The sequence below is a fragment of the Pezoporus occidentalis genome, unplaced genomic scaffold, assembly GCF_034315485.1.
Source record: "Pezoporus occidentalis ecotype Australia unplaced genomic scaffold, CSIRO_AGI_Poc_V1 ctg442, whole genome shotgun sequence".
NCBI lineage: Eukaryota > Metazoa > Chordata > Aves > Psittaciformes > Psittacidae > Pezoporus > Pezoporus occidentalis.
This window is the reverse complement of record NW_026915772.1, coordinates 135-71206: the sequence shown is the minus strand read 5'-3', so window position 1 is coordinate 71206 and position 71072 is coordinate 135. Positions and strand designations below refer to the sequence as shown.

The 71072-nt window shown below is 42.7% G+C and overlaps 4 protein-coding genes across 7 annotated transcripts in view; 1 reads left to right on the top strand and 3 right to left on the bottom strand.

The window, feature by feature from the left end:
• ZZEF1 (zinc finger ZZ-type and EF-hand domain containing 1) overlaps positions 1-13658 on the bottom strand; it is a 46252-nt gene extending 32594 nt beyond the window's left edge. The window contains exons 1-9 of one of the 3 annotated variants that reach the window (XM_062635000.1): positions 13155-13658; positions 9498-9642; positions 8186-8380; positions 7146-7317; positions 5233-5432; positions 3678-3888; positions 2139-2255; positions 1748-1926; positions 595-693 (exon numbers count right to left, since the gene is read on the bottom strand). In XM_062635000.1, coding sequence (XP_062490984.1) covers positions 595-693; positions 1748-1926; positions 2139-2255; positions 3678-3888; positions 5233-5432; positions 7146-7317; positions 8186-8380; positions 9498-9642; positions 13155-13520 — 1684 coding nt within the window. In that variant the 5' untranslated portion in view covers positions 13521-13658. Of the gene's footprint in view, positions 1-594; positions 694-1747; positions 1927-2138; positions 2256-3677; positions 3889-5232; positions 5433-7145; positions 7318-8185; positions 8381-9497; positions 9643-10019; positions 10240-13154 lie in introns of those variants that run through there. The other 2 variants (XM_062635002.1, XM_062635001.1) reach the window with 2 other exon arrangements.
• A 179-nt stretch (positions 13659-13837) lies between these two features.
• LOC134172140 (neuferricin) lies at positions 13838-18026 on the top strand. Its single transcript, XM_062634999.1, has 4 exons — positions 13838-14102; positions 14187-14327; positions 14552-14738; positions 17040-18026. Exons 1-4 carry the CDS (start codon positions 13853-13855, stop codon positions 17251-17253), a joined length of 792 nt encoding a protein of 263 aa, XP_062490983.1. The 5' UTR covers positions 13838-13852; the 3' UTR covers positions 17254-18026.
• Positions 18027-19003: 977 nt separating this feature from the next.
• Positions 19004-51734, bottom strand: ANKFY1 (ankyrin repeat and FYVE domain containing 1). 2 transcript variants are annotated; one of them, XM_062634997.1, is made up of 25 exons: positions 51643-51734; positions 46593-46785; positions 44932-45050; positions 42535-42673; positions 40756-40879; positions 40018-40167; positions 38984-39149; positions 36670-36874; positions 35792-35860; positions 34888-35087; positions 34363-34460; positions 33747-33969; positions 32774-32872; positions 31650-31803; positions 30559-30727; positions 29425-29543; positions 28933-29089; positions 27859-28059; positions 26644-26820; positions 26067-26214; positions 25714-25804; positions 25258-25382; positions 24937-25083; positions 24369-24459; positions 19004-23245 (listed from the first exon to the last, which is right to left on the bottom strand). In XM_062634997.1, the coding sequence occupies exons 1-25, from the start codon at positions 51650-51652 to the stop codon at positions 23113-23115; spliced, it is 3507 nt and encodes a 1168-aa protein (XP_062490981.1). In that variant the 5' UTR covers positions 51653-51734; the 3' UTR covers positions 19004-23112. The 2 variants fall into 2 exon arrangements, with proteins under 2 accessions (XP_062490981.1, XP_062490982.1); XM_062634998.1 differs by having other exon boundaries at positions 42535-42670.
• Positions 51735-52929: 1195 nt separating this feature from the next.
• Positions 52930-65744, bottom strand: UBE2G1 (ubiquitin conjugating enzyme E2 G1; the record flags this gene model as incomplete). The annotated part of the gene is made up of 5 exons (XM_062634996.1): positions 52930-56124; positions 58255-58378; positions 61317-61495; positions 62575-62672; positions 65584-65744. Coding segments are annotated over 4 exons (525 nt in total), but the record flags the coding sequence as incomplete, so codon positions are not given.
• Between the last annotated feature and the right edge of the window lie 5328 nt (positions 65745-71072).

Here is a 71072-nt window from a genome sequence, read left to right as displayed (position 1 = left end):
AGCAGTAGCACTGCACAAAACACAAGTTTTTAAAATAAGATTAGGTAGCATTTCACTTAAAAAAAAAAGGTCAAAAAACCACAAATTATTTTGTTCAGGTTGTATCCAGTACATGAAAATACTGCATTAACAAAGGCAGGATTGAAAGGAGAATTAAGTCATGTGCAGTCAATGAGAATTTCAAGGGTTTCTACCAAATCTCTTCATCAATATTTGGGAAACTAGCAATGAATGATTCACGACTTAAAGCCTCAAAATGTGCTCCAGGTCATTTTCTCTGCAAGAGCCCATTGCTGATTTCCATGTCGAATTCTCCCTCAAATCCAATCTTTTTGTTTGCTTTAACAATAAATTGGCTCCTGAGAAACCCCCATTGTAAAACAGACTTTACATACTGGGGGCTTTTTGTTAGTTTTTTTGGGGTGTTTTAGTGTTGTTTTGCCCCCTTTTCTTTTTTGATTACAGATCTTCCATATCATAAAATTATTAAGTAGCACCAAACAGATATAAATATATATAAGGAGCAGCATCACAGCCTTGATAACAGTCTTTGTGTCTGTTTAAATATTCTGGATTTTAAGTTCAAGCTATTACCATCCCCAGTCCATGGCTCCATAAGGAGGTTTTCAGGCCCTGATTTATCTTCTTTTCCCTTGACATCACAGGCTTGCAAAGTGAGTCGTAAAGGTTTTCCTGAGTGAAATAAATAAATAAATAAATCAATCAACAGGTTTATCAACTTCATAAGAAACAAACCCAGAAAAGTCTAAAGCTCTTCATGAAGATAAGAAATGGAAGAATAAAGGGAAGAAAGTTACAATGAGATTTTTACCACTGTCAGTCAAAAGAACAAGGGGGGAAGAAATTGGAGCATAAGGTACACATTAACACAAAATAGCTCAAGTTTTAGATACAGAGAGAAGGAGAATGAAAACCATGACAATTAATGTTCCTTCAACTGGCTGCACACTTTGGAATTCCCAATACACGAAATACCACTGTTGGCTTACAAAAAGCAGCAGCTACTCCAGGAAAAACGAAGCAATTTTCAAAGCTTTTGAGACTCAAGACTGATATTATAATTAAAATAATTAATGTGTCATTTGGCACAAGGTTGTAAGTCCTGACAAAACATACTAAAAGCCAAAGGGGAAAATTCTTCATGAAGGACTAGCGATGATCTCAGGAGTTGACACCTGGCAAAAGACAGATTTATCAAACAAATACAGTTAATACAGCCAAATTCTACCTTATGCCAGACCACACACAGCTCTATACTTCTGACATACTCAGATTAATTTATAAAAGTGAAAATAAAAGAGCTGTAAAGTGATGCTAATGACACTCAATTTAGAACGCATCTTATGTTCGTGCACGTGTCTGCAAGAGGGACCACTTACTGAGGCTAAACATGCAAAAAAGCATGTTATTGGAAGAATAACAATAACTGAAGCCATCTTTTACACAATACAAACATTATCACCATCTTGACATAAGGGCCATTACCTACAAAAGTTCATGTTTTCTTCCTCAGCATGATGCCACCTGGTTCAACTCTTAGATCACATAAAGCTGATCTAATCGCCAAGTTTTAGGGCCATTCAGCTTCACAGGGTATCTTCTTGGTAACAGTTGTTAATTTAGAAGTCTTGTATAATTTTAAATCCCAGGAGAACAAGTAAAACAACTCAAAGCTGCGTACTGTATGAAGTATGTACAGAAAAGGATCCAGCAATTATTCATTTACCGTATTTATACAGCAGGTTCTGTCTGACCACTGCCATGGAAGCGATAAGCGATGAAGCCTTGTATGGAGTTTCCAGATGATCAGTGATTGTACAAAGGGAACTTATCACTTTTGCAACACTCCCCCTGGCTAAGGCAAAGGCCAAGAGTGTAAGTTCAACCTCTGGAGTGGTACAACAACTGGGGAGGGAAAAAAACAACAGTATGAAAAGAAAACTCAGGACACCGTTTTTAAATAAGACAGATGATGCTCATATGGAAAAATCTCCAGTGCTAGTTTCTTAACATCTTCCAATTTTTCAAGAGCAGGTGAGTAAAGATGAGAGAAATTAGATATACAAATTCTTCTAAACCATCTTCTACTGCATCAAAACACATCAACACAAACTTACCTTGTTATCCTTATGAGGAAGCTATCGACTTCTTCCAAAACATTTGGAGACAAGAAGCTTGAAAAATCTGTAGAGCCTGGTGTTAGGGATAGAGGTGGCATGTGTTGCAGTGCTTTCCTAGTAAAAGGACAGAACATAACATCAGAAAACCAGACAGAATCAGAGAAAACAGCCTTCTAAAATGGATTAGATATTTGACTCATCACACTTTTTGAGAGCAGGTCTGTACAAACGGGTTCTGAGTGCAGGAAATCTACTGACACAGACAATCACATCAAAAGGTAAAGCGAGTACTGCATTCTAGGCAGGGAAAGTTTAACAGCTGCTGGGTAATCCTGAATCTAGTCTCATCATCTAAGATTCAATGAGACAAATAAATCAAGGGGTTTTGAATTACATCTGTGACAACGTTAGAAATAGTGTCCACACACTGCTTTATTTTAAATAGTTCTAGCACTGAGCAAGAGCCTGTTGATAAAGGGAAAATTGCTTTTAAATTCTCAGAACAATTACAGAAACTGAAAGAGTTGAGATCAGAGTTTCTGTTTGATTTCCAAAGGTAATTAATAATCTGTATTTTCAGGGATTATTACAACAGTTTCAAAGTCATTCCATTCAATACTAAAGTTTGAGGCTTTGCTTTCTAATGCCAAACACTGAATTTATAATTCCTGAGAACATATTTTTAGTCAAGATTTCTCCAGTCCTTATCCCCTCAACATTCATGTTGTATTTCTAAAAACTATCTAAACTGAGGGAACCCGAGGGCCCCCAGTTTTAGTAAAGCTTGCACTTATGAACATTCCTCAGACATAAGCATGTAGAAAGTTATCTAAGCACTAAAGAGGTTCCATAGATGACACAAATTAAAAGATAGGCTTAATGGACTTTAGCCTGCAGTACTCATTAACCTAATGGCAGCAGTGCCCTTGAGCATGGTGGAATCATGCTAGCTAAGCTCTATAAAAGCTGATGTGGGTGTATAGTGATTTTATTAGGATTCCAATCCTTCAAGTCACTGGGCAGAAGCGTTTGGCAGTCACACAAGGAAACGTTACACAGAAAACAGCTGATCACCATCAGCAAACAGCTACAGAGATACTGCATGTATCTGACTATATCCCCACGTAATGCACTACAAGGCATTACACAAGCAAAAATGCGCTCAAAATTAAGCTAAATTAACCTCCATTCCATAAATGGAAGCTGTCCAATATTTATAATCAATAAAATTAACAATAATTTTAAGCTTCTCTAAAGTACGACAATTCAAAGGACAGGCAAAAGAAAAAGGTATTTTTCAGTGTCTGTTCAGTCATGGCTTAACAACTAGATTAGATACAACAGTAAGGAGAACTAGTTCTCGTATGTATAAACAGATAAAAGAGAAGTATCAAAATTTGAAGTGTGATAGCTAAAAAGATGATGAAACACCTTACTGGAGGGAGGTACATCAGTTTACTGAAGCTGTAAGTACTTAGAAAACCCAAACCAAACTAAAAATAAGGCTATTACATGCCATGGAAGTTTGGTACTTACTGAGTATTTTGCAAAATAGTGTGAACAAATGCTGGGTTTGTTTCCATGGAAGCTGTCACCAGAGAGGTCAGCAGCGACCAGTACCAGATCGCTGAAGCATCGCATACGGAGACGCCCACCTTCTTCACCCGTTGATACCCAACAGCCCTGAGCCCGTGGATTCTGGTGTCACATCCATCACTAAGGCAACGCTTGATATTTATCTGTACATCTGTCAAAACACAAAATAAGACTTTTTCCCCCCATTTCTTCTGCTGGATGAGATCTAGAAGAATGCAGATATTCAAAACCAGAATTATCGCAAAACCTCTGAGGAAAATAGCAGCAGATATGTAACAGTACTCCCACACAGAGACAACTCTGCATATGTGTTTCTTCACTGTACACCCTACGACTGGGAAAATTTAGCCCCCGAATAGCTTATGTGATCCATTACATATGGTTCAGCTAAAAATTAGGAAAAAAGCAGAAAAACAAAAAAACAAAAAAACCCAAACCCCTCAAAGTGGAAAATAGATTACAGATTATTTCATCAGTACCTTTCTACCTACATACACAGGAAGCACCTTGGGAGTGGTAGTGGAGAATTAGGGTAAAAGAGTAAAGCCTAAAAGTAAAGTTTTAAGTCGCATAAAAATCTTCAAGTAAACTCTTGACCATTTTGCATAGACAGCATCTTCCTAGTTACTTCTGAGGAACAACATCTTTGCCACCTGCTTCTGTGCCACTGCAGGTTCACCTTAGTGAAAGGCACCTATTTGAACTGAAGGGACAACATTTGTGAAGCTGCAGTAACCATCCTTCTGGCTTTAAGCTGAAAGAGGGGAGATTAGGTATTAGGAAGAAGTTGTTGACTATGAGGGTGAGGCCCTGGCACAGGGTGCTCAGAGAAGCTGTGGGTGCTCCAACCCTGGCATTGTTCAGGGCCAGGTTGGACAGGGCTTGGAGCTATCTGCTCTAATGGAAGGCGTCCCTGCTTGTGGCAGGGGGCTGGAACTGGATGAGCTTTAAGGTCCCTTCCAACACAAATCAGTCTGAGATTCCATGATCTTAGGAAGGAGCAACTTTCCCTTGATTGATTCCAATAGAGCACCCACAGATTTACCAGACTTAAAAATAACACTGCTTAAAAACCCTTAGCACAAAACCTGCTTTACATAAATCATCTGACCAGCTTCAGAGTTTTGCTACCAAGAAAATAGTTGCTCAGAAGCAGATTTTTTGCTAGATATGATCATCCAACATATGCTCCCACTCTGCAAGCAAAGATATTTTTAAATTGCCCAGTGTCTTCAAACTGACAGGCTAAAACTGCATCTTTAGTCATTCAGCTCTTCAACGCTTAGCCCAAGTTAGACAGATGCCATGAGAAAGACTCGGAAGACTCTCCTAAAGGCTAGAGATTAAACCACCAGAAGAACAATTTCTCTGACCCAAGGGTGTGATTTAAAGGTCCTACTCTAATGATTTCAACACATCATTCTATGCTCTACCCAAACTTTCACCTCCAAAAAAGCACCAAAACAATATACCAACAGTATCCTTATTGACTCACACATCTGACTAATGTTAGCGTTTTCCAACAGTGTTACGTAGCCAGTGATATTGCTTGGAATGTGAACATCTCGGACCTCCTGAAGACTGCTGGCATTCCTTCCCACTGCCACTGTCACTTGCTGTGGCATGTAACTCTGGTCACTAGCTGCCACCGCAATGGACAGATGTCTCAGGACAACATCTGGTTTCATCTTTAAACTGCAAAGTAAAGATAAAACAGTTCTTTCAAAGAGACGGTAGGGTCAAGCACTTCACTTTTAGCTAAGCTTCACTCAGTTTCCACTTGTACAAACACAGATAAATCCAAAGGAAATTACCTAGTGCTTCACAAGTGCATCAGTGTGGATGAGTTAGAAAACTTTAACTGACTTAAAAGACAGTCACCTCTGAGCCTGTAGAATTTTCTAGTGTATGGTTTTCAACTGAGAATTCATTTCTTGGTGAAGCAGGGGCTGCTCCCCTGCAGCCCATGGAGGTTCATGATGGAGCAGATATCTCCTGTAGCCCATGGAGGCCCACAGTGGAGCAAATATCCACCTGTAGCCTGCAGATGACCCCACACTGGAGCAGGAGGATGCCCAAAGGAAGCTGTGACCCTGTGGGAATCCTGCACTGGAGCAGGCTCCTGTCAGGACCTGTGGTCCCATGGTGAGATAAGACCATGCTGGAGCAGGCTTGCTGGCAGGACCTGTGGCCCCATGGGGGGCTCATGCTGGAGCCATCTGTTCCTGAAGGACTGCACCCTATGGGAGGGACCCCACTGTCCTGGGTTCAGCTGTAACAGTTATTTTTCTCCTTAGAAGCCGGTGCAGTGCTGCGTTTCAGTTTTAGTCTGAGAACAACGTTGATAACACACCAATGTTTTAGTTGTGCTCAGTAGCATTTATCCTGATCAAGGACATTTCAGTCTCTCCTGCTCTGCCAGTGAGTAGGTGCATGGGAAGCCAGGAGGAAGCAGACAGGACACCTGACCCAAACTAGCCAAAGGGGTATTCCATACCATAGCACATCATGCCCAGTATAGAAACTGGGGGGAGTTACCCAGAAGGCCCAGATGGCTGCTCAGGTGAGGCTGGGTATCAGTCAGCAGGTGCTGAGCAATCATGTTGGGCAGCACTTGTGTTTATTGTGGTTTCTTCTCCTTTCCCTTTTTAGTTGTGTAATATCTCCCCTTGTTATTTCCCTTATCATTATTATTAGCAGTAGTGGTTTGGTATTATACTTTAGTTACTGGACTGTTTTTTACCTCAACCCATGGGATTTACATTCTGTCAACTCTCCTCCCCATCTCACTGGGAGCCAGGGCAGGAGCAGCTGCATGGTGCTGAGTTACTGGCTGGGTTTAAAGCACAACACCTGCACTGGAACAGGTCATGAAGAACTGCAGCTCGTGGGAAGGACTCACATTGGAGAAGCTGGTGGAGGACTGTCTCCCACAGGGGGGACCCCACACTGGTGCAGGGCAAGAGTATGAGGAGTCCTCCCCTGAGGAAGGAGCAGCAGAAACAGTGTGTGATGAACTGACCACAACCCCATTCCCCATCCCCCTGCACCACAGGGGAGAGGAGGTGGAGAATTCAGGAGTGAAACTGAGCCCAAGAACAAGAGAAGGGGGGGGAAGCAGTTTTAAAATTTGGTTTTATTTCTCATTATCCTACTCTGATTTTCTTGGTAACAAAATTTAACTGATTTCCCCAAGTTGAGTCCGTTTTGCCCATAACAGCAGTTGGCAAGTGTTCTCTCCCCACCCTTACCTCAATCCGTAAGCCTTTAACTGTATCTTCTCTCCCCTGTCCAGCTGAGGAGGGGAGTGACAGAGTGGCTTTGGTCAACCCACCACAACACTCCACCAGCTGTATTTCTAAGGACTAACAACCCCAAAACTCAGGTGCATACTGGCGTGTTGCTCACCGTATCCAATGGGAGCGGGCACTGCCATCCGACTGCCAGAAAGATGTCGTTTCTCCGTTTGTCATCTTGTCAATATCAGCAGAATTGGACGAGGTTTCTATGTGAGTGTAGCACTTTGTGACAGACTTCAGTTTGTCTGCCTCCTGATTACCATTTAAATCACTAGGGTATTCTGCAAAGAACATAAATCACACATAAGAGTCTTCTTTAGCTTGTTTTAAGCATTATTATACCTTTACAATAACTAACACATACAAGTTAAATCATTGGCACAGAACACAGATCCCAAAGAACTGTTTCTGGCAGAAAGTAGAAGACAGCAAAGTTTCATTTCAGATAAAATTACAATCATCTTAACCAGTATGAAAACACCTACTTTGCCTGGAGTTCTCTAACCTTTAGCACCTTCTTTCATTACTGGCCTCATAAAGGCATTATTAATATGCAAAAATCCAACCAAATTAGAGGGAAAAGTAAAATACGATGGCAGAAACCTCAATTCAGCTATTCTAGGGAAGGGACAAAGCAGACTGCTTCCCCAAGTAACTTGATCTATTTCAACAGAAGTGCAGAGATCTGAAAATATCAAGTCAAGCTGTAAAGAGAAGGAGCCATCCCCATAGGGAGACCACCAGGAGAGTACTGTCTGAAATACAGTAAAAGATTCACTACCTCCACTCCAAAATAATACATTACTTTTAACACTGAACAGTCAGCTTCAGAAAATATTCATCTCACTGTTTCTAGCAACTAGCAGAGATGTTTGACTGAATAGAGAATATCACAACAATAATCATTCTGAAACAGGTCAGGAGAAAGATGAAAAACATCCCAGTGTGTTACTCGGATTGAGAGGTAGTTTGAAAATCAATTTATGTGCTTCAAAAGTACAACAAAAACACCCACAGAAGCATGCACATCAACTCTATACAAAATCATGCCTGGTAAAAATTCAACAGTAAAGAAAGCTTTTTGTTTTATCTGTAATCTCTTCTTCAACCTATGGTCACACACTGAAAAGAAAAAAAAGATTTACATACCCCTCTCTTTTAGGAGAAGTCGATCTAAAGAATCCTTCAGCACAGAAGACCTCATAGTGCAGATATTGTTAAAGTACTCCAGCACTGGGTAAGGGATGGCAGTATTAGAAATGCGATTCCGGTGCAAGAACCTCAGGATCATTGAGGCATGAAGACCAAGACGCTCTTTCGATTCAGAAAATATATCAATAAAACCTAGAAAGAGAGATTATTTCCAGCTGTGTTGCGATATCTGACTTGACCAAGTCATCATTTCCACACACACCCCCACACCTTACTACTAGGGAAACCCAAATCAAGCATGGGAGCCAACACTGGAACTACATTCTACCACAGGAAGTAGCTCAAGTCTGCAATCTTTACAGCAGGACTGCAAGAGGTGCAGGCAAACATTTTTGCCAGTTCCTTGAAATACCTGAAGGTGTTCAAAACAATTACCAAAAATCTTAGTTTTTATACTTATTTTGCTGTTCTTAAAGTCTCAAACCCTTGCCTCCAATATCTAAGTGAAACAGCTGCTGCTTGGCTAGCAAGCTGATGTACTCGCATTACCCACCCTGAGCTACACTAAGCATCTCGCTCTGGCACTGGGGATTATTCCTAAGGAGGTGCCTAATGTTTTCCACCAAGTTTGTAAGAAATTTCATTTCCTTAACAGCAATTCTCTGGATCATAGTGTATTTAGATGCACAAAACAGTACTCCATGAGTACTGCCCTCTGACTTACCTGTTGCCAATTCTAGCACTTCTTGTCTGATCCTCTAAGGCAAATCCTCTTTAGCCACTTACCATCAAAAGCTTGGAAGGAAAGCCAGTAACTGATACTTATCCCAGAAATCAAATTCTGGGAACTGACGCTTTCCAAACTACCCACCTTAAAACATGACTTATGTTTCAGAAGGATTTCAAATAACAATATATTAATAATAAAGTCCATGACTCATCACCTGAAACAGGCTCAGAAGAGGACTTATTCCTCCAAGTACAAGACTGCATTAGCTAGATACTCACCAACATTTTGCATTGAACTGTTTCCTGTCTGCGAGATAAAGCAGACAATGATAAGAAGATCCTCAGTCACACAGACAGGAAAATACTGGTTACTTATGAAAGTAAGCTAGCTAGATCTAACTATGCGAAATTTTTAAGTTACAGCAACTTCACTTGTTTGATACTAGAGAAGCGAGAATGACCTGGAGTATGGTTTTGATAAGATTAGGACAAGAACACTATTAAAGCAATTTATTGAAGCAACATCCCTTACACAGGGCAGGACTTGGGAACCATCTGTTTGGTCACTCTGTTCTCATACCTGGAACTAGGGAACAAGCTTGCAGTTGCCTGATTACATGGCTAAGCTCCCCCTGAAGATTAGCTCCACTAGAATTCTTGAGAGCCTCCAGCATATTCTCCACATCTACAGTGCCATCTCCTTCAGCATCAAATTGTGCAAAGGCCTGAAGAGGAAAAATTAAAAGAAAATGTATTTCAGCCTATTTGCTTCAAGCAGAAATTCAGGATATTTCATAGAAGCCATATAACATTATAACAGCATGAAATAATAATCAAAATAACCCATTTGCCATAGTATTGAATTAATGACAAGAGGGAACAGCTCGGCTGGAAATCTGCAGTCTTCAGCAAGTTTTAAGGCAGTTGCACTGCCTTCCTATAAAAGTCAACTGTAGTTTTGCTTAGGTGGAGACAGCACATCATCTATACCAGTGAATCAGCAGCATCCATCCACTAACATCTGAGACTACAAAGAAGGTGCTCACAAAAGAGCACTAAAAAGCTCTTCCATTAAAGGCTGAGTTAGTTCTAAAAGCCATACCAGGCATTGCTCATTACTGCTGCACCCATCTCATGCTGCAGCTACCCCAATTCTTCCAGGTTTCATGCATTTTCTTCAGTTAAGAAAGCATCCTTAGAACCAGAGTTTTTAAAACATGTATCTCCTTCCATGCACTGTCCTACACAAAACACCAGTTTAATATCATTTGTCAAAGTATTTGTGAAAACAATGAAAAGAGTTAGAAAAGGTTCTTATTTTTTAATTCAGGGGAACTTAATTATCTTTGACTTTGACAGAAATGTTTAACATAAAAAGCTATGCTGAGCATGTATAACAAGTAACTCGCATAGCTTTGCGTTTCACGTCTTTGTACTAACAAAAGTACAAGGTACCTTTATTCAGCTAAGCCTGTAAAACAGGACCAAGCTCATAAACATAATGCTGTTAACCAGCCACATCAAAGGAGTCACAGTCCTGTGACACAATACTACTAAAAACCCTAGCTATATTTTCACAATCATATTTAATTCTGAAACTTCTTCTGTTTAATTGCTAATCTCTTCACAAGCAAGGCTTCAGTTTCCTAGCCCTGAACTTGGTATTTCAAGTTCAGCTACATAGCTGAGTACATTTGGCCTCTAAGAACAGATCATCTCACACATGCCTGACAGTCAAGAAGTCACTGCTACTCAGGAGGAGGCTTATGCTTGAACCTCTTGGTTTGCTACCTGCTTATCAAACTTGATGTACCATTAAAAGTACTATCCTGGAGAGAAGTAATCTGAAATGACTGGATCAAAATAACCTGCCAATTAACCATGACATAATTACACCACCTAAATGAGAGCAAAGTCCTCAGAAGACAACAGAATTGCAGTGCCTTACTTTGGCTGACTAAAGCTCCAACGGCACTTCTGCAGCACAGAGCTGAATTTCAGCTTAGCATTTTACGAACTCTATTAAACATACAGCAGAACCATGCTAACAGCAATCAACTATGTAAGTATTACTCTTCGTGGCAATACAGCAGAACCATGCTAACAGCAATCAACTATGTAAGTATTACTCTTCGTGGCAAAGCAGACTGGTGCTGGGCATCAGGTAGACACAAACAAAAAACCAAGACCTTTGCCTAAGGACAACAATCCAGAGGGAATTAATTTTAAACAAATAGAACTCAGTTGGCAGAACACTTCAATGCACAGTTTTTTACCACATCATTCTTGCCATTACATCTTTTTCTCCTCATATCTGAGGTGGAACTGTGCAATTACTAAAATATGAGGTGAACAAGCAAGTTTTGTGATGTTACTAGTGAAAACAAACACATCAGATGGCAAGGCAGGATTAGCCCACAGCTACTTTAAACCAATTTCTTATACTTTTGTGTAAGGAGAGATTACTAGATCTCTGCTTTTCTTTGCATCTTCATGCAGTATTTTGTTACTTTATTTTTAAACTCTTAGGAAAACATTTCATTTCACCCTTTGCTCTCAGCAGAACTGCAGCATTAATGCTTCAAGTGAAACTTGGATACACTGTATGATAGCTGCTGAAACACAAATGAATAAAAAAAGGATTCAGAGATTTTATTTCTCTAGAAAATAAGATTTTGCATTTCAACAGAGGTTCAGTTTGCCCATAAAGCATTCAAAGCAGGTATTCACAAGCCTCACACTGACAGCAGAAAAACTTAATGGACAGATCAAACCTTAGTCTATGCCAGACCGGATTCTACAGACATTAAAAAGGGAAACCTATTGACCTGCCACCCACAAACTAACTTCTCATCAGTCTAAAACACATCCTGGGAATCTAAAATACTACAGCCTGTGGGCTGGTGCCAGTCACAGAAACAATGACATCAAGGGTTTCCACACAACTCCGACATCTCAGCTTTGCAGGACAGACTAGATGAGACCATCTATCGGCTCCATGATAAATCTACTGATAACGTCGTTGTAGTCCCCCGTGTCCCCCCCCAGCAAGAAAACACAAAACCAAAACAACTTCAATCCTCAAAATATCCCCCCAGCCTGCAAAGCTCAGTTGTTTCTAACTAAAAGGAAGAATCCTTATGTACTGATTTCACTCTTACTGTCTGTACAAAGAAGTGCTCTTTATTGGTTCTTGTAAAGCAACTGGAAATGGAGGCAGCAGCATTTTAGCAAGCTACTTGAAGCGACCTGCTATAAGCATACTTACCTGTACAACAAAATCTATCTCTTCCCAGGTTCCAGTAGCATTTTTAATACAACGGCACCAGTTTCAAGGAGCATACACGCGATTGAACGGTTTACCAAGTTATTCTGCTACTCAGGAGCAATACAAAGGCAGAAGGAAAGCACTGGTGAGCCTCAAGAACTGCATGCACTAACAAATTCGGACACAACCACTTTCTCAGCTGAGTGTGAAATTCCCAGAAGGGTGTTCGACTGCATTTTGAATGCTAGCTAGGGAGTAAAGCTAAACGTTCCAAACGTTAATTTATCCACGTCCCTTCCGACACTAGAAAGGAAATGGGGCTCTCTTCTACCGTTAAAACTTTACCTTGAGACCTTCTCTCTGTAGGGGAGGAACTCTGTTACACTACTTTCTAACAAGTTTTCCAAACCTCTTAGTTTACAGTAAGCAATAGGATTGCAATGAGATACTTGACATTTTCACTGCTGGTTTTGAACAGGAACACGAAAATTAAGTTTGGTAAACTCTGACTTGCTGATACCATCTCGAAGGAATTACTTGGGCTGAATTTCCTACCTGTGCTACCCACAGCTGCTATTGCTGCTGGCAATAACAGCAGCAGCAGGTTGTAGCAAAATACGGTTTTCTTCAGAAGCAGTTGCTGAGTGTAATCTCCAAAACCAGGCACAATTAATTAATTAATTAATAAAAAAACTATCTACAAGCCGACTGCCTGCCTATCGGCACCACCACCCGCCTTGTTTGGCCTCGCAGCAGAAGAGCCTCTGGTCTGGCCTTGCCCCGGTTACCTGAAGGGGTGACCCGGATCCCCATGGCCGAGCCTGGGCACCTCCGGCTCGGTGAGATCCACCTCCGGCAGCACCCTCGGGGCTCCCACCGCCTCCCTCCATTCCCCCCTTCACCCGGGCTCCGGCGGGAGCTCCCCCCCCGGCCCGAGCAGGGCCTGCCCCCCCCCGGCCGCCGCCTCACCTCCTCGCTCTCGCCGCGGGAGCCGGCTGCCAGGCGGGAGACGCTCTCCAGCACCTCACAGAACTGCTCCAGGCTGACGGCCTCGTCGCCGCGGCTGAGGCGCTCCTCCAGCCAGCGCACCAGAGTGCTGTGGTGCCGCGACACCAGCGACTCGGGCAGCGCCGCTTCCCGCAGCCGCGCCGTGGCCTCCCGCAACCGGGCCTGGTCCAGCAGCACCTCAGCCGGAGGCAGCGGCGGCGCCGGGCTGGCGGCGGTGCCAGGCGGGAAGGGAGCGCCGGGCTGAGGCGCGGTGGCCGCCCCTTCCATGCCTTCCTCGGCGCCCCCCTCCTCCTCGTCCTCGCTGCTGTGGCTCGCCGCCGTCCCCATGAGCCCCTCGGAAGCGCCGACGTTGCGACCCGGCGCTCGGCAGAGCCACTTGTCCTCCGCCTTCCCGCGGCTCCGCCCGGCCCGCCTTAGTCAGCAGCTTCCCGGCCCGCCGCACCTGTCAGCTCCGGCCGGCGGCGGCCGCGCCACACTGCCGCCAAGCGACACCCGGCGCCGCAAAAGCCCCGCCCCGGAAAGGCACGGGGCTGCCGCACCGCGCGACGCTCGCCGTAAAGCGGAGACGCGAAAGGGACGGTGTCCGCCGGCGCTGGCCACACCGCCGTGCGGCGAGGAAACCGTCGTGAAAAGGTCGGGAGCAGTCGCGGCGCGGCCCCATGCGGCGGGGCGCGGCGGCGGTGGCGGCGCTGTTGTGCCTGGGGGCCGCCTGCCTGCTGGGCCGCGGGTTCGATCCCCGCGCCTGGCTGCCGGCGCCCCGCGGCCGCCTGCTGAGCAGCGCCGAGCTGGCCCGGTACCGCGGGGCGCCGGGGGAGCCCGGCCTCTACCTCGCTGTGTTGGGCCGTGTCTTCGACGTGGAGCGCGGCCGCAGACACTATGGCCCCGGGGGTGCCTACAGCGGCCTCGCAGGTACCTCTGGAGGGGAAAGGGGAGGGCTCTGGGAGCGGGGTTTGGGCCTGTCAGCGGGCCGGAGGTTCACTGCCTGCCCCACAGGGAGAGATGCCACCAGAGCGTTCGCCACCGGCGACTTCACCGCGGCGGGGCTGGTGGATGATGTCTCGGCGCTGTCACCGGGCCGGCTGCTGGCCATCCGGAGCTGGCTGGCCTTCTACAGCGAGCGCTACGAGCCCGTGGGTAGGTGGTTCGGTCGGGGTGGCCACAGCAAGGGAAACCTGCCAGCAGCACGGGGATGGGAGTCTGGGAACCTCCAAGGATAGAGGGGATGTAAAGCTCAGTCTGGTTTTAATATTGGGCTGTGGCCAAGATCCGCCTTATTTTTGTCTTTAAGTAACAGATTTAAACCCTATTCGTTTTCCTTGCCTGGAAACACTGTGGTCTTCGTTGCTCTTCTCTGCCAGGGAAGCTGGTGGGCAGGTTCTATGATGAATACGGGGCACCAACAGAAGCTTTACGGCAGGCTGAGGCTGCCATTGAGGAAGCGCTGAAGTTCCAAGCAGAAAGCGAGCAGTGGAAGCAGCAGTTTCCACCCTGCAACTCAGAATGGAGCTCTGCTGCGGGCAGCCGGTTCTGGTGCTCCAAACAGAGGTAAAATCTTGCCCTCCTGCTGTCACGCTTGCTCTCTGGAGCAAAGCGTTTCCGACCTTTCTTTGGATGCCCTGAGCTTTGTCATTGCCTTGCCTAGTAGGAGAGGCATAGGAAGATGTACTGGCTCACTCTGTAGGCTGTAGGTGAGGTCTGCTGACTTCTTCACAAAGGGCATCAGTTGGTCCTAGTGTGCTGAGTGCTGGTATGGCTGGTCCCTTGCTCTGTCTGCATGTATAGAATCGCTCAGGTTGGAAAAGACCTTTATGATTATCAATTACAGGCCTTAACCTGGCACTGCTGAGGCCACCAGTAAACCATGTCCCCAAGTGTGACTGACTGACTTCACCACTTCCCTGGGCAGCCTGTTCCACTGCTTGACAAACCTCCCTGTGAAGGAATTGTTTCCTCAGCTCCATCTAAACCTGCCCTGGTGCAGCTTGAGGCCATTTCTTCTTGTCCCATCCCTTGTTCCTTGGGAGCAGAGCCCAGCCCCTCCTGGCTCCATCATCCTGTCAGGCACTTGTAGGGACCTCTCTTCTCCAGACTGACCCCCCAGGTCCCTCAGCCGTTCCCCATCACACTTGTGCTCAGGGCCCTGCACCAGCTCCGCTGCCCTTCTCTGGCCCCGCTCCAGCACCTCAATGTCTCTCTTGCGGTCAGGGGCACAAAACTGAACACAGGATTTGAGGTGCAGCATCACCAGTGCCCAGTGCGGGGGGACAGTCACTGCCCTGGCTCTGCTGCCACACTGGTGCTGGTACAAGCCAGGATGCTGGTGGCCACCTGGGCACAAGCTGGTTTCTGTTCAGGAGGCTGTCAGCCAACACCCCCAGGCTCTGCTTTCTGACAGGGCAGAGCCCACTGCCAGGGAGCAGTGGTGCAGTTCTCTGCTGTGCCACTCCTGCTGTGTGGAGTCCCTGCACAGCTGCTGTCAGCCTCCACCCAGTCTGGGGTTGCACGGAGCTTCAGGTTGGGTTTCTCCAGCGTGAGGCCACGGAGAGGGACTCGTCTCACTTTGTAGGTAAAAGGCAAATGATGTCTCATCCCAGTCAGCACAGTTAGGAATTTTATTTCTGAGGCAAAAACTCTGCTGTCACACTGGAATCAAAATCAGGTTTCAGAATTTGCCACATGTGCACACAATCCTCCTGTTCTCAGGAAAACAGGACACAAATCCCACTATTACCATCTGCTACATTCAGACAGGGAATGCAAGGATTAGCTCCTGCTTTTCAGACAGTTTCGCAGTGTGTCTCACAGAGTACTGGGACAACAGTTTTCACTTACAACCACATAAAAATGAGCTTGAGCTTTGAATAGTCATTTCCTGCTTGGCCTGTTTAGTTGTATACCTCTCTCAGTTCAGGGACTGTTCTGGTTGAAGGCAAATTGCTTAGGCTTCATTTCAGTGCACCAGTAGCACTGGGAGATCTGCTTCTATGTGTGAATGAGCTTGGGTGCAGCCTTGGGACTGCATGTTGTGTGACAGTCACTTGTGTAAAGGTTTACAGGCTTAAAAGGGGCAGTAGTTAGGGGATCACGCAGGATTTGGCTAATGAAGACACTGAAGTAGTTGTGGAAGTACTTGAGACTTGGGGTTTTTTTTTGGCCTAGTTCTTGGAATCATTGTGTTTAGGCAAGGCACAGAAGGTGGCGTGTGGTGATCTGTGAGCAATTAGCTACACCAAAAAAGGCATTTTTTGCTATTAGACATGCTGTGCTATGTAAGGCTGTGTGATTCCTTTTCCAGCAATAGAAACACCGGAAGCAGCTGGTTGCTCCCAGAAGGGTGAGAGCATGTACTAGCACTGTGAAACTATGTTCAGGCCATGGGTTTCTGAAGCACAGCCAATAAAATGAACCAGAAAGCCGAGATGTTTGGAGGCTGCCTCAGTAGGCATGTCTTTAGTTCTAACTCTCCCAGATTATCCTAGGCTTTTATCTACTGATTCTCAGTTCACTTGGAAGCATTTTACAAGGGCCTTTAGGGGAAGGACAAGGGCAAATGGCTTTAGCCTGCCAGAGGGGAGACTGAGATGAGCTCTTAGGCAGAAGCTCTTCCCTGTGAGGGTGCTGAGGTGCTGGCACAGGGTGCCCAGAGAAGCTGTGGCTGCCCCATCCCTGGCAGTGTTCAAGGCCAGGTTGGACACAGGGGCTTGGAGCAAGCTGCTCTAGTGGAAGGGGTCCCTGCCTGTGGCAGGGGGTTGGAACGGGATGAGTTTTAAGGTCTTTTCAGTCAAACCAGTTTGGGATTCTGTGATTTTCACGGGTTGGAATTGTGATTTACTTTTCCATTCTCAGTGGGGGAGTGAGCAGAGACTGGACTGGAGTCCCTCGGAAGCTGTTCCACCCGGGGTCCAAGGGCAGCCGTTGCGTGTGTGTGAGAACAACTGGTCCCCCGTGGGGGCAGCCGGACTCCACCGAGCACCGCGACAGAGGCGACCTGGATAACCCTCACTTGCAGGAATACAGCGGCTGCCCTCCGCTGGCAGAGCAGTGTGTCCTGAAGGAGTGACTCCCAGGGCTGGATTCGAGGCCGCTGTTAAGAGCCCTGCAGCGAAACGAGCTTTGTATGGGCAGCTCCAGCTGTGTTCCTCTCCATCTGCATGAAGGGGCAGCAGCAACCTCACGTTGTGACTCTTTAACGTGTGGAGATGGAGTTGAGAGGAGGAGGAAACACTTCAGCCAAATTAGTGGCTAGTAATGGGATACTTTCTTAGTGCTTCATTCTGATGGTATTTTTACATCTGGCAACAAACTGTAAGATGCAAAGCCTGAATTATACTTAGCAACCGATTTCTTGTGCAGTCGGGAGATGAGTTTGTGCAATGTATTGTGTTTTAAGGCAGCAAGGTTGTGAGCACAGGAACTGCTGCAGCATCTCTGACCCCAGTTTACACACAGTCCACCAGTCGTTTGAACCCTGCTGCATTGTAGTGCTTATGCTCCTTCCCAGTCAATTGCTTTACTCCAAAGTTTAAAGGTAGCAGGAAGAAGCCTGAATGGCTCCTATAATTAAGGTAGGTAGTATCTGGGAACTTGTACAGCTTGGTTACACACAAGCTTTATCAAAATCTTGGGAGTACAGAAGGCAAAAGTCAGAATTGTATTCCTCATTTAGTGTTTGTATTAGATACTGTGTAAAGAAGATATTGGGAGCCACCTATGAGGATCCTTGTTTAATATTAACCTCACCTTCCTGCTCCTGTGATTCACTACTTTCAGACTACGCAGATGAGGAGCTGGTACTTCTCAGTATATGATAATAAAAGCAATGTGGCAGCATGACCATCCTGCTGTAATCTGCCTCCTGCTTCCATGGCACCTCCTCCCACCTGGTACGTGCCCTTTGAACTACAACCCGAGGCTGGGTGTATCCTCACAGAGCCCAGCTCCATAAAGTCTGTACAGATTTTATCACAGCTGGCAAAATTCAGTGATAGAAGTGACTCCCAAAAGAGCAGGCAAGTTATTACCATTCCTGGGTGGGGCTGAAAGGGACAAGGAAGCACCTGCAGAGGGCTCAGGCACTGTAAATCCCCAGGTACAGGGAAGCAGTTGCTGTTTTTCAAAGAATCTACTGTTATAATCAGTTTCTGATGTAGCTGCAGCCTTGAGAGACACAGAGTACAGCAGTGGCACAGGTGTGCTGAGCTGTGTTCAATTCTTTTCCTTAAGGCAACTGCCACCTATGTAGAAAGAGCTAGAAGGCATTTATAAACTTAAGTTTTGAGCTACTGCTACCTCTGAAGAGCTGTTAGTTCATAACTGGGTGAGCTCACAGGAGGCCTGGCAGCATTACTTTGGAGTAGTCCCTTCCTGGCAGCAACAGCAGGTCATGCAGCAGCACTTCTCACCGGTGATGGTTATAGATGAGGCTACAGCTGTGGATGGGACCATACAGCTGGGATGCCTGAGCACTATGCAAATAATGCTGGAATGCTGCATGGATGGTTCTTATCTTAAGAGCCACACCAAAACCAAATACACTGCTGCAGGAAGGAAAGCCAGGATGGTGCTGCTTTAACTTCAGTTGGTTGAAAACCAATTCCATGGTAGTGTTTCGTAACACTACAGGGGGTCTGGCTTGTAGTGGAGATAAATCATCTACTAAAGCAAACATGGAGACTCCCTCAAGGACCTGGAGTGTTCCAAAAGCTCAGCTCCACGCTCCTAGGGTAGAAAAGGGTGGGAAAGAATAGTGACAGTTACACAGGGGTCAAGTGCACAGAGGCAGTGCTCTAATAAAGCTCACCATTCACCCATACTTTAATAAGTTTTATTAATAAAAAACTAATGCATCACAATCTCACCAAGATGGTTTGGTGGGTTCCGCTATTGCACTGAAGCTTTCCTTATCCTGAAGTAAAGCTGCAGCAGTTACATCTCTTCCAGGAGGCCAAGCTGCCCACCAGTGTGCAGCTGAGCACACCAAGCCTATGTTACTCATCCACTGAAGTGGATCTGAGCTCAGAAGTGATTTACTCCATGAACCAGCTCTGGCCTGTAGGAAGTCAGGATTGTTTCATAGGAATGATTACAGGTAAGTCTAGTATAAGGCATTGGAGATGACTAGGTGGTATAAACCAGAACAGTTGTAGCAGTTCCCCAACATTAAAATGAGTACCTAGAATAACCTCAAAACAAGGAATACAAGTTGTCATGCGCTGTTGTGTCCCAGCCCTAGTTTTCCTTGTAGAGGACAGCCCACAGAGGGGCAGCTGTCTTTACACGAGAGACTTTCTGAACAAGGTTTTCTACCTCACGATGCATGATCTAGTTATGCATTTTATTACAAGTAGAATCATTACACAACAAAGTAATGCGTATTGGAAAAATACATTTTTACAATGACTCCAGACAAACATTGCAGATAAAAAACGCCATTGTTCTAAGACTCCCTTTTCTATTTCACAGAGGGTATTAGAATGGTCAGAGTTGTTTGTCACTTGTACAAGCTTTGATTTTTCTAGAGACGAGTTTGCTGCAGTACCAACGCTGCTGGTTACAGGAGAAAGAGGACTTGCCTATTAATATTTGATTTACAAAAAAATCCAGCCTCAGCATCCCATATTGTTACAGGTTAATTTAGAAGCACTATGTAAGAAGTTGTACAAGCCAATGACAGAGTCATTAAGGCATCTGTCAGCTTTTAGCCAGCAGCTTGCTTTGCTGTGTTAGTACCTTCAACACCAACATTCTCACTCCACTTAGTGGTGTGAAGCAGTGACTACACCTTTTTCAGATACACTACACTTGAAGCCAGACCAGGTTTTGTGCTTGTGTAAGGGTGCTGGATGACTGCAATCCAAAGGAATCCAGGCTCAGAACAAAAAGCTACAGTATGAACCACCACAGACTTCCCGTGCAGCTCTGCTGCAGTGCCCACAGCCTGGTCTGACAGCATCACTTCCTGGGACACAAGTTTGTTTTCCATTCACCCTCTTGTTTAACGCTTGGCAGACTTGAATCCTAAGTTAATACCATTTAAAACCAGCAGGGGTGAAGGGAGGGGGGTTTGGTCACAACTGTACTATGCTATAAAAAGGAAGAGCAGTTCTTTACAGAGTTAGAAATGTGATGACCGCTACTGCATTACCAAGTGCCTTTGTTCACATTTGTACCCTGCAGCAGAGCATTGGCAACAAAACTCCCCCAAAACATCAAGTGTCAGAGTTCAGACCAATACTAGGCAGAGCATGTGAAGGACTGAGCCCCACCAGCTGGGTGCTGGGCTCAGCCTCTTCAGCTGAACTAGAAGAGAATGAACTTGGATTTTGGTTCGAGGTGTGAGCTTTTTCCCTTTAACTGGCAGAAAGCTATTTAAAGTTGGCTGGAAGGAAACTATCTCAAAGGCACTTTAACATGATTAAATTTCCTGAATTTAGTTCTTTGAAACTCAATGAACACTTCAGACTGTGTGTTAGTTTATGACTAACCCTCTCTTTCAGATTTCAGTGAGAAAACTTGTAGTGTTGGCTGTACATGGCAAACAAGGAGCATTAGATGTTGTTTCCAAGATGTCTCCTAGAGGTTCAGGCAGTTACAATTAATAGTCTACTTCAAAAAGAACAACTAGCCAGCCTTAAACCTGCCACTCAGTTAAGCTGAATTTTCACAACATCTGCATTTTTCATAATTTAAAAGGTTGCTTATTCTGTTAGAACTGAGCTCCCTGTTCCCCTGCTCCTTCCACCAGGGAGTCACTGAAAATGTGATGTTTAAATGGTTCAGACATTGCATCTTGTGTGGCTTTCCAATGAAGATGAAGTCCTTGGGCTCTACCTCTATCAGTACTGTAAGCACACACTTAGCACTCCACATCACGGCAGCTCCCAACCAAGGAGAAAGTTAGCACATGATCAGAGGATACAGTACAGTCAAGGCTCACCAAATGCACTTTCTCTCCATCTAGAGACTTGCAACCAGTGATACTCTGAAACCTAAGAAAGCAAGAGACTAGAAATTCAATGTCTTCCATCATCTATTTCACTTATAAAACCCAACTGTAGCCTGCAGTTCAGTGCTTCAGACACCATTATTTTCCACCTAGAGAATTATTCCAGAGATGGACCACTTGTATCAGTAACAGTGTTAGAGACCAGTTGTGTCACCCAGGGCATTCTGTTGCAACGTGACAGCAGCAGACATAAAACAGCGATGCAAATTTCTATTATCATCCATTATTCTTCTCTAGTGTTACAAGAGTGAGATTCCAGTTATAATATATGCATATTGGAAGATCAAAGTGCAGATCAAGTGAGACTTGATGTGAAATTCGTCGTGCAAATGTCAGCAATTACACCCTCCTCTACCCTTTGCTTGTACAAGTCTGAAGAAAAACCTCAAGCAAATCTTCCATGAAAGCAGCAGTCTGGTTTATCATCCCATCTTACTCCTTAAGACTGGTAAGTCACTATTCCAAATAGGGCAGCGCGTCACCAACTTGTCCATATCGTACACTGGAGGAGATAACAGTCATCAAATAAATGCACAGTTCATGGAGTAGAGATGAGGATTGCTGAGTTGAGTCTAAACTGGGATAAAACCAGCCTTAAGATGGCATGTAGTTTTGTTTAAGTACATGTTTTTCTGACTGAAGCCTTTGCCCACCAAATCACAACCCTGTCTATCAGCAAAGTACTTTCCTGTTTCCTAGGTATTGTGGTGTTGGATTTTTACAGATTCAGCATGTTTAAGAGAGCACAATGAGCCTAGATTAAAATACTGCAGCTTAATCCAAACCCCTGGCACTGCACCACCACTTCAGCATCCTTCCTCCAAGGCCAGAGGCTTAATGCTAACGGGAAGCCTCCAAATACACCACCACTCACCAGCAACCCTGCTAAAAATGGACCCATATTTAGTGTCTAGAGGTGCAGCACATTCTACACTGGTAGCATTACTGAGGCTCCTGCAGCAGTTAACCAGGGTCTCCAAGCCAAAGGAAAGTGCTACTTTCCCTCCTGGGATTCATAATGCACTTCAGCATTTATTGCTGTACTGAGAGTTCCACTACTGAACCAGTTTTAGTGTTTCTCCATTTAGCATATGCTTAGTTAGGCCCTGCAGCACACTTATGCGCATTTATACAAGTTTCACAAACTGGAAGGACTAGCAACGTAAATATGAAAGTGCAACAAAGACTTGAACAGTTCTGGCAGGTATGAGCAAGAGGATTCGCTGGCTAAAACAATGCTGCACTTCTCTTGAACATGCTAAAGCTAACGAGACATTTACTGAGGAGGTATCAAGCTGTGGATCTGCAATTCTGACTGCTTTGCATCAGATGTTGTAAAGCTTTCTGTTGTAAGGCCACAATTCTTGAGCTATACTTGGAACTACTCCATTTTTGAAGAGTTTCTCGAAATGAACAGCAGTTGCAACAGCTCAGTCTAGCTTCACAGGAAGTCTTCTCTAGAGAAAGGGAACATTTATCTTTAAGACAAAGCAAAGAAAGATACCTGGTTACCCTGAAACTTAATGCCAACCTCTACTAGGCAGCCCAAAAGCCACAGGACTTAGTAGAGTTGCTCAGTGCAAAGCACCATGTCAAGGACAGACCTGGTTTATGTCAATTCAAACATCAGCCTAGCAATGTGAGCTTCCATACCCCACTGCAACTAGAAGAGGGTCTAACTTCTTTTGTCACTTAATTTCAACGTTCCACTCGAATTCCTAGTGAAGTCTATCACAGCCCAATACATTTACAGTCATACAGTCATTTATACCAGAATATATCGTATCAGGGTCCTTAATTAGTTCAGTCTAGTGCAGAAGACATGTATAGGCCTCCTCTTCCCTATCCAGAGGGCTTGTAAGCAGAGCTGCTGTCAGGAGCACTGACTGGGAATCCCTTTACTTCCACAGCATACTAGGAGACTCCTCCCAGAGTGAGGACATCAAAGCAGATGTTGCAAACTCGAACTGGCTTGTTCAGATCAAATTTTATGATAGGAATCTCCTTTGTTGAGCACTTATGGCAGAGCAGGCGTCCACAGTGTCGGCTGTTGATAGAGGAGTGGAGAAAGGTAAATTCACTCATAGGGATCACCAGGGTTTTACTGTTGGATATTCTTTAGCAATGACAGTATCACTAGAAAGGTACAGTAGCAACTGAAATGCTGTATTTTTCTTACATCTTTTTATATCTCTTATTTAATAATTAAATACTAATGCTAAAACCCCATACTGCTTCTGTACTAGTCACTCACCTAGTACTATTTCAACTGATGCATGGGTAGTTTTCTCTGGAATGTTGGCCAGAAAGAAAAATCTGAGTTTAACATCCACCTAACCCAGCACAGCTTATAGAAGATCACACTAGTTAAGAAAATGCAGTTTGTGTCTACTCATGTCAGCATCTTCACTCACTCCCACATTACACACAGCACCCCTATCCTAAACTGGCAGTAGGTGCCCAGATCTCTCATCTCTCAGATCAAGTCAGCCCCACTACTGTAACAGTGCCCCAACCCCCCTTTTCTGCTTAAGCAATAGCTTAAGCTGTCCTCTGGGGAGATATAACAGTAACTAAGGGCTACAAACCTTGCTCAGCAGCTGAGGGCTAGTTGAGCATGCATCAACTGAAATACATCTGGTTATGCAAACACAACTAAGCCAGTCACCCTACTCCATAGACAGCCCATGGCTCGTGGAGCTCTCCCGCACAGCAGCAAGCTGTGTGCCAGGCTTGCCTCTTGAGCACGGACACTTTTCAACCTCAACAGAATCCTTATTGCATTAGGTACTTGGTAAGTGAACCGGGAATAAGCATGCTGAAACTTGGAAATCCTCACTAAGGGATATAAAGGATTGATTGTGCATATATAATCCTTTAGACATAAACTGTTGACCAAGTCTGGATCCTGACACACCTGAACTCCTCTCTGAGGAGAAGTTTAGAACTAAGGGGGTCCTCTCTCAAGTTTGTATTTCCAACAAACACGGTACTATTTTAGTCAGATTACAAGAAACTGATCTAGGACAGGATGGAATGTTTCAGCTGGATTACTGGTAATACACCTACATTAACATGAAGGTTTCCTAAACCACCAGAAAGAACCAGACTAGCTACATTTGGAAGAGGAATCCATTTCCTTGTAAGCACAGCAAGATGTGTCACATTACCAGTGATGCTTTCTTGTTGTGACTCCAAATTTGGCAGTGCATTCATAGCAGTTGGAGCCATCACACCAGGGAGGTTCTTTTGTCAGCATATCTGTCAGAGGAAAAATTGTAAAGGTAAAGGGGCTCAGACACCTTGAGTACACTGTATTGTTAAGGAGACTTCTTACAGTTTTTGGCTGGATCCAGTATAATTCATTTAACTACTCCTGTAGTAGCTGCAGTCTTGGTTGTAGACAATGTATAGCTGCTTTCAACACTGCATTACCTACAACTATACAGCACAAGTTGAAAAGCAGAATCTAGGTTTTTGGCTACATTAGCTATGACACCAGCCAGTAGTCTCCATGTCTATCTATCCTTTCAGAAAAAGTAATATTTGACAGGCCTGCATTGTGCAACTTCAGTTGATCATGAGAAAAATTACTATTTCTACCCCCCATTTAAAGTAGCAGAATATTCAGAAGTTCACCCCCTCTGGAATTACTGTCCTCTTGAGTTCCTTCCTCCTCTAAAGTATCTCAGAAGCACAAGCTGAAAGCACTTTCCAACTGTAGCAAGTAGTACTTACCCAGCAATCTGAAGAGAAGCTGTTTTGTAGCAACTTGGTAGTTGAAGATATTGACTCCTTGATTATTATTAACTCCAAGACGAGCCCCAGCTCTCACTATTGCACGACACAAGTTAGCATTTCCCTTCATGTAAGCCAACAGGAGCACTGAAAAATAAAAGCCAGACACTGCTAACAGAGCAGGATGTCTTGTGTTACACTCAGTGTTTATATCTTACTGTATTTAACATATTACTACAAATCATTCCAGCTCTAAAAGTGACACACCATGAATAAAACTTGAGTGACTTTGAAGTTCAACAGCCACTGAATCTCACCCACCTGTGTTGCCTTCAGCATCAGGTTTGTCCAGAGGGTATTCTGGCATGCATTCCAAGAAAAGGTCACAAATGGCTGCTGCATTATCTTTCCCATATTGTCCCAGAATATGCATTGGCGACTGGCCTCTGGGGAAAAGAGTTGGTTATCCTTAAGTTCTGTTCACTATTACAATTACTTATCCACTCTCTTTGCCTTCGAGTTTGGTTCAGACTTAAACATGGCTACACTTAAGTAGCTTAGTGCAATCATACACAACCGCCTGCTTTAGCTTCCTTTTCTTGGTATACATCATTTCCTCACAATTTATACACAGCACACTCTGCACACTTCACTGTAACATCAGCGTAGAAACACTATAATCCAAGCTAAATACTTGTTTTTTTGTATCTAGTCATACCAGCACATATTTTAAACCAGATTGTAGTCCTTTTAGTCTGTTAAGGCTATAGTGATTACCTGATATTAAAGGCTTCTGCATCTACATTGCACTCTGTGAGCAGGACACGGATATTGTTTAGTCGGCCATGCATCACTGCCAGATGAAGAGCTGAAAAGTAAAAGAGAAGCTTCAAGAATCTGAAATAGTTCATGTCAGCAGTAATCACAGTGTGATAAAATTAAGCACTCCCCTTCTACTTCCCCCACCTTCCGTCTCCAAAACTTCTTCCACCAGCTTTGATTTCTTGGACTTTCATCCCTTTTCAACTTTGATAAGTGAGCCCATTCAGAGGGCAATCTCTATCACTAGGAGAGATCATGACAGACCTTCTGAACTGTTCATAACTACTTGTAGAACTTTAAGAGTTTACCATTATTTCCATTTTCGTCTACAGCTGCAAAGTCTACTCCATTCTCCAGAAGGACTGAACAAATTGTGGGCAAATCCTGCTGTGCTGCTAAGTGAAGAGCAGTCTGCCGGTGCTTAGTCAGTTCATTCACCTGGGCACCTGCAAGCAGCTGTCGAGATGCAAGAAGGAATACGTTCAAAGATGTTTTCTGGGCTATTAGCCAACAGTTTACTTCTGTGATCGAAGCACACACGACTCTGCTGTGCAGAGACACTTCTAGGCCTCCAGCATACATAAATGCTACCGTTATTCAGCTCCTGCAGTTTGAGTTCATGTTCAAATCTGCAGAAAGCACAAGGTAAGGGCTCCTCCTTTGAAGTGAGCCATGCTACCTAGCGATTGCTGTGAGTCAAACGTGCTCATAGGAAGGCGACTGATGCTGCTCAGCTAACAGCACATGCTGAGGGAACTTTATGCAAGTCAGTTGTGTTTCAGGAAGAGTGGCGTCACCTTCAGCTGACTTCTCCAGCCTACAGGGAGCACACATTAAGGCAGAATGTGCATTTTTAAGTTGAGGAAAAGTGACTCTGATACATACCAGATTACGCACAATGATCTCTGAGCCAGCTTGTACAGCCAGGTGGAGAGGTGTTAGTTTGGAGGCATCCTGGACCCGAGAGTTTACATTAGCCTGTACACTTATGAGGAACAGCACACTCTCAATGTCCGAGTTCTGAACAGCTACATGTAGGAAATTCCGACCTTTGTTATCAACCTGTGGCAGAAAGGGCACATGAAATGAAAACCATTCTACTGTAGAACAGTAAATCATTTTGTAGTAGGACCTATTTTCACTAAGATACTTACTCTCTCAACTTGAGGTGAGCTGTAGTCTTGTTCCTTCCACTCCTTGATATTAGAGACTTGATGGATGTGATATTAAATTATCAGCTAAAACTGCCTGCTTTAGTCTGCTTCAGACTACCTTATTCCTGCTTTATAACCCTGTCATTTCCTGACCACACACTGGAGAGTATTATGACAGGCAGAAAGTTAACAGCTGCTGGAGTTAAGTACTGAGCAGCAGTTAATGGTAAAACTCAGTTACATGAAGCAAACTCGAGTCAATCTGGAAGTGAACACTAGAGAAGGAAGCAACATGCAATCCTGCCACATTGATGCAGTATATTCCTTTTTTACTTTCACACCAAGTGCATGTTTGTTCATTTCTGCCTTGAAGCTGACGTTAAAGCATATTTGAGACTGGCTGCATTTGTAACCATGTTTTAGATGTATTACAAGAGCTCACTAAGCACTCAAATACTTTACTAGTAATTAAACTTGCACAGGATAGGAAGAAACTCCTGAACCGCTGCCTGAAGTGTCACACCAGAAGCCTGAAGATACAGTTGGATTTTTTTATAGCTCAGCATGAGATCTATTACTGAATTATTTTAGGTCAGGGTTTCCATTTTGAACTGCTTCCGGAGAGCTAGGTAGTAGATCATTTTTGAACTAGTCGAGCACAAGAGTAGGGTTAGAACTTTCTCCTTAAATACACATATGCCTGTTCCTCGATTTAGTACTGAGGAGATAAGGTTTGATGAGACACTATCACTTGATGTTCTTGCTCACACATAGCACATACACCCCTACAGTTCCCTAATAAATCCTGCTACAGAAAACTAGCATCTGGCAAATGTCATTCCATGTGAAGCCACTAAAGGATAAAGCATAATTTGCTTGTGGAACTCTTGTTACCACAAAATAGTGCATTAATTCCACTACCATGCTTTGAAAGCTCCCAGCTTACCTGCTCAGCAGCTCCTGGTTCCCTCTTCAAAATTGCTTCAGCTGCTTTGTTGTTTTTATATGTCATAGCACAAGCAAAGGGGGTCATTCCTTGCCTGTCACGGACATTTAGCTTAATATCTGGATGTGAAATCATAAGCTGAATGATAACATTGTGCTGGTTGCTAATGGCAACATGGATTGGAGTTCTTCCTTCTGCATCCTAGAAGGAAACCAAGAAGTTTGTTACATGGAGATTGAGTAATACACAAGTCCTTTCCTCAACTTCACATTTAGGGAACTGATTGGTGTCCTATCCCAAAGCAGAACCAATCAGTTGCAGTGGGAGCTCAAATCCACAGTATAAGCAAGGCAAATTGTTATCCATTTCTCAAACTGGTTGACCTCAATCCCGTGTTATACAGCCATTTGAGTAGCTCAAAGTAACATGTCCCATGTAGGCAGACCTTTTGGGGGCAGAGATAAGCATTCACACTTAAGTTAGCAAATCCAAATAAGGTGCTGAGTCACTTGTCTGTCTCAAGCAGCAGTTTACAGCCATGGCTGCTTTGTGACTGTGTGTTCTGTCATTCATTTTGATGTCATTTTCAATAGCATCAGGACCTACAAGTGTTCTGCATTCATTTATTCTGTTGCTATTTCTCAAGCTTCTGTTTAAGGATTACTGTGTAATCAAAGATGAAGCACAGCTCATTATATGTCACCTCAGTTCACTCAGCAGCAGCAGACACTTCCCAAACATACTAACAAAGTAGAGTATTCTGAGGTTTTACACTGTAGCTGCTCTACTGATCAAACGCAGCAAAATACAGCCCTGCTTCTGCCTTTAATTCACACTTGGGACAGAGGAGTTCATTCCAATCACTGTATCAGAAAGCTCATACTGCAAGAAGTTTCCTGTATCATTGTCTTCCCTCAGGATAGTTTCTTGAATTCACCCATCATATGGGCAGATAAACACTAGATCTGGTAAAAAGGGACAGGAAAACACACAGCTGAGAAGAAAGTTTGGGTTTGCTGTATTAGAGGTGAAGAACAAAATTCAAAAGGAATTGCACACAATTTCTCTACATACCTGAGCATTGACATTGGCACCAAACTCCAAAAGGCACTGGATCACCTCTTCAAGTCCCCAGCAGGCTGCCAAGTGTAAGGGTGTCTGTCCATCATGAGCTTCCTCTTCTCCTTCTCCGTTAGGGCCTGGCTTTCTGGGACTATTCACATCACAACCACTAAAACAAACAAGACACAGTCAATTTATTACATTCAACCCAGATTTACACTGTTCCCAACAAGGGTCAGAAAAAAGTTTACACAACTGATCCAGCAACTGCTGACATTCTACAAAAGCACAAGTTCCTGGTTTGACTCTTGTCATCAAGAACATGATGGTAATACAGATAACAGAGTGCACCTAAGATTAGTCATACTTCCGTAAGTGCCATCCACCCACCAAAAGTCTAATGAAGCACATACCTGTTACTGGCTCAAAATAGCATTCAGTTAATTTATTCCAGGAAAATATACACATGCACATTAGAAGTTTGTACTTTAGAAGGGGGCTGACCTGCGAATAAGAAAGCATGCTATCTGTTCACTGTTTTCATCAATAGCTCTATGAAGAAGAGTTTGTAAGCAGCCACTTGGTCCTGACCCCCAACAGGTTGAATCACAGCCATGCCTAACCTGGAAGGAGAAGCACAATGAGGCAGTGAAGGGTATTTAATGTCTCCAGCAGGCTCCTACTACTTTATGAAGTCCTTGAGGGATGTTTCTGAAGCATTATCCCTCAAAGGCAGGATCTGAGATGCCTTATCTATTCTTATGACAGATAAGGCCCATTTACTTGCTTTCCTATTCATTCAGCTAAAGACCCTTTTTTCAGGCACTGAATTTCTAGTATTTGTATTCTACTGCAGAACTACTTACTCAAGCAATGTGGCACTTAAATAAGACTTGCTCCACTCCTTTACAAACTATTTACAAGGTTTATAAATGAGTAGATTCAGTGTTGACTCCATAAGGATTCTTATCCAATACCAGCACAAATGGTCAAGTACAGTTACAAGAAGTATTTCTCAAGTCATTAGCACAGCCTTTAAATAGCTGTCTCTAGCAGACAATAAATGGATATCAGAGACAAAGCTCTCAAGTACCTTCCTAATGAAGGAGACATAAGGATGTCTACTTGCATCTTAGATCTCCTGCTGGATCACCTATGCCTGAAAGTAAATAGTCTTAAAAGCATAAGCCTTTAAAGGCCTTCTTGATGGAACTTTAAGATGCAATAGAAGCCAGCACATCCTCTAAAGCACATGAGTGTCCAATATTATTCTGGAAGCTTATCATTACACATCTGCAATGGTACAGACTAATGTTTTTAGTAGATCCTTACTCCTTCCAGGATTGGGAATCCGGATAATTTAATTATATTATTATTATAAATTTAGTATTATTAATTTTATTTAATTACTTTACTTTTACTACAGTAGCTGCAAGATATTCGGCTGTGCAGACTAGTGTTTATAAAAGATCTCACAAGCAAAAGGAACTTCTGGTGAAGAAAAACTCCTAGAAGTTAGATGGTGATACAGAACTACTCTGTTCTTTCCATGCATTGCGTCTGGTTTTGCTGGTGCGCCCTTTGTTGCTAGCAAGATGCACAAAAGTGAGGCTAAATTAAGTCAACTGACAATCTTACCAGAGTTGATGCAATATCTTCCAGGTTATTCTCTAAGGCAAGCCATAAAGGAGGATTTCCTTTCTCGTCTGGCACAGACATGTCTGCTCCTCGGGTACAAATAGCATCAACCACAAGAGGGAGCTGGTTTTTTATAGCTAGCTGCAAGGCAGTCTCTCCATCCTGTGTTCTGCAATAGAAACAGTCTGAAGTGTGTTACTACTGCATTACAAAGCAAGGCCTCATATTACAGTGGTTTATTGGCAAAGCCAAGAATTCTCTCCTCGTGTGTATTTTTACTGTGTTAAGACCATAACTCTACAGCCAACCAAACGCACCATGCTAGTTTTTCATCACAGCTATGTAGCTTACCTTCCCTCTCTCCCTTTAGTAACAAGTGATTGATTTCTAAAGTTTGAGAAGCATGTTAGTGTTCCTAGCTCAGAGACACTGTCATTTCTTGAATTGCTGCCATTATCTGATCAGAGTTTTCCTAAAGAGCAAGCCCACTGCCCTAGAAGCAAACAGCTATGCACTGTAGTAACTCCCAAGCAACAGTCAAGTAACAACTGTTAAAAAGCTGCACTTGGACCGGCATTATTAGGCAGCCTGCGCCCATGATACCCATCACAGCATAGCTTGCCAAATGTAAAAGACAGCCTATCAGTCACGTAAGCAGATAACTGTTTTGTTAAGTCTAATGTCTAGTTGATACTCAGGAGGCAGGTTCTACTGGAATCTTGCTGCTAGAGCTACATCTGATTGATTAGTTTAGATGGTAGAAAACATGCAGTTCCAACAAGCCAGCAAGCAGATTGAAGCTAAAGTTCAGTACCATCTCTCTAGGACTTACAAGTCTGTAACAGAAGATTCTGTTCTACCTAGAGTTAAGTGACACCTCCCTCTCCAGCCTGGATATGAGGTACTGAGCTATGGAGCTATATATGTGTAGAGCTCCCATTTCACATGTGTAATCCCTCAGCCATAACTACTGCCCTAAAAAACCTCACCAAATGCACAACTATGTGCAAATCATGATTGGAAAACAACTTCAAGCCATTATATAAAGACAGTCATCACTACCAGCTCCTAAACACATAGCCAGTTCTTACCTGACATTTATATCTGCCTGATGTTCCAGCAGAAAAAGTGCACTCTTGCTGTCTTGTCTCTGTATTGCCATATGTAGTAGAGTCTGTCCATCTGACATTGTGTCATTAATGGATGCCCCAGATCCAAGCAGCTGGGCTGCTATTGTGTGCATGCCTAAAGAGTTACAGCTTGTTAGCATTTTACCTTTAGTTCCATAAAATAGAGACACTGAGGATTACTTAAGCTCCAGTCTTTCAGTTTCCAGTAATACAGCAAGAGATACAATGAATCTATAAGCTAAACCAATTCATAAAGCTACCTAACTTGAATATTCATTTATAGACTTATTGATTACCGAGTACTTTTTGTCTTGCTTGAAGACACAAGATATGGTGTGGTATACAGCAGAGTTTTCCATTAGTTCTGCCAACCTAGTTGTAGTAGAGCTCTCCTTAAAACTACCTAGCCTAATCCTTCCTACAACTTCAGACTTTCGTCCAACAAACATACCAACTTCAGTATTACCTTCGTAAGCTATTCCCTTGAATATTACTGTACGAGATGTTTAGCTTAGCTCTTCCTCCTTTATCTCAGAAGCAGATAAGAGAAATGGTAGAGAGAAAACTACATTCTTGTTTCCTTTCATTGGAAAGGAAAATTAAAAGCCTGGACAGTGAAGAGGTTTGTTACACATGGATGACATCTAGAACTCCCATACAGAGCAACATCACTAAGCATTCTGCCTCATCTCTTAAGTCCAAAGTATGAGAAATCATCCCCCATACTGCTGTTCCCAAACCAGTAGGACCAGGCTTAAATTGATTCAGTAATGACCACATCTTTTGACAACATCCCAATACTATTAAAATGTTTTTGCCTGCAGCAAGTAGCACCTAGTTTTCCCCAAACCATTCCCTGCCACATTCCAGACAAGAAAGCATCTTCTGAATCAGTATTTCAAGTTCCATTCCCCTTAAAAACTACGAGCAGCTTACCTTCCCTTTCTGAAGTCAGCATTACTATATTAACCAGCCTCTAGAACAGTTAACCATGAACAATACAGTGATGTGATACAAAAACTACCAGGGAGCTCACAGTGGAACACATTATAGCTTCAATATCATCTTAGTTTCAAGGCACATACCTGTCCAAAGAGCCAACCCCAGCACAGTCTGATCTCTCGAGTCCTTTAAACTAAAGTCAGGAATAATTTGCAAGTTGTTGGTAGCATGAAGAGCATTAGCTACAAAAAACAAAACAAAAGCATAAAGGAATCAGATCATTCTTGTACTTGACCTGCAGCTGCACACTGAAAGCTGCAGGAATAACAAGGTCACATTTTGAAGTAGGCTGCCCCTTTAGCAATCAGTTTGAAGGATCCAAGCAAGATATCTTCAGTTTCCCAAATGTGGTAGGATTCAGGTACTGTTGCCACTACTGCCTAATACTAATGCTACTACTAAAAAACATTCACATTTCTATTAAGAGGCTTAACCTGCCCCCTTTCTACCTTCATTACCATGTGAAATGCCATACACAAAGCTCTCAGAGTGAATAGTGGAGGCTGCACTGCAAGATGGTGGCAGCATCCCTCCTCAGCAACCTGGGATGAAGCTTTTCCCAGTTCACCTACTCCCTTCTTAATCCCACTTATGGTAGGAGACAAAGTAGGCCTTGCTTCAGTTGTCAAACTCCCTTCCTGCTGCTAGAAAGGAGAAGCTGAACTAGTTGCATTTAATAAAATGGCATCTGCTAGTGTTTCAATACTCCAGTCTCCACTCTATTGTAATACTAGCATTATTCTGTGCAAAAATCCTCTTCCTGAAAGAGCTGAGGGAGGCAGAAGTCTTGCCACAGAAATACACTTTTATCTGTTTCTGATTCCAGCACTTACCTGAACCAAATGCAGAGGAGAATTTAGAAAGATTAATGGACAAGTTAATTTTCTAGTCTTAAGAAGCAGATGATTTGAGTTTAAGAATATGTTCAGGTAGTCTTATTAATTGCTCTACTTAATGTTTAAAGGAAGACACTCTTTATAAGGAATTTGTCAAAACACAGTTTAGATGCCATCCTGACAACTGATCCACTAAAGTCTGAACCAGAGAAAAACCCACCTTTTTGTTCCAGGATGACAGACACCACATCTGGGTGATTGTAAGCAATAGCCATGTGAAGGGGAGTTTGCAGATAAACATTCTCTGCTGTTGGAGAAGAGGCATCCTTCTGACCAAGGACTGCTTCTGTTGTCTGAATGTTTGGATTGGCTCCTTGTTGCAGAAGTTCTGCTGTCAAGTTTGCTAGGCCATACCTACAGGCTGTATGCAGTGGTGTTTCTCCCTTTAATAAACAGGGTTTATTATTTTCAACTAGGTTAACAGCTTGAGACATAAAGAGAAGTAGTTTTTAAACCACTATGCCCCCAAGAACTGGTGTGAAGAGCTTAAATCCTGGCAGATGAAGCTCCTTAGGACTTTCAAGCAACATGACTTAGCCTATATATAGAACTTTATTACAACAAGCACTGTTAAAAGCAGTTAACAACTGGAGATGCTGCAAGAACAGTGCCAGGAGAGTGCAACAGCTGTCTGATCACTAGTAAATACCTGAAAATATGCAAAAGGCTCAGCAAGCATTCCAACTTGCTTTAAGCTAGTTAGCAGTAAGAGATCTCTGCTTAGTTCTGAAGGGAAATCAGGAAGCTCAGACTAGTCTATTAGTTTCTGCTTTTACCTGTTTGTTTTGGTGATTGACTTTCGCTCCATGCGTGGCGAGGAAGAGAGAAGCTGCCTCATTGCCAGCACCAGCTGCCCTCTGAAGCAAGCAGTTTCCTAAAGAAAAACCATAAACACTGTTTGGAGTGATATTCCAACCACACTTTGATGCTAACAAGTTTCCTAACACCTTCCCTACTACCACAGAACATCAAATTTGAAGCCAACAAGGAAAATCCTACCTACTAATAGTCCCCTTGCAATGCTGGACTGTCACAAGCACTATATTCAGCAATTACATCTTCTGAAACTGTAAAGAGGATATTAGGATCTGGCAAGGAGTCCAGATTTTCTGTCACTTCCTGCATGTCAAGCTCAGCTTCAGACTGTCTATGTTCCAGCTCTGGGTAAAGCTACTACAACCTACCATTTGTTATGAGGCAAGTACTGCTGAAAGCTCACTCAGCTCCTCAGAGTGCAGTTAGCATTAAGCAATTAACTTACAAGCCTTCCACCTACACAGAAATACAAACCTCTGTTTTACCTGTTACTGTGTCTGGAGCGTCTGTATTGCTGCCTCGCTGGATCAACCTTGCTGCAAAACTGTTCTCATCAAATGAGGTTCCATTTACAACAGGGGCATCCTCAAAAGGGTTTACAGACTGATCAGACGATACAGTGATATACTGAACTGCAAGCCACAGAGCTGTGCTTCCTTCATGATCCTTCAGCTCCAAGTCTAGTCTAAAAATAAGAATTAATGTTCCCCAATTTATACCTTAAAAAGTGGTTCCTCAGCGCAGCTTAAGTTTCAAGTGTCTGAACAGCTGTACTAGCTTATCTAACACCTCAGTGACAACTTCTGCTTGCCAAGAAGCCTACTGTAGCTCCAGTTACTTCAGACAGTTTGTGACAACTCTGAAACAAGCTAGACACCTTATAGTAACTACCACATTTAAGCTCATTGCTCCTAGGAAAGCATGGCCCTCGTACATTTGGGCTCCTGCAAATCCTCTCATGTTTGAGTGAACTGTGTACAACAGCTGCATATTCAAGTACAAAGAAACTGAATAAAATGTATATACTTCATCACCCTAAGAAGTCACCTATATCAGCTTTAAGCAGAACCCAAGCTGAACTCAAGAACATATTCACACATTTTAAGAGTCTTATCACTCCTTTTAAATGCACTACAAATGAAGTTATTGCTAAATTATTTCACCAATCCCTCTCTGAAACAGAGATGCAGATTATTTCCTCTTTACAGTAGGGCACAAACTTACTTGGCATCAGGCATCTTATTATATAAAGCCTTTCCACTTTCGCATCCCAAGCTTATTGTTACCCTTTTTGCATGGCAAAAAGGCACAGAAGAGCTGTTAAACCAGTCTGTATATCTTCACTGTACAAAGTAACCTCAGTGTACTTTACATTTAAGTGAGACTTACTGCTTGCACTGGAGAAGCTGACTGAATACAGGTTCATTCCTGACCACAATTGACACATGTAATGGGGTCCTGTAATTGGAGCAAAGTGCAGTTACGTTAGTATTAAGACACTAAGATTTTGTCCATGGTCACCAACATGCCCCTACACATTTATGGGGTTAACTTTTGTCTCCAATTTCAGAAGGGCACAAGCACATCTTGAAAGAAAGAGCAATCTACCCTTTTAGTGGATATAATTCCAATTAATTTAATAGAAGCAACTCTTTAATGTAAGAGCTAACCTTCAAGGAAAAAGCAGAAGAGCTTGGCCTACCAGAATTGAGATATACTAGAATTGACATATACTATGCAGAATTGAGATAAATTCTAAGTATAGGAGACAGTGTATTGGCCTAAGTACAAGTTCTATGTACTTCTTTGCCAGCCCAACCTGACCTGTAAAGCAGTTTACAGGCCCAGCACTCCAGACAAACATGCTGCAGAAGCTGGCTCTTTGAGATCATTTCAGTGTCACTTGACAGCTTCAAAGAGAAGTACTTTTCAGAAATACTACTTGTCATATCAATTAGCTTGCTTTACTGTTCAGTGATACAATAAGGGCAAAGTAATTGTGTGCCATGTGTTCTAACACAATCAACTCATCCTAGCTTTCTATTGCTGGCTACATTTAATTGGTCATGACAGGCTACCATGCAGTTTGCACAGCCTTCTGCTTTCAGTGCTACCCACAGGTCTCAAACTGTATTAACGAATTGACCTTTCCTGCTTCTAGTATCCCCTGTGCTTTGCTGGCAGACCTGAGCAAGTTCTTAGCAGGCTGTATCTAATCACTACGATGTGATCTGTTAAACTGGTAGCAGACTTCTCCCAGTATTTACCTTCCTTTGCTGTCTTGCATATTTGGATTGGCTCCTGCCTGTAGGAGGGACTCTGCTATCTGTGCCATCTCTGCCATGACATCTGGCAAATGCTTCTTGGGGCTGTACGAGGCCACAAGGTGCAGAGGAGTATCCTGGTCTCCCAGTGTAGCAGCATTCACACGGGCACCATTTTTAATGAGAAAGTTTGCAGCAAATTTATCGCCTTTTGTGAAACAAAACAAGGTTATTTATGGATATATACTTCATATACCCCCTCTACAAGTGCAGAAAATGCATACATGTGATTTCCCTTCATAACATACAGTTATTTCAATACAAGTGTCTGCTCTTAGAATGCCTTAGCAATAGGTAACTTCAAGAGCACTTCCCTGCAAAGTCAGGGCTAAAATATTTCATAACAACCCCTTGGAAAAAGTGGTCTGCCCAGAGGTCACACGTGATTAAAGTTCACACACCAGTTTACTTGTTACAGTGATACTGAGTTTGCTAGTCCCTCTATCAGAATAAACCCATTGCTGCTTTAATGCACAGCTGGACTAACTGTGAGACTAAACATACAAGTAGCTTTTGATGAAGTTACTGTTCCAGGGCACCAGTCATAAGCGTGTAGTTGAAGTTAGTCATCATCTGTTCAGTCTTGCTACACAAACAAGCAATAACACAGCCTTTGCTCCTGAGAGTTTAGGCCTCATTATATATGGGATAATGACTTCAACAGTTCAGATGCACCATGCACAGCAATCCTAAGAACTCCCTCTAGAGAGCTTAGAAGTCGAACTCATCACCACTTCAGTACACGGAGCACAGATGCAGAGAATCATTTCAGGATAATACTAATTCCCCTTACTCCAAAGATTACTTTGAATAGACATATTTGCAAGTTGCTTGTCCTGAATGCAAGACTGGGGAACAAAGAAGACTGTTCCCCTGTTTAAACAATACAGGTTGCTATATTATTTCTGTTAGCAAAAACCAAAATCCCATTTCCTGGATTTAACTTCTGACATTCCCCCACTCTCCACCGATAAGAAATGAGAATCATGTGGCAAGTTCAGACAACTTGCTTTAGCTCCATTTCCAGAACACGTGATTGTTAACAGTGATTAATTCACTGAAGCTTTGGTTACTGAAAAGCAAGCATTCATTCTCAGAGCTCTAGCTTACACTGAAAGCAGACATTAGAACTAGAGGACAAACACTAGTATTAAGTATGAAGAGCAGCCTGCTGCCATCTCTGGTGCTTCAGAGGGCTGCAGCAATCACAACACTGACCTATGCCTAGAAGGTCTCCTACTGCTGCTGCAGTTTCATTCACAGGATCAGACACCAGCATTACCCTGTTTAGATACGTAGGAGATTAAAGGAAGAAGTTGGGAGCTGTATTTTGAGCTCACAACACTTAAACTATTTCCAACAGTCCAAAACAGCTTGCTAAACGAACAAAACTTATGCTTTTCATTTGTAGCAGTACAACACCTATGAGGTCCAGTCACAGCTCAGGTTCCTGCTGTGCTTGGCTTTCCAGAACAGACAGATCTGCCAAAGGTATCAGTGAAGGCAACTAGTAGCACAAGACGTTCACTATGGATTTTTACCAGACTTTGGCCACAGTCCCAAGATGCTGCTTCTCCAAAGCCTTCAGAGTACTGTGGTAGTGACAACCAGGTCCTACTGTGCTCCAATTCTCCCAAGATGATGCATTCTCCATTTCAATGTGGAGAACAGCTCAAGATAATCAAGTAGCTGTATTCAGACTCCAGTAACTACGCTACTATTCATTAGAGCTTTGAAGATATTCAAATTGACATAGAAGCATCTCTACCTGCTCCTCCACTTCTTCCAGTCATTTTCCCTCCCCTAAAACAGCTGTTCAGTAGCAAGAACCCTTACTGTTAACTCTAATCAGAAAGAAGCATATGCTGCATTCAACCCAGGTCTAGAAAAAGGCTTCACAGAATCATCTTGATTTGTGACTAGGCTGTCATGCTTCATTCAACCATTTAGCAGAAAGACATTGTGTTGTCAAATCGGAACGCTCGCTACATTTCTTCCTTTAGCACACCATACTTTACTAGATTGCTCTGGATGTCACGTAGTGCCAGTTTCATTCACCAGCCAGCAGGCTGGCTTTCAAGATACCAAATAACTGTTTGTTCGGTTTTAAGTTCAAAGCAAGAAATAAGACAAAGTTCACCCTTGACAATTTTCTAACTGCAATGACTACTAAAGTAACACAGGACTAGACTTTGGAATATGTATTCCACACTGGGAACAACTGCAAGTTACAAGGCTTCATATACTATTTACTTACCTCTTTGGATGGCTTTATGTAATAGACTCCAGCCACTCTTGTCTGCCCTATCTACATCAGCCTTGTAGTTGACCAGTGTAGTTGCAATACTCTCCAATCTCTGGGCAAGGGCCAGATCCAAAGCAAGATCTCCATTGTGATCCAATTCATTGAGCTTCCCAGGAAGCTACAACACAAGTTCAGTCAACTGAAATTAGATGTATGTTCACCAGCCCAACAAAATACTCTAAAAGGCTGTTCCAACTACCATGATGTCAGACCTTCATCTCTAATGCAAAATGCTGTGTTGCCTTTAGGTAAGTGCATCTTACACAGGAAAACCATCACAGTAGCATCACCACATAAGATGGTGCTCAATGAGAAACCAAGTTCTGTTTGCAAGCCTTAACTCACACAAAGCAAGGCTACTATGGTCTTAAAAGATGCCACCTAAATATCTTACTCAACATAATACTAGGAAGAATTATTCAATCATTCCTTTAAGAGACTTCAAGTCCCAACTGGATTAGCACCTAAGGGTGCTAAGTACTGCTACAGTCCCAGCCTCCAATTAGGATTTAAGGCAAAGGACTAACTGAATAATACCTAAATAATTCTTCCTTTCCCCTTGCTAGGGGGCAATTTGCCTGCTAGTGTTCATCTGATCAGAACAAAGAGATGTTACCTCAAACATTCAACAGCAGAAAAGCATTTGTACAAAGAAATGATGCTTACTGAACTGCCATGAAGCAGCAAAGTTGACCATTATACCAGTCAGCTTTCAATGTGCATCACAACATCACCTACTGGATTTTTTTTTAGATATAATCTGTTGCATGCAAGGTGCTTTAAAACTCGTGTTATAACTCACTTCTGAATTAAGTCTTTAGGGAGCCTTCACTACTAGCCCCCGTAACAAACACAGAAGTAGCTATGGCAGCGATAATCATGCAAATAGGAATTAGCCACAAAAATATAACAATATTCAGACTGTTAGAAACGAGTTATATGAAACACCAAATTCCAGAAGATAGGTCAAGTCAGTCTCACTGTACCTGTGAATCCATTTCAATAAGATACAAAAAGACTACATCTTCTCTCTCAACTTTAATAGCCTTATGCAAAGGATATTCTGTCTTGGACTTGAACATTTTATACAGTAATTGAGCACTCATGCTGCTGAAGTCTTCTTTACGTAAGTCATCCTAGAAGCAATAAAAAAGGGTAAGTAATACTCCTGTTTTCTTTAGAAACAAAGTACCACACAATAATTACGACATTTACAAAACAAGTTCAGTTAAAAGCTCCATTTTGATAACATCACAAGCAGCAGGAACAATCCAAGATAGCCCTTTTAAGACTAGGAAGAAACACTCAGAAGTTTTACATCTTACATTTTAGTTTCAAGATCCGTTAGTGACTTTTTTCTTCCCTTTTTTCTAATATACATGACAAACAACACCCAGTATCAAAAGCATATATTATAAATAAGACAGATGGGAAAAGTCACTCCTGCCTCAGAAGCAGCCCCTTGGCTCACAACAGAAGGAAAGGCAGGTAGATTTGACAGCTTTTTACCAACTCTGTTGCTACTTGCAAACCTGCAAGGGTCAGCGTAACTTTCAGTGACTAAGGTGATCTATTACCAGGAATCAAGTAATCCCCATCCTAACTGGAATGCTTGAATACCAGCATACCAAAAACCACTCCTGTAACAGTACAGCAAGTTATGAAAAATTCTACTGGTTAAGTTCCTATACTCTGTAAGCACTTTTCCTCCTGACAGTACTTACCCAGTGACTGGCAATTATCTCAGCACAATAGTTGAGCAGAGTGCCAGCATTCAGCTCCTCAGCAGTCTGATAGAAACGAATGCAGTTCCTGACATTAACAAGTGACATAACTCCTTTTTCACATCTGTCAAAATAGGAAAGCCAGAACTCAGTTATCAGGACACAGCTTTACTGTAATCATTCTCCCATGCTGTAACAGGGTACTATGGACTTTTATCCTAAACGCTACTAGAAAATGGCTTGACCTTGGTTTAGTAGGAGGCTAAGCAGCATGACCATACTTTGATCAGCAGCCTTGTAAGATAGCTTCTGTAAGAGCAGAATCCTATCAGAGTCGCTGCTGCTCCTTGCCAGTTGGCTCTGTCTTGTCAGAAAGCATGGCCAGGGGTGCTCGTTGATAGGCTAGGGGTGAATAGAAGACAGCAGCATGCCCAGGTGGCCAAGGCAGCCAACAGCATCCTGGCTTGGATCAGCAACAGTGTGGCCAGCTGGACTAGGGCAGTAATTGTCCCCTCTACTCAGCACCTCAAATACTGTATTCAGTTTTAGGCTCCTCTCTCCAAGACAGACATGGAGGTGCTGGAGCAGGTCCAAAGAACACCAACAAAGCTGGTGAAAGGTCTGGAGCACAAGTCTTGTGAAAAGCAGCTGAAGGAATTAGGGCTGTTTACCCTAGAGAAAAGGAGGTTCAGAGGAGACCTTCTCACTCTCCACAGCCACCTGGAAGGAGGTTGTAACAAGGTGGAGTCCCTCTCTTCTTCCAAGGAAGAAGTGACTAGACAAAAGGAAATGATAGACTTGGCAGTGCTAGGTTAATAGCTGGACTTGACAATCTTAAACACCTTTTCCAGCCTAAGTGATTTAATACCTACAAAGGCAATTACTAATAGCATACTGTACATGGACCTGCCACTTGATTACCATGACCAGACAACAGCTGAGGAATGTTTCAGTAGTACTACATGAAAACAGTTTTAGGCTCATACAAAACCTGAAGGCACTTTTAGCATTGGCCTTACAGATGTCAACTTTGTCCAGAAGACCTGACAGCAATTTACTTTCCTTCATGTTGAATCATACATCATAGATTATGAGTGCCATGGACTGCTAAAGGGCCAGACACCCCTTGGGCAAAGTATTATTATAGGAAAGGGTACTTTATCTTTGACTAAACTCAAGGCTCTGAAGTTGTACAGAACTTGAGGTTTCAGTTTGTACATTCAGGCTTCTTACTAACTGTAACTGGTTATTCAGAACACTCCATATGTTCAAGATAACAAGACAGACCCTACTAGAATGCTGCAGTCATTCTCTCTTCAAAATGGCAAAGAACTGTACTGTTATGTTAACCTTCTTTTTGAAGAAGGTTGCCACCAAGATGCACAGAACTGCTATTTTTCACCTGTAGTATTTTACTATTGCAAGGCACTTGCCATTAACTCTTCTTAGCATTCTCTTCAACAATGCCTTTCCTGCAACCCTCCAGAGCTTGTTACTTATATACTGATCTCTGCTTCCTCTTAATGCCAAATGAGGGTTATTAGTTTGACTGAGAGAGGAACTAGAAAATAAACACACAAGCCATGAGAAAAACTGTTCCAGTTTAACTGTAGCGCAAGGCTGCATTCCCCATGACAAGCTCAGTGTCATGCTGTATTATTGAAACCTCAAGACTTTGAAAAAGCAGGATTTTATCCAACTGCCAGCAGCTATCATCTTCTTTCCAGTCAAACAAGGTTGAAGAGTTCAAGAAGATTCACTGTATTTACCAAGACTCACCTTTCCCTAAGCAGCTGGAGCTGAAATTTATTTGCTAGTTTCATAAGCTCTGTCAAGAAGATATCATCTTCTCTTAGCTCCAGCTCATCTGTGTAGATCCACCGCAGCATTGCCATGGTTACCTCTGGGTCAGCATCTGCTATAGGGAGCAATAGGGATTAATAAAACACTCAAGCAACAAACCCCTATTCAAGTAGTTGCTATTCCTCTGACTGCTGAAAGTCACAGCTACCATGAAAAAGAGACAGTCTTGATGAAATAGTACTACTTTAGTTCAATCAAAATGTCAAAACTGGTCAGAAGTTGAAACTAAGAACAATGCTGGCACCAAGCAGGAAAAACATTTTTCCATTGGAATCCAGTGCAGAATGCAGGGAGCCCTGCAACATCTCCTACCTGCTACACAAATATTGCAGAATTAGGGACCAGCGGTGCCCCTTTAAAGTCTTTGGCCCCTCATGTATGGCTAAATCCACATCTGTATTTGGCAAGCACAAATGCCCTTTACAATTTAAGAATCCTCCCTCTTCTATTATAACTTGTGTTATGAACTAGAACTACTGCATTCCAATAAAGGTACTTACACCTTGGTAATGACTACAAAGTACTCAGAAATGCTGGGAACCATTTCTAGGAAAGATGCAGAAGTGTCAATGTCAGAAGCTGGTTAGATTTTAGTGTTTGCAACACTCATCATAAGCTTTTTTACACAGCAAGAAAAACCTACACCATAGGACACAAAGACACGCAAGCCCAGTGGCCAGGAAACTTACCAGAAGTATAGTGACAATCCTATTTACAAGGGTGTAGATGAGAATTACTCCACAACATCAGATCAGACTAATTACAACAAAACACATCATACATTCAGAAAAGTATCATGAGTCCCTTAAACTGGTTTTGTTTGTTTTAAAATCAAAACCATACATGTTTAAAGACATAGGAATACCCATTCTAACACATCTCCTTCCCCGGAGATTTCAGTAAGGCAAATTTATCTTTTGTCAAACTTGATCAGCAAACCCACTAGATGTAATAGTAGCTCTGCCTTGCCAGAGATAACTTCATTTTCTCCCTCCCAACAAGAGGGCCTGTGTTCACCTCTTCCTGCACTTCTTAAAGAGGGGAAAATTTTGCAGATTACATGAACTCTAAACCCACTCAATCTTAAATGCTGCCTGTATTCTGAAGTTAGGATTCAGATAATCATAGCTTGCAAGTTGTTAAGAGAACCTCTTAAGAAAACCATGATAATCTTTAGGGCACAGCATGTTGCTTGCTACAGCTACTTCATAACCTAATCCTTGTGCCATTTATCAAATTCTACTAAAAAAAAAAAATCCATTTTGCACAGTGAAAGTATCATTTATTAGCACTCATGAAGCACTTTAAGCATCATTCTATAATAGTGTTTGCATTGTTAAGCATGCGAGACTGCAGTTACATCTGAGATTCACAGATCGGCTTAAACATGGAGCTAGAAGCGCTATGGACTGCCACTTGCAACAAACTAAGAATTAACATAAGAGCTTTTTGGTAATCATCTTCTGTTAGCACAGCGCTCCTTGGCATCTGTTCTCCCGTGGCTGCACAAGGATCCATAAATCCTTCTGCAAGAAAGCCTATGCTGTCTCATAAAACTATCTTGCTGTGACCTGCTTCTTTCCAGTTTGTCTGCACTTAGGATTCATGAGATTAAGTGCAGAAAGTGAAAACAATACTTAATATTCAACATGCCAGGCAGCAAACCTGCTTAGCTTCACATCTGGTCTTACTGCTCACAAATTAATTGTGTAAGACTCTTCTATCCTGTTAAGTACAGAAAAGCCTGTCATGAGGTTAGATGTGCAGAAACACTGCCCAGTTGAAGTATATACAAGAAACAGCCACAGCAGAAGAAAACACTGTCTTGTTGAAGACAGTCTTGTAGAAAACTTCTCTTCCTCACCCATTTTGCAAAGGTATCAAAGTGCCCAAGTAAATACCTCTTTAACCACACACCAGTATTTGTACTCCTTTCCCACTATGATAACCAGAAGCAAGGCACTTCCACTTTAGAGAAAATTACGCACACTATCTCAAAAGCCCTGTCCTTAGGAAGGAAGAAGTCAAGCTCTTCATATAGACCAGGTTTTCATTATGTCTAGTTGACTCTAGAATAAAGACAAACAGGCCACCATTCTCAACCCCAGTTCATTAAAGAGAGAGAAGGCAGGCTACTGATTTAACTAGCACTAGCACCAAAATAATAAGAGTATCACCATGTTGCAGAGACAGAGCAACATCGTTCACGGATTAAGCACAACATTTTGGGGACAGTAGTAGTCTGAAAGGTACATAAGTAACCTTTTCCCAACAGGCATCCTAAAGAACTGAAGCATCTAAGCAATGACTGACCTGACAGATCCAGCTCCTCTGTTGAGGCAAGGTTGGCAAGACTCCACGTGTCACTGCGTGCCGCCAAGACAAATTTGTGAGCGCTGATGTGCTTGTCCCCAACCTTTATCTTCAGATCACTGATAAGAGAAAAAAGCATATACATGTACAATACAGACTTGCCCTTTGCTTGGATACGTACACATTCAGCATCCCCACAGTACCTATGTCCCAGTATCCACATTTAGGTCCAAGCTGTCTGAGACATGAAAACACATTGACTTGGTTAAGCAAAATATGTCGTCAAATGACAATTCTTATCCTTCTAGTGTCAATCATTAGTACTTAAAGCATTTGTGGGTTTTTGTGCCTTTTAAACATTTCAGAATAAACTGCAAGGGAATTGCGTAGAAGGTAGGAAAATCCAACAATATTGAGGTTAAATATGTTGCAGTGTCCATTCTAATACCATCAGCTGAGCACCAATGGATTCAGGCAAGACCAGCAAGAGAACAAACAATGTTTGACAGTAGTCTGAGTACAAGGCAGACTTCCAAGAATCCCCAGTTCCCAGAAGCCCATCTGTCAAGAGCACTGATTTCATCCTGACCCCTTTAACATCAGGTTACCCTCTGCAGTTAGAAAGTACCTGCCTTGTTTAAAGTCCCACAGTTCTGACTGTGTAGGTGCACTTTCCCAGATCACTTGCTAAATGCAAGCACAACTATGAACAACAGCACAACAGAGAGATGTTTCTTAACAAAATTCATACTGGAACTTGCTCCCTTTCTCAATTTATGACTTCTAGGTCCTTTTTATACCACTGTTCTGTATCTTTAAAACACAAAAGCTGAACAAAAAATAAAGTGAACCAACTCTTCTGACATATGCTGCCTAAGAAGTCTTTTACCCAGCATGCTGTAAGTTCTTACCAGGCACAGAACATTTTCTCAGGCAGGCTCATGAGCTGTTAGGGGAAAGAAACTTTCATCAAAACTATACATTTTCCCCTTACACAACCAAAATCCTTTACTGTAGTCACATTTTTTTCAGTAATAGCAAAGAAACTGATGTCACTGTAGTCTCTGAACTAGCTCGGTTGAGGGATCTAGAGTACTGAAGGTGATCCTTAATGTGCCTATGGAAAAGAAACCATTAAATCTGATTTTGTGTTGCAATTCAAAAATACAGTATTATTTATACCACTAAGTCACATGTATCATTAAGACCTGTTACATCCTACAACCAGATAAGCCAATTTGATCAGGCTTCTTTACACACAATAGGAGGACAGAACTGTTATCAAGGACATGCCCTTTTAAGAAAAGAGGGTTTTCCAGCTGGTAGGAGATATACTGTGTAATTAATCCACCAACTAGGTATAGATCAGTTTAAAGTAACCTCTGTTCAAAGAAAGCTTTCCTGTTGATGGTGAAGATGGTCAGTTTTCTTTAAACTCATCTCAAATGTCAGGCTCAGATGTAATTCTACTTGGTGCTCTTGATTTGAGAATTGGATTCATTCTGCTACCTGATCTTGGCAAGTTCTTCCAACAGCAACCGAGGACACTATTCATACCAAGCAGTAGAGAAAGAATTTCCCTTGCTTAAGACAGCACCTACTGCAGTCTATAACATCGAAGGCTTCTGTAATGCCCTTTTCCCCAGGAGAGAATTTCTTACCTGTACTGCTCCTGCTGATAGAGTTCAGCTACAATGGCAAGAAGTCGACTGATGAAGGTGTCACTGGCATTGTCTTGGTTAGCCTCAGCAGCCAGGAGATTGCATTTCCTTTCTGTATCAACTAGCTTCTTCTGCAGCTTTACATACTCCTGGCGGAGAAGCATCAGGTGCTTTTCCAGCTTGGCCACCTCCTCTGCAGAAGCACACAGTGTTACTACAAGCTGAAACATGCACACCCTTCTTTTACATCTTAAGGGTAACTTAACCCTACAAGGACATTATGCATATAGTTTAATCATGGAACACTCCAGGAAGAGTCTCTCCTCTTCCACATTAATTGATCATCCCACCCCCAATATTAAACCTTTTGTTTTATATCACTGCTGGCCATAAACACATCAAAAAATCACCAGAACACAGCCACTTACAAAGAAATTCCCTGCATCCTGCCCAGTCAGGAATGCCATAAGCTTTCAAAATATGGGAGACCACGACTGTTGGAACTACTGTGTGGCAGAGGACTAACTCTAGTTCTTATAATTTTTTTCAGTTAGTTAAGATACTGTTTAACTTTACAGTTGAGGCATCAGCCACAAGCGAGCATTAGAACAGTTGCTGATGTACCACATCTACCTCAGAGTACTTAACTGACCTGTTCAGAACACCTCACTCACACTGTTAGCTAAGAGAAAGTCCTTAAGAAATGGCCAAAGAAAACAGATTATCCCCAGAATCTGGATGTTAAAAGTCAGTCAAAAAAACAGGTAAGACTACTTACTGCAGCACACACATTCCCCCCATCAGAGGCAGTGCACATCACTATGCAGAGATTAGAAACCTCTAATCAACGCTGGGACGAAACAGGTGTTTAAAATCAGTCCAACTTATGAATACTTATGTATGGATAGCTGCACAGACTATCTGTAGCTATCAGGCACTGTGCTTCATTATTTCCCTCATCATTAAGATGATTTTTCAAATAAGGTACAAATCCAAAACCAGTCCTAAAATGAGGTGGCACAGAGGAAAAAATTGGAAGTTAACCAATGATTTTAAGTGTGAAAGCTCCTCCAAGGTTACTCCCCACCAGCCAGGAATTCGCTGTTTAACAGTTTTTCCTCAAATATTTAGTAAATGCCAGCACTACAAACAATGAGAACTGAGACCTATTAACCAGTGTTTTCTCCTTGTAGAGAAGTTCAACAGCACAGCTGACCTTGGCCTTGCCCCAACACAGGTCCCCAGTGCAGAGCATCCTGCTGCAGCTCAGCTGAAGACAGAATGCCTTATTTAGTCTTTCCTCTGTAGACTGCCACAGCAAACACTCCCTTATTAGTCTTTTAACAACTACTATAATGGATAAACAGAAGGTAATTTACCCTATTTTACTCTTGAGTTAATACTATTTAAGCAGGCCTGGCAGTGTACTTCCTTCAACAGCCTTTATTTAGTTTCACTCTTTAAAAGTTAATAGTTATTATCTCCTTTGGGATACTTCCCTTAGTCTATTGATATACTATCATTTCAGAGTTGTGCTACCAATATCACTCCACCCCTTAAAAAGAGTTTAAAATTCTGCTCTGGTCTTTCTAGCTAAAAACACAGTTTTCATGTTCCTCGAAACAGAAGGACAGTAACAGAACAGAAGTTCAGTAACAGCTCCCTCCCAGCTGATTCATAAGGAAGGTGGCAGGGGTGGCACAATCCAAGCCCTACTGTTACAGAAGGAAGGGCAAGACTTTGACAGGAGCCAAGAGTGAACACTGAAAGACACTGAGAACTGTGCCCAAAATTAGTGTGTGAACACCAGCACTGTTCACACAGTGAGATTTTTAGGTGCTGTACAAATTCAAATGCTAACAATAAGAAGTCACCTGCTGAGCCTCATGGCATTTATCAGATTAAAGAAACACTGCATCTGCCAGCCAAACAGTGAGTGTGAAGGTGGGAATAAAGGATCAGCACCAAAAGGTAACATCTCAAATGCTGTCGTTTTACCAAGTCAGCTCACTGGCTCCAAATTACTCTGCAGTCAACAGGATGCAATGCAGAACTATCCTAGACCCTCAAGCTTAACCTTGATGCATAACCAACAATCAAGTTGTCTTGGATATCCCTGGAAGCAGCAGTGACAATCACTACCAGCAGTGAAAGCACCTCAAAGAGCTGAAGCTTTGAGAGATCTTGTTTTCAGATTGACAGCATCCACCTCCTGCAACCTCAGCGAGAGGGACTGCTATGTATTTGCTTACTCTAAGCATTAGAAGAGCTGGTAAGAGTTTCTCTTATTCCACATGACAACATGCACAGCAGTTGTGTAGCAGCTACTACTGCACGCTTGCAGACAATATCTGATTTTACAGCACATTTCAAGTGCACATTCAAGACAGTCCTCAATGTCCACTCAATCAACATTCACTGCAAAAGAGCAAAACCTCAGGTTCTTCCTGCATACTGTTCATTTAAAGAGTGGCTTAAAGTAAGAAATGCTTTAAAAGTGGAACCTGATTAATCTCAGGTAGAAGCACCACCTCTAAACAAACAGCACCACAACTCCAGGTTTACTATTTATAGTCCTCAATTTTGGAAGAGGGGAGAAGCAGCACCACTTTTAAAAAACCCATGCAGAATGACCACTGCATCTTCAAGCTGGCAATAGTTTTCATGGAGTGCCTATTATTACCAGTCCACATTATGTATAACCATTCACCTGACTGTCTCTCAAGTATACAGCACAACTCCTGCATGCACACACACATCTAATCAAGATCTTTCATCAAGACCCTGAAAGGACAGCCTCACTAGGAGATACCAGTCAGTCTCTGGCTAAACATCCAATCCACATGTATCAGTGAGGAGGATGCCCGGGTTCAGAAGAGAGGCACACACAAAGTGACTCCTCTTCTGAGCCCACATTGCAGGTACAGGGCACATGGCTGGACAAGAAAAGCAGTGTTTGTTAACAGCTTTCCAGCAGATAGTCTAGCATCCAGAAGAAGTTTATATTCCATATCAAAGACTTCAAAGAGGACTTCAGAAAAGGCTACTTTTCTTGTGAGAGAAGGCACAAAGTATTTTAAAGCAACTAGATACCTAATCCAAAGAGATAAGTAGGGAGGCAACAGGCAATGGGGTGACAGATAACATGTACCAACAACTAGAGGGAGGGTCTAGTGGAATCCATTACATTGCCCATCAGCAGCAGTCACTGAAGCAACATGGAGATATCTTTGTACATTTATGAAGTGCACTTGAGTGAAATCTATTTTTCTGAAATATTTCCTTTCCCCCTGAAGCCAGGTCCGTCCTCCATTGCTCCACACTGACCTCATCTCCCCCAGCCTGTACAAGTCACAGCTTTCTTGTTCCCTCTCAGTTCCCTCCTGACCTGTACTTGACAACCACCCCAAAGTACTACAGCAAAGTACCCTGCTGCTTTAGATTCAAACGTTAACCCAGTGCTCCCTGCATGTAATCTAGTATCCTTCTACTGCTGGTACAACACTCCTCCAATAGTTACAAAGGCAAGCTCAGCTCTTGCCTTTATAAACTGTTCTATCAACTTCTAGCTATACTGTAATTGCAGTAATCTAATTCAGCACTTCTGTACACAGAGACAAGACTTTCATAAGAAAAATCCCCTCAGCTTCTGAGCAATGACCACAAGCTTGACCAGCTCCCCCCCCAATAAAGCTTCACTTTTCAGCTGACTCTCCAATATCATCTGTCCTTACCTAGGTAGTAAGTGTTGCTGCAGACAGGTACTTTGTTTCAAAGGACAAAATGAGCCCCCCCTCCCAGACATCATAAGGAACTGAGTGGAGATTGCTACAACTACAGTTTAATACTACTGCTCATGCAGGATCACTCACTGGTCTAGCACTTTTCTTTAGCCAAAAGATCACAGAATTCCTTGAATTAGGGAAGAGCCTTTAAGTACAGATGTCTGAAACAGGACTTGCTTCACATGCAGGCTCATTCTGCAGAGCAGGACCCTGACCAGACCATTCAGGATTGCAGTGGTAACAGTTTCATCACCTGAAGACAACTTTGACATCTAATACCCATCAGAACTGTGCTACCAAGGCTTAAAACCAAGCCCAAGAGGCTGTTCTGCTAGATACAAAACAGTGGTATTTCAGCACATGAAACGTTAAGAATTGCTCTAAGGATGTATTAAACCAGCTGGACTGCAGCATCCTCTCAGCTGATGCGTGCCTGTAGTTTCTCACCTGCTCCATCCTAGTTAATTTTCCACAAGTGGTTTTAAAACTCTACCACTGTCTGAGAATTGAGAGCCAAAGTCTGTGCTTTGAGACTGGAAGATGGAGCCTTCGTTTCCTTTGTAACTTGGGGCATTTCTGCTCATTTTGCCGACTCAGTTTCCTCCGGGGAGGAAAAGAGGAAGCTTCTGTCTTGCAGAAAGCAGTAGGACTGCACAAATCCAAGCGGGTTTTTCTCAAATCCCATTACCTCACTGAAATTAGTTTAGAAACGGTGTCACCGATAGCCTCCAAGCAAACCGCAAGCAGCCTAAGAGTTCTGCAGGTCTCACCGGAGCCCGAATTTGACAAAAGGACGCCCGCCAGCAGGTGGCCGGAGCTGCAGCACGGTCCCTCCGCCCTGTTCCGAGGAAAGCCGCTGCCCCTCGGCTCTCCTCACCCCGCCGAGCGCCCCTCAAACTAGCAGCACCACACCGCCCCGCTGCCCAAGTGCGGGGAGCGGCCAGCGGGATGTCCCGGCGGGGTCCCCACAGCAACCCAGAGCCACCGCTACCCCATGGGACAAAGGCGCAGCGCCAGGCCCGCCCTGCCCCAGGTGGGTCAGCCCGCAGGACCACCCCACACCGCTTCTCGTTCACGCAGGGGGCGGCCTGCCCCACCCCACCCGCCGCGGGCAGGGCCGAACCCGTCGCACCGAGGGTGCGAAGCAGGAGCCGCACGGGGCGGGGTGGGAGTTGTCCCCGGTTCCCTGCGGGCGGCGAAGCCATCCCGGCCGGCAGAGCTCACCGCGTACCCGCCCGGCCCCTGGCCGGGGCTCCCCCCCTCACCTTCCGCCATGTTGGGTCCGGGGCCGCAGCTCTCGCGAGAGCCGCCGCCCGTCCCGCCACACAGAGCCAAGAGCTCTCGCGAGACTGAACGCGACCGCGACACCCCCTTACCCCGGGCTCGCCGCTTTTATACCGCGGCTGCTCCCGCCCGGCCCCGCCCCCGGGCAGCGCGGGGGTGCTGCCGGTGCCGCTCGGCGGCTGTTGAGCAGCGGGACGGCGGCAGAACGGCACGGGGGGAGCTGGAGGAGAGCGTGCAGACACCGCTCCAACCTGCCGACGTGCACCAGCTTCAGCGCACCCCAAACGCGACGTGTGCCTTCCGCTGCTCGCCCTGTTCCAGACAAGCCAATGGGAAGCACGAACGTGGGGTTTCGAGCCGATGGGGTCTCTTCAGTGCGCAGCTATTAACTTGTATCGCCGTTGCTTCATTGCTTTTGTTTCGGAGTCAATTGGATCTGTGCCCAGTGGGTAAAACGTGGTTGAATGTGGAGACAGGCAGTGGCCAAGTAACAGTAAGGAGATCGTGTTCTCAGGCCATAGCTGACCCTCGACTGTGGGCATTGCTCCTCATCTTTGGTGCCAGCATGCAACTGAAATGCCAGAATATTCTACACTGATCCAACAGCATCATTTATTTCCCTGAAAGATCAAATCTCAAACACGTTTGCACGTACCATGCACAGCGTTGCCTTACAGACAGAATTCTCTTCCGACTTGCCACTAAGTCATCTTTGAGAAGTTGTTTGCCTCATCTTTGTTTCCTGTGAAAGCACAGCTAGGCCTGGGGCAGCCAGACTGCAGTTTTCTGGAGGCATCATGAAGCACAACCCATCCCATTTGACACAGCTCGGTGACAAGTGTGTATGACTTGACTACATAGCTAATGCACCGCTGCATTATGGGTGCTATCGATCACCTGGAGGAACTGTGAGGCAACAGTTATTACTGCTGATCACATTTAGGCTTAGCTGAGTTTCTGAGTGACAACAGAGATCAGACAGCAAACTACTACTGTGTGTTACATGTGGGAAATTGGCAATCTCATGTGTTGCGGGTTTGCCTATGCAGGAAGCTGCCTTACAGCCACCTTAGTTTAAAATCCAAGCACCTTCTGGTTTGGTTTGCAATCCCTTGTACATGCTTCTGAAAATACACAGACATTACAAGGACTTTGGTGCTCCTGTTTGCATTGTGATGGCACGGTACCAAGAGCAGTGCACCAGATAGGACAGACACAAATCCACCCCCCATCGGCCTCCCCAAAAACCAAAATACACATATGATCACTTCAGAATTAAATGTTCTCCATTTATTGAGCATCTAGTTTCAATCAGCATTTTCTAGGCATCACAGCAGGAAAGAACTTTAGCATGACAGCTGAGCAGCCCTTCTCATTTTTACAGAGGTCTTCCCTGATGTGCAAGGGGCAGCATGGAGACATATAAAAAAGGAATTAGGATGTCCATACTTGTTTGATGTTTATTAAAATTCCACGCTTTGCTTTTCCTTCTCCCCCAGTGATGCAGTGTTGTCTGGAAAGCAGGCCACAATGTGGTAAGGGGAAAAACAGCACAAAAACTCAACCATAATTACAAGCCTCCGGGGAACTACAAAGAGTATTGATGACCCAGTACACTGACAGCCTAAGTAAAGCAGAGTTGATACAAGACCTTGGTACAAGTGAAACTGAGTAAGAATGCTGGTTAACTTATTGTTCAACAAGTATTCTAGTCTTACATGTACGTACAACATCTCTTCAGCGGTGTTCCTAACTTGAGGCTAAGCAGAAACTTCTGGTTGCATCAGTGACCATCACAGCCAGATGCCTTTCATGTGTGGGGCAAGAGCAAACAAAAAGCCAACTGCACTCACAGAGAGGTCAGACAGGCCCTTTCCCTGCTAGAGGCTTTCTATAATGTGGGTGTTTAGCACCAGACTCCCAGCTCACTCCTTCCTTAAAACATCCAGCATCAGCCATACCTGCAGCTTGTACATCTTAACAGTATCCCACAGAAACATTCCTTCCTTTGGGGTATGTGGGTCATGGAAATCACAAACCATCTGGGCAAGAAATGAGAAAAATAAAGCTTTAAACTATTTGGTGAAGTTTACAGATGAGCCTGTTGTGATACTCAGGAAGACAAAACAGAGAACACTGTTGAACTTGCTGAGAGCAGCAAGTTCCAGTTACCTTGAATTGCTGCCAAGTCTCTAGCTACACTGCGGAAAGGGAAAGGCAAAGGCAGGCAGCCCTGGTGGGAAGAAGTCCACTGCTAGGTTTAGGAAGAGAAGAGTAGCTTCTTCCCAGTATTTTGTTCAGGAAAAGAATGGCACTGTGCCAGGGGAATTCTACACAGTCCAAACTCTTAGATAAGTGAAGAAGGGGGAGCCAGCTGGTGGGAAAGAAACATCCTCACAAGCAGTTTCAGACAAGCACTCCAGCAGGAAATAACACCAGCTATTCTCTCTGGGCACTAACAGTGCTGAAGTACTGCACACAGCTGCCTGCCTACACGAGCAGGCTATCCAACTAGAAGCTAATTTAACTAAGGATTTCTCAAGATAATTAGTTACCCTATACATAAATGTGAACATTAAACACATCTGTGTTTATCTACACTGCCTACAGGAAGAATACCTTTACTTGTAAGTCATCTCATACTTACTAAATGGCTTTTTTTTTTATCCCCTATGGCTGTCTTGCCTCTAGTGACCATCATCTCCTTCCACCCCAGCCCACCCCTCAAGAAACCTGTAATACAGTACTATGTAGAGCCTTTTAGTATTTCATGTTGCACAGCAACCTGAAATAAAGTCCAACCAGCTCACAAATTAGTGCTGAAGGCTTCTTACAAGATGACTGTAACACTGTAACTCTTGTTTTATTAGTGGGTTATTCAGTGCTGTTAAAAGCTGTAGTAAACCTGTGACAGAGCAGAGAACAGTCAAGTAGCTGCAAGTTCCTCTACAGAGTTTCTTTGGTAGAAAGGTATTTCAGGTAGGCTTGGAGAACTCCGATTAGCAGGTACTCTGGGATGAGTATTTGCTCACTGAAGGGTAAAATATAGTTACAATAGGAAGAAAGGTGTGACTTTTGTTTGCTTTTTAATTACTCCAAGATGAAATACAGAATGTCACATTCAAAAGTGTTTGCTGACATTATGTTGTTGAAGATGGTCAGGTAAGTTGTGCTCCCACTGCAGTTACCTTTCCTATTCAGACACGCAAGACAGCCAGTTTGACACATTGTTATTGGAAAAAATTATATTTTGGAAGAACTCACTACAGAAGGTGACAGAATTCCAAAAAAATCAAATTACATGAAAATATACATCGCAATTTTCTTTGTACATTAGGTGAGGAAAACTCTGAAGTAGAAGGCAAAGAATATGAAGCGCCACAGAAGAGAGAAAAGGGAAAAGGAGGGAAGCTATTTTTGATACCAAACCCAGAAGTAGTTAGTTACTTGAAAAGCCTACAGATGTGCATGCTTGAACTCAACCTTGAGAAAAAACAAGCCTCCCATATGCACCTCCCGCCCCACAGACAGGCAATGAAAAAGGCAAAAAAGAAGAATTCACCCATAAAAAGCAGCTCATTCCTACCTTGGACTAACTTAGTCAACTGAACTTCCAAATAAAAGCGCTCAAGTGCCTTGGAAGTTAAAAATCCAGCAGGCTGCTCAAGGGTGCTCCATGGCCAGTTTATTGCTATACCCAAGTCAAGAAGTATGTGCAACTGGGTTTAAAAAGGGGGTGAGAAGGGGAGAAAAAAAGCACCTTTGAGACTACAAAGGTCATCATAAAGATGACACAAGTAATTGATAGCAAATCCTTTCAGGGCTCAATTCGGACAATTCTCAGTTCTGACGGGGGGAAATAAAAGTGAGCACATTTCTCAGGAAAAAACAAAAAAAAAACCAAACCCCAAAAAAGAGATACTAAACTTGAATAAGCAAGAGATTTTAATTAAGCCTCAGTGGGTCAAAGGAAAATTAAAGTGGGGGAGAAAAAAAAAAAAAACAACACAAAACCCCAACTTTGTCCTAATCAGGTTTTGTCTGACATGCTTCACAAGGTGGTGTTGGTTTGTCTTTTAAACTGAGAGGAAACAATGAATAGGGAGAGAAAAACCTGCTAAAATCTTTAGAATTTACACGAATCTATTCCTAACTACAGACAGCATTATTTGGTACAATGTGTATTTGTGGATGTACATGAACAGTATATATATTATCCGGATCATGTTGTGCTATGTACACATCTTTACAATTCTTCCTGAAGGTTAAAGCAGTTCATTAGATTTCAAAATGCGTAATCATCTTGTGTTGGCACTTGTTAGGCTCTTGTCAGCATTGATAACTGGCATGTTTTATTGCAGCCCAGTTCCAGCCAGTGTTTGCCAACTTGTAACAACAGAAGTCCAGCAATAGGTGGGTAGAGTGCAGGAAAAAAAACAGTGCCATGTTTCTCAATTGGAGACCTACAAAGAAATCACAGGTATTAAAACCCCTCATCACCCTCAATTATCTTAAAAGATGTTTAATAGTGTTTCAGGCTCAAGGAAGATAATTACTCCTTGTTCAAGAACTTTACATACCTCTAAAGAGAAGATGCATAAATCCATAATCACCTGAGAAAGACTCTAGTTAGCTCAGCATGCTGTGTATCCATGCTCAACTACCAGACTTTCAGGCTCCTCTTACTGGTGTTGCTTGTCAAGCACATGGTGTGCAAACACTTGATTATTTCCACATGGGGCTAAATGCTTGTAGATTTACCACTGAAACCTCTGTGCATCACTTACTGTGAACGATGGATGCTGCTTCAACAGCAGAGTGCTGTAGAAAATGGCACAGCAGTGCTTTATTAAGCAGTTAATATCACAGCTACCAAGTCAGACTGTACTGTTTTGAAACTAGTTATACAGCCCCTTCTCATCCAGTTCATCCCCCATCACTCAGGAGTCACCAGGACTTTGAAAAGCTTTTGCCTTCCAAAAAAGCAACACAGCCAATTACTTCAGTATTTGTCATGCGCATTGTTTCACCATGGCCAAGTTTAACATAGCAACAGAGCTGAGGTCAGCTGAGGATACGCTGGAGCGTTACTCACAGTAACTCCCTTTCTCCAAGACAGGAAAAAAAAACCCTATCAGCCACATTAACAGTTCTTACACTCTAGTTACAGGCAGCTGTACAAGCCACTCAGTTCTTTTGCTTACTCTTTTGATCATTATTAAGCATTTTTCATGCTCTCTCTACACTGGAGAAATCTCTGTTCAATTACAGTGTTGCTGCAGAGAAGAGATACTGCAGTACTAGTCTGTCACAGATGGAGCCTTCCCCCAACCCCCACAATTCTTACAAAAGCACAAGAAAGGAAGTATCTTCTGTACAACCCTGGGGAAGAAACGCTCACTAGCAGGAGCATTTAGTAAGGTGTTCTAGTTGTTCAGACAGCACAAACCCTTTAAAAACAGATGCAGTGCCATCCCCCAAGTCTGTATGCTGAAGCTAACTGGCACATATGGTTTGGGGCTTCTCCAGCCAATGGGTCAGCATAGTTTATTTGCCGATCCAACCTTTAAGAAAAGGCAGCTTCAACATGAAGCTGTTTTACTTTGAAAAGCAGGAGTGGGAAATTATTAGCTACTTGAAGTTTTTCCTTAGCATACCAAGGTTAAAGTGACCAAAGGCCAGGTATTTTAAAGGACATGTTTTAATACAGAGCTTTCTGCAAGAGCTTATTGTGAAGAAAAAGGTCCCATTAACATTAGTATGGGATTGCTCAAATAAGTATCTTGAGTCAGAAGCTCATTTTTAACAGGGTGGCAGAAAGTACAGCTCTCGGTCACAACTCTCACGTCAGCTCTCAGGTTAAAACTTGTCCAGGCTCTCAGATATGCCACAGTTCAGCTTCAAGCATAATATGACTGTTTTTCTGAAGCTGTTTCTACACCTTCCTCAATAAAACAACTTTTGGGGCTGATGAAAAGAACATCACCTTTCTTGATACTACCAATGGGTAAATACCTCACCTTGATCCTTTCTGATGTGCGAGTAGACTTTCTGTTAAAATTCCCATATACCTGAAACAATCCTTTGTGAATGGTTCCTAACAACCTCAATAAAGTCTTGATTTAAAACCTTCCATGCAACATGCCAGCAACATCTTCAAGACACTCCACAGATTTATATATAACCTTGAGATAGCAAGACAGGATGCTTTTAAGATTCAAACAAGTGTTCTTCACAATAATGAGCATGACAAAATGATTAGTCCCTTCTATTACATCTCCAGTAATTCCTAGGAACTATTAACAAAGCAGGATAAATACTGATAAAGAGAATTTCAACTTCTGAACAGCATAAATGCAAGAGAACTAAAAAGGTTCCCCAATCTCAGCAGAAGGGGCTGTTCCTGCACTTGAAATTTCTTTTAGTCTTTATTTCATATCACATACAGCCGAAGAACTCCACTGAGACCATGCGACTGAAGAGAGAGGTTTGGGTGGTTTTTTGCCTTTGAAGGGAAAAAAAATTAGTTCAGCAACACTTGGCCAGGAAATCTTCAACTCAAGTAACTGACTTGTCTTTGAAATGTTACTTACCCTGAAAAAAGTGAAGCTACTAGCTGCTGAATAAGTGTCACTCAAAAGCAGTTTCTTGGCTTTTTCTTACACAGCGGGCAACTTTTCTTTTAAATTCTCCATTTCTGTCTTCTCTCCATTCTTTCTGCAATTGAATAGACAGCTTTCAGTTGCCAGGCCTGTAACAACATACAAGTTCTAGGAAGAGGCTTAGGTGTTTATATATTTTCAGCCATGGGCCATAGGCAACACCTGAATTTGCTTACAGTCAGAGATAGTCACTGCAAACCTGTGTCATCCAGGACGTTTGGAAGCTTGCTCTGGGTTTCTATGCAAACTCCCCACAAGAGAGTGAACAGCCCTTCCCCCTGGTATTTTAGGCATTCTCCAAGGCTAACCTGGTGGCTACCAATATTTCACAATGTCTAGGCTGAGGTCTATTTACTTCAGTCTGCAAGTAGCAGCAAACTCAACCTGTAGACCGCAAGCTGTTGTTAATGGGTTAGATAAAGTGTCTTTAATTGCAGTGATGAAAAAAGGTACATGGCTACTGTGGAGCCAGGAGTTACACTGAGATTAAGACAGTTTCAACTCCCTCTCATTTAGCCAGACACTCCAGGGTAGAAATACAGGAGTCACAGTATTGAGAAGAGACACAGCAGTGTCCTTAGAAAGGAAACACCTCCTAGTTAGATATGGCTGCGAGATACTGGCTCCATGGGAAAAACCTGAATAGAATTCTCAGCACACTTCTGAGGATGTTGTCTGCGACAGGGATCTGATTTCAGAACAGCACAGATGAAGAACAGTGATAGAGATGAACAGGAAGACAGGCAAGAGGTAAGTCTGAATCCAGAGATGTGCACACTACAGGATCATGAAAACCCACAGGGAAAAGTGCAGCCCATTTTCAGGTTTTTGGGCCAGCCTCATGACAAGCTCAGATGAAAGCACAGAAGCATCATACAACGTGACTAATGCTGACATGTTGAGTACTGCCTTGCAGTTAGGCAAGAAGTGGTGAGAAAACATGAAGAACACCTTATTTCATTTAGTAAGTTCTACAGTTCTTAGGTTTGGATAGAAGCAATATATTCTTACTGCAAGGGTGAGCAAAGGGGTCCCCATTGTTTGACCTGAAGCAACCGAGCACACAACAGCTTTTCACCCCCCTACTCGGAGGGAAGGTTGTAGCACATCCGAATGAGAGAATTGGGATAACTGACACATCCTAATGTTCACACCCCCAAGCTCATGTAGCCAGTCAGCACGTTGGAAAGCCCAGCATGTCTTACTTACCTTCCCAGTGAAAACACAAATAAGGCCACTGATTAATTTGTTCTTTTTCAGCAATTCATACACCAAGAATTTTGTTCCTTGGACTGGGACATGGGACAGCTTACACAACATGGCTTTGGGCCAAGAAAAGCATTGAATTTCGGCCCTCCTAGCTTCAATTATTAGGCTTTGTTCCCATTTTTTGTATTTGTAGTTCTATGAAGCAAGGGTTCAGAATTGAACAGCAAAGTTTCCTATTTTACAGCAATCTCTCCAAAACTCTCATTTTAGATCAACTGTTCTATCTGCTTCTCAATATTTATTTATTCAGGCTCCTATCCCTCATTTTAACCCCACTCCAAGAGACAGTACTCCAAGATGTACAGTTCATTTTTCCAGGAAGCAGGTATATGCCCTGCTCCTATAATGCTGTGAACTACCTGTAACACTTTAATCTCTAGACTCACCTAAAACCAGACATTAATGAAAGCAGACAAAGTATCTTTTAGTAACTGCCAAATACTGTTGCTGCAGTAAGCTTGCCCATAGTAAACCAGATAGAAGACATCTTGATAGCAGCTCAGAATTCTTCATTAGCCTGTTGAGTATGCTCTGGTTAATATAGAGGAGGCAACCTACAATCCAGAAGGAGATGCTACGCTGCTCAAGCAGCACACCGAGTTCCAAAGTTACTTGGAACATCTAATACCACAGTCAGAAAAATAGGTCCTAGCATCCAAAATGATGCCTCAGTACTGTCTTCACTGTCTGATTTGGATTTAAGTTTTTGTTCTTTCAAACGGGGCTAGAAAATGCTGTTTTAAAGCAAACCTTTACCCTAAGGTTTAGGTACACAAATGCAGTTTTCCATCTAGTACCTCTGAGGCAAAAGTCCTCATTCCTGAAGTAGCTGACAGAATGGGGCAAAGATAAAAAAAATACAAAAGCCTTGTGATACTAGGAAGGTGACAGGCATAGCTAAAAGTATAAGCTTTCTCCAGCCTTAGGTCAGTTACATTCAACATACATGAGCTTGTAAACTGAAGAATCCTAATTGTACTTTTAGCATTTCATTAATAACTTGCTCATTCCAGTGCTCTCAGGTTTGCCAGCAGAAAAAGTCCATGTTGTCCTGGGACAATACTTCCTCCAGAGCTGAAAGCCAGATGCCTGGGCAGGCTTTTCAAGGGCATTCTCAAAGCACAAACATATACAGTCAATCCTGCTGCTTTAACCCAGGAAGACTCCTGTAGAGGTGGATGCAAATGATTATACTGAGGGATCCCCCCACATTTGCTTCTTCCATTCAAATCAGTAATCTGTTAACAGGTTATATCATTTCCAAAACACATTTTTTTGTGCATTCTACTAATAACATGTTAAAAAAAAAGTTCCAGAATATGTTAACTTCTACAGCTAAACTTAATGGCAGTTGTAACACCTACGTGTATATATATCCCCAAGATTTTATAGCCAGCTTCCTTGAATTTCATAAGGGTGAAGGAGCTGAAGTTTATCCATTAAGTGTCTCTGTGCACAAGCTATTTACTATAAATAGAAGTATTATTGCATAGGAGAAAATCTACTGCCTATGGAATCTGACAGCTTTCCTTTGCAATCTCCAAGAGATTTCCCAGGTCTAACTAGTAACTGTGTTTCCCAACATGACTACTTTTCCCAACAAAAACATGTGCTAAGAGGTTTTTCCAGAAGTTACTGTACTGTTTGTCAAGCTAGAAGCAAAACTCCATTTCAAGTTTAGGTTTCTACACTGAAAACAATCGGCAGATCAAGGAAAATCTTACCGCTGCATCAACATTAGCAGGAGAATCACCATTGGGATCTGCCAGCATAGAAATAACACTAATCATTATAGTTTCCACTGTGTGAATGGGAAGCCAGCGTTCCTCAGGTTTTTCATAGCCATATTTGTCTTCTCCAGGCTCATGAAGAATTGAAATGCAGACATCACCATTCTTGTCAACTACAAAACAGAACAAGGCATATTTCAGTAATGAACAACACGCTGGCATTTCTTCAGGACAGTTTTGGAACTGTTAGTCTTCACTCCAGCTTGTCTGGAAGCATGTTAGTGAAGACACTATGAAAAAGGAAAGTCACTAACTATTACAGAACTCCATCTGTAACAAACAGGGTTTGGTAGAAGTCTGTTATTACACCTGGACTTCTGGCAGAGAGGGCACATGGGGAGGAAGAACTTAATTCTCATCATACTGTGACTCTCAAGACTATTTAGACAGGCTTCCACTAAAGCTTTTTCTGTTCAGCAGACTAGAGAGGGACTTTTTTTCCACAGCAACAGCATCAGCTGGATATTACTGCAGTGTACTGGAATATAGTTTAAGCTGCTGGAATTAGAAACTGCCTACAAGTAGTCTGGTATTTCCAGAACTGAAACTAGCACAACATCAAAATATTCCTTCTGTCCCTTATGATGGGAGCACTGTGCTGGACTCCTCCCAGCTTTCAACATAAACAGCTTCAATAATGACTTTAGGAAGTGAAGGATATTCATCTTCCCCAGTAAAAAACTTCCTCCATTCTATTTTACCTTCCCATCTATGTCCAGCAGTCCATAAGTGAATGAAGCATTAGGAAGAATCTTCACTGGAGGGACTGAAAGATGCTGTTATCTCCTTTCATGCTTCACCAGAGGAGGACAACCTTGGGCATTCTATACTGAACTGCCAAGCTCGTCACACTAAGCTGAAATATTTGAAGGTATAACAAAAGAGACAGCTATAGAAGGCAAATTTCTCCTCAGACTAGAATTTTGCACTTAGGAAAAAAAAACACCAACCCTGAACAGTTAAACAAGAATGCAAGAAGCTACTGACAGGAGCTTCTGCAAATAGAGCAGCCTCTTGGAGCAGCACTATTAAAAACTCTGTCATGGTTATTACTCCTTTATGAAGTGATGATGACGATGGCAAAGTAAATGCAGTTTCCTATTTCTAACATGAACAGAAATGTATCCATTTGTCTTCATCACATTTGAGTTCTTAATTGCAAAAAAGAAATTGAAACTTTGACATTTCTTACCATTTGGATGCCAGATTTCCGTGATGAATTTCATTTTTGGCGGCCTCAGTGGATAGTCTTTTGGAAAAGTAAGATGAGCCTTGAAAACACCACCTTCACTGGGGAATCAAAAATATCTTAGTAGAGTTTCTTGTAAGATGAAGATTGGAACTTAGTGATGTAAAAGCTCCGAGTTTACGCCTCACACAGCTTAACGTCATGTTGGTAATTAACAGTACCAACACTGCCATATTGCAATACAGAGAGTTTCTAGATTGAGAAGATCCTTTCACAAGATACTGTCAGTTCCCCAACACTGTATCTTTTTTAGAACTGGGAGGATGTTCCAGAGGGGAAAAAGAAAAAAATTACCAAAAAGAAAATTAAAAACTGCAAAGGAATTCACCATCTGGAATTACAATGTACAGCAAAAAAAAAATTACTGCCAGTAACTCCCTTCTCAAGTACAGCCCAGCAAATACCCGTTTGTTTTCCTTCTTTACACACCTCAGTCCCAATTCCTTGATGTCAATCTGCAGCAGTAAGCCTCAGTGACAAGTTACAGAAAGCTTTATAGTTGTGTCTACAGCGTTGTTTTGTAAAGACTTCAATGCTACCTTGTCAACACTAAGCTAAAGGGACTCGGACATGACAGTGAAGTGTTCTGCCCACTCAACTGGAAAACAATACTAAACAGGAGACATCCAGTTTTTATGTGGATTTCCAGGCACATATTTAATTAAGGCAGCTGTTTGGTTTATTTTAAATAGCTACATTTCAGTACCCAGAATAGTCCCTTTTGAAAAATGTAAAGGGCTAACATTCCATGGAAAGCTTTGCAAATGGAACACTTGGCCAATGGAAGTACTGTAACATTTGCCCTGTTACTGTCATTGGAGGTTATAACGAAATTTGAAATTGTAAAGGCTGAAATGACAAAAACTAGAACATAACATCCAAAGAAGGTGGCACAAGATGTGCAATAAGACGATCTACTCCTCAGTAGCCACACAGACAAAAGAATTGGTGTAAGAAAGACAAAGTTGTTCAGTGCAGTTTCCCCCCCTGTATTGTAAAGGAGCCAGTATCCAAAGGCCAGAGGCTACTGAGGAAACAACACATTTTACCACCATTAACCAAAGATGTGCAATTCTAGCAAGTGTCTCAAAAAAACCCCAAACCACCCAAATCCAGAGAGCATTAGCTCTAAACGACTTGGCTCTCAAAATAAAGCAGCTGAGGGTATCTAAACCTGCAGCATTAATTTTCCACAAGTTTTCTTTGAAAAGGCAGGCAGTCTCCAAAGAAACTTTAATCCTGGGAAGGGTTAGAATTCCAGAAACATTCACTATTCTAATTGTCATACTAGTCAAGGCAAAGGAGAGTTAGACTACATTTGATGATAGCCCCAAATTAATTTTCCTTTCAAAGTGAAATAGTTCTTTCCCTTTGCAAAGCAGTAGATCCTCCAGCTATTGGGCTGCACTGGCATCCCTGTCAACCCTCATCATCTACACATAAATACAGCTCTTCAATTGAATACACATTAGAAACCAGTTCATGAAGTACAGCTGTTAATTGACATTTGTGCCATTTTAAGCACTATTCCTGATCACAAGGGGTCTCTGTCAGAGTCTAAAGTCAAACTGAAGTTTGAGAACTCTGAACCACCTGATTGTGTTCAATTATACATATTTCTGTCACCATAAAACAGACCAGGGAGGAGGATGCTGTATAATACTACCTTGAAACACAGCAACTATGAAGTGGAATAGAAGACAGCTTCTTATCTAAAAAGCCTCAAAACAAGTTCAGCACCTTAAGTGGGAAAAAAAAAAGCTATTGCAATTTTTAAAATGTAAGAGGCTCAATTTGAAGCAGTATTTCTTTACTGACAGTATTTAGAAAATGGCCATGAGAATATAATAGAGCCACTAAAGACTGGTCAAAAGAGGTCAACAGAAGTTGAAGAATTCATCTCAGGCAAGACTTGAGAGTTATAATGTAGTGAGCTTGCTGAGAAGCAAAGTAATTCAATTACTGTGTTTAAGTACTTCAGAAATCTGCAGACAGAGGTATACAGCTTCATGTTGGAACTAAAACTGACCTCAAGTAAATGCCACTAGGCTTTTTGTCTTAGTAATTTACCACTGGAACAGTGTAATGAAGGAGAACAGAGCTCATCTTCAAGAGCTACACTTTCAACTGACCTCTTCCGGGCACCAAACCTTTTCCCAGGAGCTAGAGTAGATGATCATGTATAATCTCTATGATAAAGAAACTGCTCTCTCAATTAGCTAATTTTTTGGGGTGGGGGGATGGGGGCCATGGTGGTGAGAGGGTTTAAGCCAAACGAAAACCCAAGACACTGCATATGCCAGAATGATTCAGGTACTCTGAATTTCTGTACACTTCAGGTACAACAGTGTAAAAACATAGAAAACTTAAGGTCTTGTGTTCAAATGCCAATTAAAGAACCAGTCCTTAGAATAAGGAGAGAAGGTTTTTGAAGCCTACTGTGCAAGGTTTGCTAACAATTCAACTTTGATCAGCACCGAAGTGCTCTAGGTCACATAGCAAAATCTATCTCAAACTGACAGGACTTGAGCCTAATTCTATGGTCTGATGCAGTTCCCCCAACTACATCCCCCTTGAATAGTTTCCTGCAATCACCAGCATGAAGTTGGAATGGTTTAGAAGTGTACTATCAGGTAAACCGGAGCTTCACAGCAATAACTGAAATCACTGGACTATACCTGCCTTACTTAAATGCGTAAGGCAACAGAAGCAGGATAGCCTATTCTATCTCATTTCTACACAAGCACAAAGGGATCAGTGTTACCTTTTCCCAGGGGAGCAAAGCAGTCCTATACAGCAAATGTAGCTATTTACAGGTATTTTACTAGCAACAGAACAGCATTACCTAACTTACATCAGTGTAAGATTTAGATTAACTTCTACCCACTCAGACCAAACTAGCACTAGTAAATCCAAGTTCACTTAAGTTTCTGTATAAGTATCAGTACTTACTATAGTGTATCTGGAGGACCAATAATAAGGACTTCCCATCGATAAAGATCATTGTCATCTATTAAGCCCGCTGAAAAGCCTTCCACTGGATTTTTGTTGAGCTCTGTGTAGGAAAAAGAATTTAAGAGTGACTTTAGGTGTCTATGATAAGCATTTGCTGGTTTTGATCATGCCTCTGTACTTGACAAAAAAAAAAAAGACAAAAATAAACATGATTTTCAGCAATTTGGTACCTACTGAAGGACTTATGGCCTGGGCGAGTATCCTCAGCTCCCTACCACACACAACAGCATGCTGCCAGAGCAGAGACCCATAGCCTGATTCTGAAGCTATCCAAGTACACCACGAGCAGAAGGGCCAAAGTGACTCAGAGCTGTGGGACATGGTCTCCAAGATACCAACAGGTGGGGGTACAAGTCGAAAAACAGATTTCCTACTGACAAAAAAGCCATACTGCTTTGGAAGAACCCTGTAGAAGCCAGATCAAACTGAAGTCTATTTTGAACTCCAGAAAATGTTAACAGAAAAAACAAAATCACACTATCTTTTTATTTAAAACTAGCATCCCACTTCCCTTTTTTGAGAATCTGAAAGCATTTGAGACCAGTGCATTCTGGAGATAATGATTTACTACATTCTGAACTACTAGAAGAGAACACTGAAGATAAAAACCCTGAACAGCGTAACAGCTTATTATTTTATTTCACAGCTTTATCTACTAGTGGTGAACAATACAGGATTCTAAGTTTACAGGCTACTTCGTATAGTTACTGCCAGATAGAAGGCCTATCTGGAAATAGCTATGCAGAAGTCAGACCTAGGTGTAGATTCTACTGTAGAGTTTCTGTGTCCAGCCTGATTCAGGAAAAGGCATAAGATTCAGAAATAAGCCCTTGAGTTCTGCCTAAAATTCAACTGTCTAAAATTCTTCGACACCTTTGGGTCAAAACCTAATGTAAATGCCATACTGATGCCAAATCAAAAATCTTGATCCAGCATTTCCAACAGTACAAACAAAGCCCTAATGGATCTTGGCTATTTAGGATACAGGAAGGGAAGAAAAAGTGATTCCTTCTACTGGTCAGTAATTTCCAGATTAAATTAGGATTTTTTTCAATTTTGCTTTACAATTTCTACTGCACTTACTTTAGATTGTACAGCCCTCATTATATTCCACAGTACAGTTAGTCTCCATATTCCCTCTTTGCAAACCCAATAGCTGTATTCTGTGTTGATTTCTAGGCACTGCAACAGACTGAAGTTCAAAGATCCTTAAAATGCCCTCAGGTATATGCAGAAGAACTCCTGGCGAGAACCTCATACCTTCATGGTAAAAGGCTACCTTTAAGCCCGAATTGGTTTGCCCAGTCACTGTTTGCCAGTTAAGGTCTTGACCCTTTAAAGCACAGTTAAAAAACTGCAAGAAGAATCAACTCAAGCCCTATACAGAAGGGTAAAAGCTTACACAGGGAAAATAAAGTGCTCAGCTCATATGAAGGACCAAGGTCCTGAAGAGGTAGAAAGCAGGAAGGCCGACTTTGTGTGGCCACTGAGAATTCAGACTTAAATTCATCCACCAAGTGATTCAATGCTAAAACTGTAATAAATATATTGGAAGGGGTTTTCATAAAAGCTCCTCAGCAGGGGTTTAGTCAACACATGAGGTCAACCATTCACTCTCCAAGTTGCAGGACAAAGACTTAGTTATTGAACCAAATCATGCTTTCTCAAGACAATGCCTGAGGCAAAAGACAGCATCACAGGCTCTTTAAGCAAGATGCAAGCTTCAAAACCAAGAACTACAGCATGGCCACACCTCACTAAGCAGACAAGTTTTCAGCCTCTGGCATCTATGAAACATTGTGGAAACAGCTGCATGAGTTTGAGTAACAGTTCTATTTAGTTTCAGGTTAAAGGGGCAGAGAAACCAGTCAAATGTCTCACATGGAGCAAGGCCTTCACCAGTCCCCTACTAGACACTCCTCCAGCATCAGACATTGAAAGTTCCGCTACATTAGTAGTTGAATCAACCTCCTTTTTCACACAGGATTAAAATATTGTATTAATTGTGCAGAAAAGCCATCTCTGTTCAGGATACTTCAGACATCCTTCTAGCTATTTATTAGCATTGTAATACAGAATAACCAGCATAACTACAGAAGTCAACCAGAAGAGTACGGATATCAGATTTGAATATCTCACCTTAATACATTCAAACTTGAATTTAAGCCTCCAAAACACGTTCCCTCATTTCTGTATTCCACAGGGAGAAAAGGGTTTATGCGGAGTTCTGTGCACACTGAAGCTGCTCACATTTAGCTTCCTTATTGCTTCCCAGTTATCACTTCCCACTGATAAGAATGTAAAAAGCCTACCAGAAGTTGACTGAAAAAAAAAAAAAAATCAGCATACTTCTCCCTATCTAAATATACCACACTATTTTTGAGTCCAACACACACCATTTTCTTCTCTGTTTCTTGATCCGTGCTATTTCAATTTCCTTTTACATCTGTTTCAGCCTCCAATAACTTTTTTTATCTTCAAGTCCTTTGAACTATTTTTTATGTGTTTGTTCCCACTGAAGGCCAGCTCTTACACTCTGACTCATACCTAAGATCTTGCAGCACTACATTGCAAGAGATCTTGTGAGAAAGAATAAGAGCATTGGATGCCAACTCTTGTAATGCAGACAATCTGTAAACTGTACGAAAGGGACAGCCATTGACAAAAATCTTCTGTTACAGCAGCTATGAAAATCTGCCTAGTGGATGTTGCCTATAAGGCAAATTATGATGTTACTACTTTTACAGGAGGGTGGCATCAGTCTCTGCCTTGTAGAAGGTTCTCATTTTCCTTCCACAGTAGCAACACTGAAGCATAGTTCAAATACCTACTGCCTACAAGAATACTTCGAGGTAAAACAAGGGATATAAGTTCAGGCACCTCCTCCACTAAAGGTATGCTGAATTACTACAGGCAAATTAAAATGAGCTTTCCATCTAGATTATCTATGCTAAACTTAACATCAGTTAATGGCTGGCTGGCAAACAAAAAAGAGAATCTTGGGGAAGTTTTGCACTGGGACATGAAAAACATCATCCTTGGCTGCTTTACCGTGGACAGCTAAAAGCTGCTACTCATTAAAACTTGTAAACACTGAAGCCTAGGGTTTGCTCAGGTTTTTTCCCTGGATGTAACCAATGCCGCATATCAGAGAAGTTAACTAGTAGCATCACTTATCTCTTGCCTATCTCTTCACAAGCTGAGACTCATACAGCAGTGAAATCCATATACTAAAATCCCAAATGAAGAGGACTGCCCCCACGGCATTGTGCTCAGCCCCCTAGGTCTGCTGCCCAGCACCAAAGGAGCCTCTGGCACACCGACACTGTGCTCAAGAACACCAGGCAACTGTTCTCTGTGTCTGTCAGGTCCCGCCAACTACAGCAGTTAACTACTCACAGCCCAAACAGAGCATTTCCCAGGCAAACACACAAATGATGGATATACTTTGTAAAGTAAAGGATTCAGTTCCCTCCTCCAGGCAGGGAGAGGTGCAACAAGCTCTTGGTGCAGGATCCTCTACAAAGCCTACAAATCCTAGGAAGAGCAGAGAAGTCAGATACCTACAAAGAACTGGATCCCTCCACTTACTTCTTCAATCCTGATTTTCTTTGAGATTTCTTGTTTAGCTAAAGATATGCTGTACTTTTTACACGGAAAAAAGTACATTAACACATTTCCACCCTGCCCATGCCTAATTAAGTGCAATTTACTTGCTTCTATTGTATATTACACTCTATGGCTTAGTATTTGCAAATTATTTTCTGAGTTTCTGACAGTTTAATGCAGTAGAGATTTTTATTCCCAGAGAAAAACAACAATCTTGCATTTAGTCTAGCAGCAGTTTCAGGTAGAGCCCTCCGCACCTCAGGCAGAGGCTGACAGCCAAAACAGTGCAAAGCTGGGCAGCTGCCAAGCACCAACTTACTGGGTACAGAATCCTCTGGCTGCTTATAAATTAGACATTCAGTTCCTTTAATTCCAGTCCTGAACCATTACCTGATTTGGGAGGTGAAGAAGACTAAAGGCCCATAATCTAACAAAGTTTTAAGTCCCAAACAGCCTTTAATATTCTATACCTACCCTCTTACAGGAGCTACCAACACAACACAGCGCTCCTTCAGCAGTTTAGCTCTTACTAAAGCAGAACTAAGTTACCACTGCCTTAAACTTGAGCCAAGGCAGTACCATAAACTGTGCTTCCAGTTTCAGTGTTTAGTTTACACCAAGCTACTGATGTTCCCACACTCACTGCCTTTATGTAAGCCAAGAAACTTTCACCAATCCAGAAGCAAAACTGCGTCAACAAAATGACTAAGCAGAAAGAGTCCCATGGCCGCATGGAGCAGCTATGTACGGCATCTCAACTTTTCAGCTTGACTTTTCACCCACCCAGCCACTGCATAGGAACACTTCAGTGTATTTTAAGCAACATTACAGTACAAAGCTTTCAAAAATATAAGCTTCTGTGTTACTTTTAATAGCAGTCTCTTCAATAAGTTGACACAGTGGCTGAGTTGCGTGCTGCCAGTGGATTGAGCCCAGCACAAAACCAGAGACCAGAACATCCTAAGTCCTAGCTAAGACTTCTGGAGAAATTATCCAGCCGACTCTCAGTGTCCAGAAAAAGCAGGCTGCAGCAGAGCTTTCCATTTGCTTGGGTTTTTTCGTGGTTGCTTTATGAGAGTCTCAGCGCTTAGCCACGAGCTTCTAACCACTGCATAAACTGGAATCCCTCATTCTAGACTCTTCCCCTCCATGCCCCAATCTGTGACTTCCACATAGTTATGTTACTTAACTGAGATCAGTAATGATTTCCAAGACCTCCCTTTCTGCCTGCACACCCAGCTGTAAGTCTCTGATTCTAGATTAGAGCTGAGATAATGATAAAGTAACATGATATCCCTGTACAGATGTATTCCCAGAGCTCCCTGTATTATCTGCTTCCATCATGCTCTGGCTTGCTCCACAAGCTCATCCAAAAAGTTCAGACAAAACAGAGCACAAGATATGCACACACTCCTAATAGCCGCCTTGGCAGTGACAGATAGCAACTAGAACAGAACACCTCTAGCCACAGAAGGACACTAATTATTTTGTAGTGAGACAGGAGCAGTGAAAACAAACCTGCCTCAAGAAGAGATTCTATCAACCAGTTCAGTAGTAGCTTTAGATTAGACTCTCCACTGTAGCCCCATTGATAAGGGCAGCACTACAGGCTTTTACAGATGTGATTCTCCTCTCGCTACAGAGGATTTCTAGGGAGGGTTGAACAGTTAGCATTAGCTGGCAAGTTGCTATCAGAAGTTATATCAATGCAGTGCTACACAGCTTTGTGTACTGCTGCATCAACATGCTTCGTTTGCCATCTCCTCAGCTATACCTGCATACCCTTTCCAAGGATTTGCATAGTGAAGCAGGTTTTG

Bases quoted from the DNA above. Each gene is read 5' to 3' on its own strand.
- LOC134172140 (XM_062634999.1), top strand. From the start codon at position 13,853: ATGCGGCGGGGCGCGGCGGCGGTGGCGGCGCTGTTGTGCCTGGGGGCC. The intron at 14,103-14,186 runs GTACCTCTGGAG...CCTGCCCCACAG, and splicing joins TGCCTACAGCGGCCTCGCAG to GGAGAGATGCCACCAGAGCG. The intron at 14,328-14,551 runs GTAGGTGGTTCG...CTTCTCTGCCAG, and splicing joins CGAGCGCTACGAGCCCGTGG to GGAAGCTGGTGGGCAGGTTC.
- ANKFY1 (XM_062634997.1), bottom strand. The intron at 45,051-46,592 runs GTAAGAAATTCT...TTCTCTTATCAG, and splicing joins TATCAGCAGGAGCAGTACAG to TGATCTGAAGATAAAGGTTG. The intron at 24,460-24,936 runs GTAAGTACTACT...TTCCTCTGACAG, and splicing joins GCTTCTCTTCAGATTGCTGG to ATATGCTGACAAAAGAACCT.